Raw genomic sequence first — 72,089 nt, forward strand, 5'->3', positions numbered from 1 at the left:
TTACAAAAATATTATATATGAATCAATTTCGTATTTTTTTAAATCATAAATATTTATTATGAATAATACTAATAGATAGACAAATAAACCTCTAAGTAAATGATTATAATATTTGTAGAAGCAACTTGGTAGTTCAAATGAATTAGAAATATCAATCTTTTACATTAATATATAATATTATTAACATCCAAAATCTAATCTTTAAAAAACATAGAAGTAATTGTAGATTTGCAATAATTTATTTTTAAAGATAGTTAGAAATTTTTTTTATGTAAATACATAACCATTAATTTTAATTAATATTTAAAATTATTTGAATATACAATATTTTTTATATTTGGATTAATGATAAAATCAACGTAAGTTTCTATAAAAGTTCAAAAGAAACAAGGGTATTAGAGGCCATCTAACCATCTTTGCAATTTTGTTTTAGACAAAAAGAGATATGCTAATTGTAATTTTACTTTAGACAAAAAGAGTTATATGCTAATGTGTGTTTTAGAACGCCTATCAATTGGTGTCACATCATTCATAGGGCCATAGTGTACAACATTTATATTTTGTAGAGACATCAAAGACCGAGGCCCATCGGTCCAAAAATATATTTGTTGCTAAGCTAGACTTTATATAAACGACATAAAAAACTATCAATAAAATCATTAGTATTTCCATTAAAATAAAGATTTTAGATTAAAACAAGTTTTGATCTCGACCACAGTGGATTCATTCTAAACAAACTTCTTTCGTAGTAAATCAAACTTTTGATGTGTCCTTTGGAAGTTCGTCTTCCACTTCAATTCCACAGTTTTGACTAATGCTTGTGTAGTCTTGAACTTAACACTAAGAACACTTTAAACACTAAAAATTTAAGTGTGTTTGGCAAAACTAGTTGGTAGGTGTTAGATGGTAACGTTTTGTTAAACGCTACGTGCGATAATTTTTGGATTTGAAGCGTTTTGTTTAAATTAACGCTAAAAACTTTTAGTTTCAAACGAGATTTTTTGTTCAAAACATAACATTTTCTCAAACGCTAGAAGCTTCTAAACGGTTAATGCCAAACACGACATAGGTATATCTAGCTTATGCGAATTTTCGGACTTTTAAACCGTGTGACCCAATTTTAATCTAAGATATCTCACATATGACCCATTTTATCATATATAATCTACGTCGATTTATTTATATACAAATGAAATAAGTATTAATAGTAATCAGACGTCTATGGATATCAATATCTGCTTAAGCCTTTAAGGTTTTACAAAAACAAAGGAAAAGAAAGCCCAAGTCCCAATAGGGTTAGAGGCCAATATGGGTCCAAGTCAATTTTAATAACAGAAGTGTACATATATATATATATATATATATATATATATATATATATATATATATATATATATATATATATATATATATATATAAAGCAACATATTTATTTGTTTCCGACATAATTGCAAAAATATTTCGGTTGTTAAATTTATATGGGTTTAGTTCAAAAATGTTTGGTGGTATAATAGTAGTTCAATTTTAGATTTTTTAGTGATTTGGTCCCTTTACACTTAAAATTACTTTTATGCCCAAATAATCTAATTTTTCTATTTTCAAAATTTTTATATTACTTCAAATATTAAAAAAATTAAAAATTAACCCCACCCTACCGTCATCTCTCCCCTCTACAACACATATCTCACCCCTTTTTCTTCAAAGTCACTGGAATCAAATCCCTCACCCCTATCTGAAAACAAACACCACCGCTGCTTAGAAGCACCGACAATACCCATTACCGCCACCGATCACAATCATTATACACCACATACACCCATTGTCGAGAGGAATACACATCAGCTATCATTAAAACAACCACAACTACCCGTCGCACCACCTGCAATCATCGTCGGAGCACCACAATAAAATACCGAGAAACCACCATTGTAACGCCCACAAGATAGGGCTAGATGATTAAAGAATAATTATTTATCACGACGATAACCAAATGTTTTTAATAGAAGATTATTTAGGATAAATAATCTTAACCAGAGTTATAGTAGATATAACGAGGATCTCGTATATATAAAGAACTCTGAAATTCCACTTTGTATGAAGAATTTATGCTTCTTCGAAGTTTCACGATTAAACCGACACGGCTATGTGTGTCGTAAAAAGTGAATTTTAGATAGGATGCTTATTAGCCTAAGCAATATAAAAGAAAGTCGTAGTAATCGTAAAATCGAGAGCATGTATATAGAGAAGTCCCAATCCGACTTCATATCATGAAGTTATGATTTTCCGAAATTTAAGCGCAGCAGTGCATGACACAAAAACCGAAATAGAAATCGGTCGATTGTTAGCCAAAACAATCTAAACGAGAGTTGAAGTTCTCGTCAATACATATCCGAACAAATATCAAATGAGAGAGTTATGATTTTTATATGGACTTTAACAGTCTAAGTCTGTTAAAAATATAACCTTAAAAATCAAGTGGGATTTAGATGATGGAGTCTAAACGAAAGTTGTAGATCTCGTTGATATAAACGTGTGGATATAAAGAATGTAGAAAATGAAGTTCGTATGAAGAATATACGATTTTTCAAAGTTTTTAAAATTCGAGGGCGCCTGATCATGAGCAGTGCGCAACGCGCTCTAACAAAGGGCATGGACTAGGAGAAAGATGACAAGTGTCGCAAAGTGGAATGATTGACGTGGTTGGAGTGCAATCAACCCTCATTCATTTTCTCACACATTCCCTAAACCCTCTCAACTTCTTACGTTCGAATTTAAGTTCTTAGCCTTTGGGTATCTAGGCTCGACTTGTGGAAGCTCTAGGGTTGAAATTATGTCAGTGCAATCTCCCGGTTTTCACTAGAAAATCTCTGTAAGTTAAGCTATACTCTTATTGCTTTCGGTGTAACTTATATTTATATTTATACTCGTCGTTATGAGTTTATAAATAAGATTTATCAGTGATTCCATGTCATAATATTGATTGATCTACTTACGAGAGTGATGTCTAGGCTGGATTTAGTGAGGTGTTTAAAATGAGATTTCTAAACAGTGTACTCTATATACCAAACGGACCATACATCCGATATGATCCTACCTGGTTGTTCCTTACTTGATAGATCTTGATGTAAACATTTGGATTGTTGAGGAATCTAGACTATCATTAGTCATGAGGAATATCAAACTAAGACTCAGTAATAATTATACATAGGTCACGTCAAGAGAAAAGTTAAGTGTTAAGGAGAAACATTGCCCAAATTTCGAGGCATCCACTTTTAACAAGTGAATGCATAGTTACTTTCAGCTTACACATAGATATGAAGTATTTCATCAAATTTTATATGTGCATATTACCCATGTTCTTGATATATGTGCTAAATGCAAATAAATGATATGATTTTACCGTATAAATTACCTTATTATATTTAAATTTGCATTGGGTAGTAAAGGGTTATGGGAAAATAAAATTATGGTGAGAGGCCAACCATTGTACTATATGTACTACCGGGACTAGTCATCTAACATAGTATAGATGACGATCACTGTTTATTCTAGGTAGTCCGGTGGAACGCTACCAGGTTCGCCACCTGTATGTGTTAATGATCATACTTTTCAGGGAAAATGAAAGTTGTTCGTTTGGGTACTCTATCCCCCTCAAACTTGCCTTATTGACACATATTGCGACGGATTCCTAGAGGTAGTATTGTCTACTCACATATATCCTTTATGGTAGGTCCCTTGAGATTAGCATTTTAGATAAGAGAGTGAGAATAAAGAGAATGTGTAATCGAGTTAATTGTTTGTTGAGAAAAATAAATAATATTAATGTGGGTTGAAAACCCTATATGATCACCAGACTCCCAATCCTGACTCACTCAGTTTCTTTGTATCATAGGTAGTGGTACAAATGTACAATCCACTGAGAGTTTCAAGGAGTTTAGGCCATTAGTACATTAAGTTAATGTAATGCCTATAATGACTATATTTATGTTTATGTTTTGTATCAGTTATGACATCCCAAGTTTTAATAATCAATGAAAAACATTTATTCGGAAATACTTTTTATGAGACAAATTCCACAATATAAAGAATACTTTGCTTTAAAACAAACATTAATAAAAGATCTTTTTGGACCGTGAAATTGGGGATGCTACAATCATCGACCATCTTACCTGCTACACCACAAAACACCATCCTTATAACACCGAATTACAACCACATCAGAAACAACGACCTTCACCACCTCCACAACCTCCATTGCTATATGTTACAACCTCACGCACCACCATAAAATTTCACCATCCTATCGAAAAAACCCATGCATCGTTGATCATCACCTGAGCCGAAAACCACCACAAAGCCTCCTTATTCACCATTTGCTGACATCATGCTTGAAACAAAAAAAACATTAATCCAGATAAGAAGGGCGGCAACGCAAGGGTTTAAAAAAAATGAGAAGGGAAACGTCTCTATGGGTTATATAAATGTCGACGGCTCACTGGAGCCAACGCCGATGGGTTTTTATCAAGGTTGTCAAGATCGGGATCCTACCTAGAATCGTTTTTGGGTTTGCAAGATCGGGATCGGGATCCTAAGATCCCGCAAAATAAAATATAATTTTAATTTATAATTTTTAATCATGAAAAATATTTCAAACATTCAATTTTTCGTTCAAAAGTTATAAACTTTAAAATATTAGTTATAAGTCACAATACAAAATGATAAATGGTAAATTGGTAAAGGGTAAAAGATAAAAAGTGGTAAAAAAATTCATTTGCAAAAAGAAAAAAAAATCAATGGAAGGTAGGATCGGACCGGATCTCGATCCTACGATCTTACTTGCGATCCTACACCAAATACGATCCTTTTACGATCCGGATCGTTTTTCATACCTACGATCGTAGGATTGTACGATCCTACGATCAGGATCGCGATTTTGACAACCATAGTTTTTATACCATGACAGATCTTATTTTTCTGATTTTCCATTGCCAGTCTCATTTTTTTTTACTGTAACGTTATGGTTTTCTACCATGGAAAATCTCGACTTTCCATGGCATATGATGGTGGTGGTCTAACATGTAGTGGTGGTTCGATGACAGTGGTGATGTCCTACTGGCAGTGGCGGTGGTCCAACGAGTGGTGGCGTCCGATATAATGAAGAGAGCGAGAAACAGAAAGAGAGAAAAAAGAGAGAGAATGAGAGAATGGATAAAAATTTTAAGGAAAATAAGAATTCTCTGTTTTCCAAATTGTATGAAAATTAGAAAAGTGATTTTTTTAATTTTCTAAGTTTCCTAAAATTTTAAGACGAAAAATGAAAACTCCATCGGTTTCAACCAAACGCTTATTATAAAATATTCATTGACACTTGAAAATGAAAACTCAACTCTATTTTCTAAAAATATTTTCTTGAAAAATGAAAATAGTTACCACAACCAAACACATCCTTAATGTCTTTGAAAGTGATGGTGGGTGAGTTAGTATGAGGGAGAGAATGGATAAAAGGGGTGGATGGGTGAGACTTTTATTTTTTATTTATTTTTAAATTAAATAATAAAAATATAATTAAAAGAAAATAAAAAAAGAAACAATTAATGGTATATTCGTCAGTTCAAGTGTGGTATTGGACAGTTTATATACCATCAAACATTTTTAGGTAAAAACCATATAATTTTACAAAACCATTTTTGCAATTTTTTTCTTTAATTTATACATAGTTTCATGTAGGATTAAGGGGGTGTTTGGATAGAAAAAAAAAAGAGGGTGCTTATTGCTTATTGTTTATTGCTTATTCCCACCACAAATAAGCTAATAAGCTAATCCAAACACCCTAAATGTAAAGTTGAGATTGTCCCCTAATGTTAACAAATGAAGATGCCATTTTCATTTGTCTATCACATTTTTCCTCGATGGTTTGAAAAATATGTTTTCCCTTTTACAATAATTAGAAAGGGTAAATTATACCTTTGTTTTAATTCGTGTTTTGCTAGTTTTAATGGGTGTCGTTTAGACAATAAAGTTCTTAAATTGATGTCCTGCTTTATTTGATTATACAAATCAAATGGTATAATCTGTCTTAAGTTGTGATGATGGTAATTAGGAAGAAGGTGTTGAGGTAACGAACAAGATTGTCAATTGGTGAGTGGAGATGGAAGGGATGATGCCGTGGGGTTCATCGGAAGATATGAAGTGAAAGAATGTTTTGTGGGTGGGGCTATGTAAAGAGTAGAAGAGATAAAAAGACATTATATATATATATATATATATATATATATATATATATATATATATATATATATATATATATATATATATATATATATAATTAATGAGTTTCAATAGAGAACCATAATTAACAAGTAACCAATCGTGAGCATCAGAAATCATAATGATCAACGGCCAAGGAAATAGATGTACATTTGTATATTGGACGCACATACACTGGATTATACCAAAAAATCCAACTCCTTACCAAAAAACCCACCTCTTTTTTCCGTTAAAATTTTTTTAAGCCACATTTTTTATCGAAAAAAACCCGAATATACAGTTGTTTTCGATTTTTCGTCCTCTTTCCCGAGAAATACATGTTGATAAATAAAAAACGATTTTTTTTTCGAAAAAAATTCACTTCATTTTGTTAGTTTTTTTAATATTTAATTTATTTTTATAAAAAAAACTAATTATACCAAAATATTAATTTTTTGTACTCTATTAATAAACATCAACACCGACGAAAAAAAAAAAAACCTCGATCAGTGTAGATTCACACTGTGAATCTAAACTGTAAATATTTTCAACTTTTAACATTCACAATGTGAAAAAGTTCGATCAGTTCAGATTCACATTGTGAATCTGACTTACTATTATGCACATTGTGAATCTGAGAAGGTTCACAATGTGAATCTGAACATGTTCACAATATGAATGTGAACAGGTTCAATGTGAATCTAAACTAAAATATCGTTCTTGTATTTTTTTTAAACATAAATATGAATCTATGTTTAAAAGTACCAAAAAGTATGAATTTTGATATATTTATTATTTTTTTTTATAAAAAAATAAACCTTAACTTTTCAACAAAGAAAATGAAGTGAGTTTTTTTCGAAAAAAAAAATTCGTTTTTTATATATCATCATGGATCTCTATGGAAAGAGGACGGAAATCGTGAACAACAGTATATTCAGTTTTTTTTTTTTCGATAAAAAACATGGCCTAAAAAAAAATTTAAACAAAAAAAAGGAAATGAGTTTTGTTATAATCCGGTGCATGTGCATCCATTGTAAAAGTCTACAATTCTTTCTTTTACCGTTGATCGCTTTAAATTTTGACGCTTTTGATTGGTTCCTTGGTTCTTTGATTAATAATGGTTATCTATTGAACTTATATATATATATATATATATATATATATATATATATAATAAAATCAATTAAAAAGTAATTAATAAGGGCATAATAGTCTTTTTAAATCAAAGAAGGACCACACGTGCAACAAAAATAAACAATAAATATATTACTAGCTAAAAAATAAATTAGGGACCAAATATATAAATTATCTTAAACCATTGGGACCATTCATGTAATTTACTCTATTATAAACAAGTAATGACAATGACATATGTTAGTTGTTTAAAGATGTGATAGGTAAATTTTTAGTCACCCATTAATCTTCAAAGCTCCAGGTGTTAAAAGGCCATCAAACTTCAATTTAGTTTCATTGACTTTGTACAGACTAATCATGTAAAACTTACACCATTTAAAAAAAAAGATGGTCCTAAGACCCACCTTCACCCAAGGTAGATGCACCACTGATTCTAGAGTACTGTTCCATAATCATAATAATAAGTTATTTCTATTGACATTGTTTCTTCCATTTGAGAAGATTTGTATATCTAGACCACATACACCTTTGTGTTACTTAAAAAATAAGTTCACATAGTCATATACACCTTTGTGTTACTGAAAAAATAGTCAGTATTTTAAGGTTACTATTTGCCCTAGATGACAAAATTAGGATTCCCTGAAAAGCACACTCGTTTTGGGGTAGGCTGCTGTGTATAATCCCGTCGATGCTCACATTTTAAATCCTATACAACGATATAATCCCTACTCTCAGATTCAGAAATGAATGTCTTCACCTAATCCATACTCTCGAATCAAGAATAAATGATTATATATAATCCATACTCTCGGATCAGGAATAAATGACTATGTCTAATCCATTCTCTCGGATCAGTAACAAATGACTATACCCAATCCATACTCTCGGATCACGGGAAAATTACTATGCCTAGTCCACTTGGACCAGGGATGACAGAATTCTACTCTCCATTCATGTCTTGCATGTACTCATACTAAGATGCTACCCATTGTTCAACTTAATTAAACTTAAGCATCTTTTGCAAGTCTTATATTATCTCTTGGTAAGACTGTAATGCTCAACTCATAATACCAACTTTGTTCAGACAACACTATCCTACTTCAGTGTATATTGAGTATTTAGGTTTTAACAAACTTTTATCCTTCTCTCTAATGATACTTGTATTGTTAATATCATGAAATAATAGATACATATCTTAACACATATAGAACCATACTTGGTTCGCATATCATATATTATCAAATACGTTCTTAACACATATTCCAAGCATTAAGAATATATCTCACATATAAACTCTTTAACAAATATTTAATACTTTAATTAATACTTGTATTAAAATCATGTTCATGAAAGGGACTATGCACTCACTTGATAAGAGTGGATGCATCAGAATTTGGGCATAACTTCTCCTTGGTACTTTATCTTTTCCTTTGACGTGACATGGGTACGAATATCACTAAGTCTTAGTCTTACATTGTTGGCGACTAATGATGGTCTAGATTCCTCATTAATCCCAATGTCTACATCAAGATCTATCAAGTAAGGAACAACCATGTATGATCATATTGGAGGTAGGGTCTGTTTGGTATGAAAATCCTCGTAAATAGATCAATCAGTATGATGATTTGAAATCACTGATAAATCTTATTTATAGGTTCATAATAATGACTTATGACTATAAATATAAGTTACATTGAAAGCAAAAGAGTGCAACTTAACTTACAGAGGTTTCTTAGATAAAAGTACGGAAATTGCAGGGGCAGGGCTTCTACTTGATAGCTACTACTTGTAGGTCACTTAGGGACCTCAGGGCTTCGCCGAAACCTAAGACTAAGGAAATTTGGGCTAAAGCTGCAGAGAGAATTCGAGATAGAAGTTGTAGGGGTGTGAGGATGGAATCATATACGGAAGCGAGTATTTATAGCCGAAAAAAGATATGCGCGCCGCACAAATGGTCAGAAGGGGTGACGTGGCAGCTTCTGGGTGGTGCAGTTGGTGGAGTGTTAGTGTGCGCGGCTGCACGCGAAAATTTCTAATTTCTTAGAAAATTCATATCTTCTTCACACGAGCTCCGTTTTTTACGGATTTTATATCCACGTGTAGCTATCGACGAGATCTACAAGTTCATTTAGACTCCATTGACTAGTTTTAATTTTATTTTTAAAGTTATATTTTTAATAGGCTTAGACTGTTAAAGTCAGTTAAAAATTCATAACTCTGTCATCCGACGTCTGTTCTTGACTGTCTTTATATTGACAGAATCATATCAACGAGATCTTCGACTCTCGTTTAGATTGTTTCTCCTAATGATCGACTGATTTTAATTTATGTTTCTGAGTCGTATATTGCTACGCCAAAACTTCGAAAAATCATAACTTCCTCTAATGAAGTCAGATTTGGACGTTTTTTTTACGTACACGCTCTCGGTTTAATAAAGGCTACGAATTTTGTTTAGATCTCTTAGGCTAAAAATTAATTCTTCAAAAATTCATTTTTTACGATACATAGAGTCGTACCGGTTTTAATCGTGAAACTTCGAAGAAGCATAACTTCTTAATACCAAGTTGGATTTCAGCGTTCTTTATATGTAGAGAATCCTTGTCACATATACTATAACTTTGGTTAAGATTATTTATCTTAAACAACCTCCTATAAAAAAGTCATTTTTAATCGTTTAATATCTCTTAATTGACTAACTCGAATTTGCGGGTGTTACAACTGCAACCTATCCCTACAACCCAATTCAGGTTTACGTGTCGAAGTGACAATTGCATCCTATATACCATTATGCTTCAAAATTATTAAAATATGCATATTGTTCCGAATTAGAATTATGTGTGTTCCGGACTCGTTATGATGTAAAATTATTGTAATTAACATACTATTCCCTACTAGAACTTTGTGTGCTTCGAACTCGTTCCAAATGAATTCTTAGTGTTCCAGACTAGTTATACAGATTCCAGATTAGGTCTTCGTATTCCGAACACAATTAACACGATGCAGAGACGTTTTTCTTTGTATTGTTTCGATCCTATTAAACATACTACTCACACTACAAGCCAAAATAACACCAACATTTACTTCAAATGAAATATGACATCTAAAAAAGTACTAGCAACAAACAACATCATGGAATAAAAATATTCCAAAAATGGAATAATATGCTTAAAATAATGATACATACCTTCATATGGGTGTGTATGAGTCGGTTTGGTTCGGTTATTGGTCAAAACCAAACCATAACCATTACAATTGGTTAATGTTTATTGATAGCCATTGGGTAGCGGTTAATATTGATTTTGGTTAACAATTTTAGTCGATTAATGGTTAACATCGGTTAACCATAATGATCCAAGATTACATAAAAATAAAAATATTTTTCTATAAAAAAAAGAAAACATAAAGTTCATTGTTATAAAAAGTGAATGATTGTTTATATATAATTATATTGATAGAACTTATCCTATCTAATTCCAAATATCTACTCTTTAAATTTTCAATTCCCAATATAATTACATACCATATATCTAGTATTAGATTATATTAAAAATATTTATTAATATTAATGGTACAATTCGGTTTATAGTGGTTCAATTTTAGATGAAAACCATAACCGAACTATATGTATTTGGTTAAGCTAAATTAGAAACTACGCCATATCTTTTAGTAATGTTTTGGTTAAAATGGTTTGGTTAATTTGGTTATGGTTCGGTTTTTTGGTTAATATGTTCACCCCTATACCCTCAAAACTTCGAGTTCTTTACCATTAGAACTTAGAGCATCCACAATGCATACTTCAATGGAAAAGTTGAATGAGGTGGCATGCCTAATTGACATTCAATGAATTAAACTCTACCATTATGGGATGTCATGTTGACATTCAATGGATATGAAGTTTAATGGCCATTGAACTCTTCAATGAGAAAAATGAAACCTTTTAACTATTAAATATATATTTCATTGAACTCTATTGAGTTCAATGCATTGTAGGAAAATTAATGTAGACTTGTATAGGAAGTAAAATGATGATGTGTCAATCCATTAAACTCTAATAAATTTAATGCATTGTGGATGCCCTTATAAGACATTTTTCTTCAGAAATTTGAACTTGAAATGTCCGACACAAAGAGCCCCTAAAGTCCTAAAAACTAAACCCTAAAACATATGAACTAAAAGATATTAAAAGCATATTTTGGATCTTAAACAATGTTATTTAGAACAAAAGCTTGAAGTATCTACTTCCGAAGATGTTTTTCCAAGAAAAAAACTTTCAAAAAAAAGAAACTAATGACAAAGGTATTTTGCCATTTTAGCCATCTTAATGTAGATCATATCATATTAAAAAGTGAATTACCTTCTTCGAAGTTATTAAATTGTTAAGAACTTTTTATTACGGCAAAGAGAAATGAGATGTCATTTGCATACATTATCTTAATCTAAAGTAAATAAATATTGTTTTTTTTTCCTTCTCCGTTACCTAAAATTCATATTCAACCAACACCTAGTGCTTGTTTCCTTTTATGTGTCATATGGTTTTCCCTCCAAATACATATAAAATATACTTGTACCTACTGCAATAAAAACGGTACCCTACACTTTCCATTGGAAATCATTATTCAACAAAACAAAGCACCACCACCAAACCTTTTTATTAAATCAAGAAAGAACCCCCCAACAAAACCATTGGTTGTATATTCCTAACTCTTTTTACACTAAATGTACAAACCCCTAAATCACTCACTCATCTTCAATAAAATATTGAAGGACCAACGTACAATCCATAATAGCACATATAACACACTACAAACAAATGTATACCCAAAACCTATCTACAAAAAACCCGAAACACATCATTGTCAAAACCGAAGGATCTCGATGCACCATTGTCGTTTTTTATGATACTATCAGCATAAATAAGTTATCAGTTGGCTGCTATCTGTGTCCTTGCTGTTCGTCTGATGGATTCGAAGCAAACAAGGACACAGTAATAGCAGCCAGGTTTTTTTTCGTCGGACGAGAACGAGAAACCCTAGATTGTTTTGGAGCATTTGGAGCTTCAATTTCGTCAAAATCTCTTGATGGGAATTCCTCTAGATTCAATGAACACCTAAAAGCTGGGATCTTTTTAGGTGTACTATATTCAAAATGCAATTTTTTTGCAATCACAGCCTGCATTTTGTATAAAAAGAAATTAGCAACACTTTTTTGATTTTTGTTGCAAAAAATATTATAAATCATAAAATAAACAACTTACAGCTTCTCGGATCGGTTTTGATACGTGGAAAAGCCTCTTCAAATCATCATGATCCACCCCACACAATATCTTTATCTGTTCAAAATTTAGAAGTCACAAAATCAATAAAAGTTCACACACTAACACTATAACTGTGTGTAAAAAAACCGATCATGTTAACAAATTATAATCTATTTTCTTCACACTTTCATCAAAAAGATGATCAATTTGCATTAAATTTAAAAAAAATTCACATACAGGTAGCATAAATGTGTGAAAAAACAGAGTACACGGTTCATTCTTGAAAATTATACTGTTTTTTTTCACATTTTTATAAAAAAGATGATTAATTTGCAACAAATCAACAGAATTTCATATACATACATCATTAATGTGGTAAAAACAACCGTTTTGCTGATCAAACCATCTCTTTTTCGTTGCAGAATCAATCATTCTTATGATTTATACTGAATGTTATTTACATTTTAATCAAAAAGATGACTAATTTGCAACAGAAAGCTTCTAAATTGATCAAGAAACTGCACAAACGGATTGAAATTTCAGAACTCACCAAGATTTCTTGAGGCAGAGCTTCAAGCAACGATCTTTCACACCAAAAGAGAGATTCACTTCCCAAAAACTGCTTCTTTTTGGGTGTAGCAACTTCAATTGAATCAAAATCCATATGATTCAAAATCAAGATTCTTTTTCTACCAAATGAACTCGTACGTCTTACAAGCCCTAACCCTTGATTGTTCACCATTGACATTTGGTTCCTGATATTACCATCATATAAAATTAGTCAAAATAAACAAAACCCAGATCGAGTATACCAAAAAGAACAGAAACCCGGATGTGGGTTGAACAGAAATGATGAAATTAAGTACCTTTTTGGATTGGGAAATAAACCCTAATTTCTTGGAAGGAGTAAAGTGGGATTGATATAACGGTTGTTCTTGAGAAGGAAACAAGAGCAGATTTTGTATATGGAAGCTATATATCGTGGTAGTGTTCGATTCTAAATTGGAAGTTGTTTATATAGTGAGAGAGAGAGAGAGAGAGAGAGAGAGATTGGGTTTGTTTTTGTATTTAATTTTAAAATTTTAAAATTTTAAGGGATAGTGTCCACTTGAAATCAACTTTTAAACTCCTATATTTCCTCGAAAGCACTCGAAGTTTCCGATATTTCAGTTTTTTGTATGTTTTTTATTCAAAAGCTTCGAGTTATAAGCATATACGTATTAATAATTTAATATAAAAATTGTGTTAATATAAAGAAAAAGGGTGTATATATGTAAAACATTATTAAGATTATATGATTAAATCAGAGCATTAAACTACATAATTTACTATTTTAAACACAACTATCAATTGATGGAGTATAATAGCATATAACACAAACACATGTGACATATATCAAATTACAAAATTCATACTACCACATCAAAACGATAGTAGAGCCACAATTTTATGCAACATGTCATGTATGTATGCATAAAATTAATCAGTTGGATTTATTTAGTTACAAAAAAGTATCCAAGTGGGTAATTATTGTTGTAGTAAATATTTGTAACTCGTAAGTGGTAAGTTTAACTTGTTCTAAAGACAGTATATCAATTTATTGAAACTCTTGTTTTAAACAAAAAAAAAAGGCCAAAGTATTAATTAATTAAATGAAAAATGGTCACATGTGGGAAGATTGAACTAGCCGTTGCCGGGGGCGGCGACACGGTTTTAAGAAAATTTTGTGGCAGGAGACAACGTGGATGGATGGTGGCGCTGACGTGCCTGATTTGGTTGACCACTATTTAGATTTGATATTAATCCAATATAAACTGCTAATAAATTAACTATTATTATATTTACTTTTAACCATTTAAACTTAAAAAGTTATATATAAAACTAGAACGAAATTTATGATTATAGTAATAGCATCTAGAGATTGAGTCAATGTCAAATATTTTTACATCTCTATTTACATTATGATTGATAATTAGTTATTAATATTTGTTAATAAACTTTATATATTTAAGTAACTGAAAATCTAAAAGAATTATATATACTTTTAAGTTTTAATTGCGTAGAGAAGTGGGTGGGGTAGGTTACCATACGTGTATATCCAATGAGGAATCTCCAAGTGGATGGGGTTTTACAAAACAAAGTGGTCGACCGCATGACAAATATTTGCTTATTTTATGCATTTTACAAGAATAACTTTAGATCTGTTTTATTATTTTGTATAAGTTCTTTTAGATGGATAAGAGAATATATATGGATGTGTGTTTTGAAAGTTTGTGATAGTATACAATAATTATTATTCATGACGTTGAGTAGTTTGCATAGTTATATCGAAGGTCAAAGACGCTTAGACAAATTATGTAACCAAAATGAAAACAAAATAATGTTTATGTAAAACAAAAGCATACATTCAAATTAATTTAGAAACTATTATTAATCTCATATAACCTAATTAAAATCGAGATTACAATAAAAAATATTGATATAAAACAAAATCACACATTCCTTATTTAGTTCTTGATCTTCGAATTGACAATTAAATTCTCCAAATGTCGTACACTACAATATATAATGTTTTGGGGCTAATAAAACCATTTTCTTAAACGAAAAATATCAGCTAAATAGAAAGATAATATCGATACATAGCATAGACTAAAATTTTGGGCCCTTGTGAGAAATGAGCCCTAGACATTCGCAAATGTTACCCACCATCTCAGACGTGCCTGAGGAAACCCAAATGCATGTATTATGTATTATCTCTATAAGTTGTTCCTAGGAAAGATTATGGTTCTCGGGTATCCAATCAATTAATCCCCCAAACTTTATACACACAGTTACATTTAAAATGGATAAGTGTCGTAAATGATAGTTTTAGAATAATCTAACCTAGTTCCATGTTTATGATAACATGAACTAGTAGTTACCGAGCAATCGGTGGTACCTATTGATCATCGTCAATAATTACTACATCAATAGCCCTTGATTTGTAACCATGTTGATTCTACAATGTTTAGTAAAAATAAGTAGTTATCATATCAATAACTTCTATCAGTATCGTTATTTATGTCTATCATTTCCGTTGTACTTTGTATTCTTAAAATACATGTATGTTTTAGTGTGTTGCCCTTACTCCACAAGGAGATGTGGCTTTCATGATCCTGCCATTCGTCATGTTTGAGGTCAAACTAGCCCACATGTGTGTGCCATGTGCTCCTTCTAACATGTACATGTACTTTGAGCTTAACTAATGATCTCATTTGGTGTTTGTGTAAATTTATAATGTTATGGGGAGTGTTGTGGAGTTTCAGGAATGCTTTGATTTTCGGTAATGACAAGTATAAGAAGGAAACCATTTTTATTCTATCGTTGAGTTGTTGTCGTTCATTTCTTCATTTTTTTTCTCATAAAATTTTAAAAATCATCGTAACAAGAAATAAAATGATACAACATTTAAAACCCAAATAAAATTACATGCAAATTCACTGTCATAACTAATAAAATGAGGAATTGCAAAAAGCTACACTTGACATCTCACCTTATCATTTAACCAGAAACTATGAAATAATACAAACAAATCAATAAACATTACACTTTTGTAGAGTTGCGTTGTAAAGGCATGCATTAAGCTATTGTTCTGTTCACTTTTTTTTGTGGCTTACAAATACTTAATGGACAGCTCAAGTATACATAATACAATTAGTTATTATTATTATTGAACATTCTTAACCACAATAATGGAGTGGATTTAATTTATTTTGGTTTTTTATGTCGTTACTTGAAGGCTTTAGTAGCCAGCCATGAATCATGATAGATATATAATTTCGTATATATTAAACAAGTGGGTTAGATGCTTCACTAAATAATTAGTGGAGAACATCGTTTATCCCTAATCATTGTCTCTGTTGATCTAACAAGCACATATTTACTTTCACGTATAAGAAGATTATACGGAAAATTTCCATGGTTTTTTCAAAACAGTTATTTTTGTTTGAAATATATAGATTTATTTTCTTTTAATAGCAGTTGGTGTCTTTCATGAAGCAGTCAACCTACAAGGGATATTTACATATTATCATAGTAACTGTACAAATATGATATGATATAAGTGGTACCCCATCTTACACTGTTACTTGATGGAAGTAATTGTAAGTATTTATATGTGACAAACTGATTTTCTGACTTTTTCGGTGTTTGAATCGATAAGAAAATGAATGAGACAAAATTGATTTCTGAAAATTAATCAACATTAAACCCAACTTTTAACTGGTTCTTATCACTTTAAGCTCAATTTTTTTGCTATAAATGATATACTAACATTTTGTTATAGTTGCTAACACAATTATGCAACCATATAAGCTCTGATTATCGACTTAGACATTGATTTCAAGTCACATACTACAATTAGCTTTCACAAATCAACATGCATACACTAATACATGTACATACATACATACATATATATATTTAATGCGGATATGATAGTACCCAAACAAACATTAAAAGAGGTAAATTGGTTGACCAGCGTAGAAATTGATGTTCTAGTTGGCAAGTTGTTGACCTATTCATAATATTCAGCTAACACTTAAAATATTGTCCACGTCATCTTTGTATAATTAACATTCTCACCGTCAAACTCAAACCTCTCAGATCCAAGAGTATATTAATTAATTTAAACAATTTATAAAGTATAAACCACATGTATATCACATTTGATGTGCTTTAAATTATGACCTCACGTTTAATATTCGGTTTATTCATTGTATGGCTCACAAATAGAGACACCCCACACTCAGATGGTATTTTAATAATTTTTTCTTATGAAAGTATCTGAAAAATAAATAAATATAAAGTGTAAGCCTAACAAAATAAGCATTGGAAAAACGTATAATTTTTTTTCAAAGTTGACATGCATGTAGTTAATTATTCACTGCATTTAGTTGTTGGGTAAATATATGTTATATACAATATGAAAATTTGTACATTAAGTAGGTATGTTTGTAGATAGTAATAATTGCGATTTTAATAATTTACCATCAACTTTAAATGTCCCCAAGTAAAAAATTATATCGAAAATTACAAATGTGGTTTATAGTCTAGAGACCTTTAAAGATATTATAAAAGATTCATCAAAAATACCTATATTAGACTGTCCTTAATAAAAACCAACTGCTTCTTATTCACCTCTTCACCACTTCACCACTAACATTACTGAAATTAAACAGTTATCAAATATCTTCACAATTATCTTATATTGACAACAACCAAATCTAATATGAAGAGTGTCTAGAACTTTTGGAATCAAAGTTACAATATAAAAATTACATCATACTAGAAGCACTATCTCGGGTCGCATGTAATTCAGAATTTACCAAATCATCAAACCCCTCAAAATTAAACAAATAATTGAATAATTTAAATGATATCGGTCCATATTCAATAGCCATTTCTTTTCGTTACAATGGACAATGATCATACCATCTTTTCTAATTATGCCACTTTGTTACACCTGACAAATTAAGACACAACAAAACAGGTTGTACATGGATATTGTACCGGATAGATTCGATGATGTCAACGGAAAAATAATTATAACTACTTGATTCAATCCAAAAAGATGAGACAAGAACTTGCACAGTTGCACTCAATTTAGGGGTGTCAAATTGGGACCCACATTATGAGTTTTCTTGATCAAGTTGACCATTTGAGTCTCCAAGGTTTGTGTTTTCAGCATAATCCTCAGCTGAATACACCGAGAAACCCCAAACTGAAGCACAATTCTCGTCATCTACAAACAAGCAAACCAGCAATTAACAACATTCTTAATATAATGAAGAGAGGTGGGACCCGATAGGAACCACAAATATAGAAAAAAAAAAAGCGTTATAAAATAAATACCTCGTAAAGTCAAACTCAATTCTTCATCAGACTCGTCAAGACCTACAAATCTCCGGTGCCCTGATGACGTGGCAGCCATTGGCAAAAACGGATGGAAAGAAAAACCACTAACAGTATCTGCATCAAAAACATATAATTAAGTTCTGTCTGTATTAAGTGTTATCTGGATAAATAATGTTTTAATTTTTTTTTTTTTTGAGAAAAGTAGTACCTGATGCAGCTTGAAAGCTGGATACCCATTGACCCGTTTGAAGATCATATATATGTACCAAACCATCCTAGAATTACAATATTTTTTTATATAATATAATTATATTCTGAAAAGCGTTATAAAATGAAAATGAAATTTAATCATAAAAATATAAAAATTACCTGTCCACCAGTACCAAGATATCGACCGTATGGCTCTGTGTCAAACTGTATCCGTTGATTGGTGGACTCTGATGATCTATATAACCTAAATTAAAAAAAATAAAATAAATTATTATTCAGAAAACACTTTATCCATACAGACAACACTTAAAGAGAATAAAAGACAAGGCGTTATTACTTGTATACAATTTCAACTGTATTGCGTATATCCCAACAAAGTATATATGGATCCTACAAAAAAAAAAAAAAAACAATTACTTTAATAAAATTACCTAATTAAAAAATAAATAGAAATTTAATTGCATTAAAATGGTCAAAAAGGGTACGTTAGATGTAGACAACATCATATTCATACCTTTCGTCCCCCTGTGTAAAGATAGTTCCCATCTTTGGAGAATTGAACCTGAGTGTAAAATGGTCATTTTTTTAACCATGATCAGATATAAATATGCATATATTTAGCTGGCCTACTTACATGTGTAACCCCTCCATCTTGACCATGTAGGACATATAAGAGTTCCATATTGTCTTCTCTATGTATTGCTGTAGTTTGACTATAAGACCCTGTAGCAAGCATCCCTGTATGACTTGGAGAAAAGGCAATTGATGATATGATACCTGAGTGCAAGGAAGAAAGTTCATATTATTAGTGAAATACCCAAAATACCCTTGTAGTTAACCACACCAACCTGATTGTCCTTCCTTGTTTCCTTGGATGGTTGAATGTTGTTGGAAATCTCTACCAGGGCGATGAATATCAAATATCCTGATGGATTTGTTGTAGCCAGCAAATATCCTGAATCAAATAAGTTAATATTTATATAGCAACATACTTTCTTTTTTATGTTTATTATAGCATCATACTTTCATTTCTTTTTCTTACTAAGAAATTGTACTTTGAAAAGTCTGACCAATTATGGCATTGTGGATTTTTTAAGTACAATGTTGTAACAGAAAGAAAGGAATGTAGGATTCTATGATAAACAAATAAAATAAAGATGAAAGAAAATGTGTTGTAGTCCTTCAAAATAGTATAAGCTTACTTTGTTCCTGAGGGGTTGAAACCAATTGAGAAGGCAGCAGTTATTTCATCCATGGCATCATATGCTCGATATGTGCAACGTAGCTGTAATTCCATGTTGGATGAAGTGTTAATAAATTAATACCACAATTATTATCCATGACATGAATAATAATAATGACTAATATAAAGATTCAGTGATATAAGTCAAGACCAAAACACCTGTCCTGTGCTAGTATCCCAAAGATGAATAGGATGATCCCGAGTGGTGGTTGCAAACACACAAGAGACTGGATCTACAATACAATCAGAGTAACATAATTCTTGTTAACAGCTGATTTAAATGCCAAGTATCTTTGGATAATCTACTAATAATGAAAGAAAAAGGATATCAACAAAAAAGAACCTGAAGCAGACATGTAAGGGTACCAACAGTAATCATATATGGCTTCTCCCTCAGTCAAAGCAAGGCTTGCAGGAAATGAATCTGCAAATCAGAAGTGTGATGAGAAGATAAATTAATAAAGGTTTAGTTTTAGTTGTCTGATAAAAAGAAACCTAACCTTCAATAGCAGCTGAAGAACAAGCCTTTTCATCTGTACAGTTGTCATAATCTGGTCTGTAAAAGAAAAAAAGAGAATGATTCCAATTGTATACAGATCATTCAACCTTTGGAAAACACTTGCAGCTTCTAATTCAGAAAGCACAAAAACAACGTAAATGGTAGAATTGATAATAGAAGTTGCTTACAATGTGAATAAACTAAGAGTATTTTCATCAGAGCTCGTCAGAAAGCACGAACCATCAGGCGACCTACAGAAGCAACGCACATTAATCACCATAAGCAACGCATAAACACTGGACAGTGATACGATTGAAATGAAAATATCCACTGTATCAACTCTATCTTGGGCATTAAACTCCAATTTGGTAACAATAGATGGCAATTTTACCATTTAACGCCCTTGAGGAAGTTATTAGGGTTAGACGAGGCTCGGAAATGTCTGGAAAAATGGTAGGTTTTGTGTGGAGGAATATCAAAACGAATCGCCGGCGGCCAAGAGGAATAGTCAGACTGATCGTCGGTCGTCGGTTGTTCTTCCATGACTTCTCCGGCTTCAAGTTCGACGCTTTCTTGTTCCTGCTCCCCCATTTTACTGAATCCGCCGGAGAAGGAAGCGGTAACTACTCTAGAGTGAGTTGTTAATTTAAGAGTGCCCGCCAAAACGTACAAAAGAGCTGCTCTAATGCTAATGGTTAGTGGTAGGGTTGTTCAAGTTACAAACCTAAATATAATGTTTACAAATATATTTATGGATTTTTTTTTTTCGTAAGTCCCACAAATATATCATTATATTTGTTTTCATATCACTTTACATTTATAATATATCTTCATTACTTTATCAACTACTATCTATGTTATATTAAAATTCAAAGTAGTAACTTGCAATGGAATAAAGGATTATGATCCATGGGATGTCTTAGTTGATTCGAACATAGGAAAGATACTTGTAGATTGCATGATTATGTGACAATTTTCTGTTTGATTAGATTGTTGGAATTTATTCATTTGAGAGAATCAAAACATAAATTGCATCTTGCATAAAATGTTTTACTATTCTACTTGTTGCATTTTATTCTACTTAATTATTTATAAATTGATAAAATATGTAAAAAATGTGAAAAAAAAAAGCCAAAAAAGAACATATGGACAGAGAGTAAACCTTGGTTGATGGCATTGAACATTGACTGTGAAGAAAAATCTAAGTTTGGACTGGATGCATATTATAATAGTGATATTGTGATATGTCATAATATGAAATAACTAGAATAGAGAATGAGTAAATATGTAAGTTTATTTATAAAGTCTGATAACAAGTTTCAAGTGGCATGATTAATGAACAGTTGAACACCACTATGTCTATACATGCCACCACCTCGTTGTAAAAGTCCAAATTACATTTATTTTTCGAAATTGATAATCCCAAATCAGTACATATTTGTATATTAATATCATGAGTTTATGCTCAACCAATTTTCAAACACCATAAAAATTGAGGTCACAAATGACTATTTTGGCCATGTGCAATGCTTTTGAAATACATTTCATCTTTGTACTTGGCATATAAAGGAAGTTCAAGTGCATTCTCGGCTCTTTTACCATCTTCATGTATCTTTGCAATTAAGCTTTCAAGCGATGGGAAGTTTGCCTGCCATCATTCCATCAGTATCAGTATCAATATCAATATCAGTGTATCAGTAACAGAGTAACAAGATGAATTTAGGAGAGTACCTCGGGCCGGATATAGCCAACAACAAGAAGATGTAACTCTTCACCATAGAAATCTTTATCAAACTTATGAAGCAACCATGGCTCCTAAATTTACAAATAAAAAGGGTTAGAAACCGATTGTTTCAAGATTTAACTACGTTTTTATAAAGTTTCCAAATTGCCCTTACAATTGTCTTCTCAGTGTTATTAAAATACGGGTTCCAACCAATGCTCATAACCATCTTGTAAAAACCATGGTTTGATAATTTGGCCCAACCAAAATATACACCCGCAGGATTTTCAGAAAGGACAGTTGCATACCCTTCTACTGATAAATTAGCTGAAAAACAATAAACATAATTGATTAACCCTAAAAAAAACTGACCAGGGGTAAGCATGGAAATACCAAGGGTAAACTTGGAAACCTGTTGGTATTCCAAGCACCTTCGAGCCACGGCCATAACCCTTGATGACAGGACCACCAATATACCAAGGTTCTAAGGGTAAAGTACCATCTATCCCTGAAATTTTGAAAAAAAAATTAAATTATTGAAAAATGTGTGAAATATAAGTGAAGTTTAATGGAATATGGATTAAATTAGTGAGAGAAATTTACAATCTTCAAATGGGGGTAGGCCCCACTTTTCAGGATGTAGGTCAAGAAGTGAAGTGATCACCTCGTCAGCATCAGTGTAAAGATGTGACTGCTTTGGAAGTGATGGTACAGCCACCACCTCCATATTAGCAGCTTTAGCAGCTGCAATACCTGGTCTGATATGACATGACATAACAAAACAGATTAGAACAAATTGTACTGTGTTTGACATATATTGGGTGTTTGACATATATTGGGACAGGGACTTTGCCCTCGGTCTCTTGTCTGTGTAAAAGACAAAAATGCCATTGTTGTCTTCATCATCGAAAATAGCCGCTAGTCAAGTTATTTAAAGAAGAGCAAACTCACAGTGAATCTTCAATGACAAGACATTTAGAAGGATCAATGTTTAGCCTCTTACTTGCTTCCAAGAATCTGAAAATGAAAATTATGTAAAAAGTCATCTCATTTAAATCTTAAACCGAAAAAAAAAAAAAAGTCAACATGTTTTGTCTCACATTTCAGGAGATGGTTTTCCTGCTTTCACTTCATCACCAGCAACAATTGCTGCAAAGGATTCTTTCCAAGCTGCATAGATAAACACTTAAACTAGTAAGAGAACAATTTAAAATGAATAAACAGAAGATTAACAAGGTTTATAATATATATAAATTCCAACTTACTATCATGATAGCTTATCTTTGTTTCAATGCTAGCTCGTGGAGAGTTAGAAGCCAATGCCATTTTCACTCCATGTCCTCTTAAATGTTTAACCAAACGATATGCACCTGGTAGTGCTTTAAGTTTGCACCATCTAATAATTAGAATAATAAAAAAACTAGATTAGTATTTAGTCTAAATAAGTCAAACTTAAAAGGAAAGAGTGAGGCTATTAGTTATTACTGATCAGAGAACATTGGAGAAATTTCTGATAGCAAGTCTTCTTTAGATAAAGGAAGCTCATAATCCTCCACAATAGCAGCTGCAGCTTCTATAGGTGTTTTCCCTATAATCTTATGAGCCTCTCTACCATCCCATTTCTTCTCATACTTCACCAAATAAACTTTCAAAACTTCACTCACAATGCCATCTGTCAATATAGAGCTTTTCAACTTCCATCAACATATATGCATCACAAAGCAAACAAGGTAATAAATCACCTACTTTCATAGAAGCTTACCTGTATTTACAAGAGTTCCATCCAAGTCAAGGATCACACATGAAACCAGTTTCCTTAGGGAATTCATCATCCAGTTTGTTGTTAGAATCAGAACTCTTCCAGCAGATTTTAGACTTGCATTTACAAACTTCTGCAATACCAATAGAGCTTAGTTTAGATGTGTGTGAAACTTTAAGCAGGTTACAAGAAAAAAGAAAGCATAAAAGGGAATGGATCAATTGTGATTCAAACAGTTTATGAAAAATTGTACAGTATCATCATACTGAAACTGGTTCTAAAGAATCATATATTTGAGTCCATTTATAATGCAAACATAATCAATCTAAGAAGTAAAAAGAGGTACTTCGAGTTCATGCCTGCACAATTTGCATTCAGGCATTTCATCAAACATCTGTTTCTCATGATATCAGGTATGAAGATTACCAAAAAAAAAAAAGGAACAAACTGAAATCGATCAATTATTTGCAAGATAATCAAAATTTAAATGTTCAATCTAGATATGAAGTAATACGTACCTTCAAATTGAAACTAGTTTGCAAATTGACAACAAAGAACTACGACCGACATATCTGCTGCATAAAGTTTCAGATAAAACGATTATAGCAAATTGATGACAAACGGCGGCGGAAACATCAGTCGCCGGACTAGACGACGGTCACGACGGCGAATTGTTTGTGGTTTTGTTCGACTGATAAATCAAAGCGCTATCAGAGAGAACATCCGCGGCTAGTTTTGTAGCACTAAATAACCAAAGAGTTTTCTATGTTTTCATTTTTAGCCCTTTAAGTTTTATTTTTCAACCTTTTCATTTTTTATCTTAGAAATATTTTTATATCAAAAAATATATAAACTACAATAAAATAATAAACATGAAAATAACTAAAGAAACATTATAAATTATAAGATTAATAAATTAAATAATAAATTACCATTAAATTACAAGATAGATTAAAGATACAATTACTAAAGTATTTAACAAGATATATAATTGACATGGCATGGATCTTGATAATTTGAATATATACATATTTTTATTATGTATCGAATATTATAGATTTGATATGGCATGAATCTTGCTATTACACTATTATAAATCATGAATACTTTTAAAATCTCAGATATTATATTTTAGTAAGGATTGTTAGTTATTTTTATTTTTTTAATAAAGTTTGTTATATTTTGGGTTAATTAATAGCCTGCTATGTGTTAATCCTATGTTGATAACTTCTATATGTGCACTCTTCGTTTTGTTAATTTTATTATTTTTTTCATCATCTTTAATATCTATTTTAGATTGTGAAGTTAAATCGTTAAACAATATACATTTATCAATATCTTTTACCCATGTTCTTTTTATTCACAAATTGTGTACATTCATTTATTTATTAACTATTCGCTTATTTATATACTAACATTTAGGGTCGGTCCAAAGTAGGGATGAGAATTTGGCCCGAAAACCCGAACCGAATTAAGCCCGAATAAGCAATTTGATTTGGTTTTCGGGTATCTATAATTTAGGGGTGAGCAAAAACCGAACAGCAAACCGAAAAAACCGCATAAACCGAAACCGAAATAAAAACCGACGGTGCGGTTTTTAGTTTTGCAAAAACCGAAAATGTTCGGTGCGGTGCGGTTTCTAGTCTTGCAAAAATCGCAAAAAACCGAATCGAACCGTATATATATATATATATATATATATATATATATATATATATATATATATATATATATATATATATATATATATATATATATATATATATATATATATATGTTAAGTGTTGATATTTGTAAGAACGAAGAATTCGTGACAGTTAAAATTTCTATAAATATAAATATTTATCTTATTAGAGGATGATTATATATTTTTAAGCATACATTTAGTGATATTTATAAGAACAAATAATACTTATGACATTTTTTAACATTTAAATATGAAGTGTAGTATCGATGATAGTATCATTTTTATGAATAAATTAATTGATATTATCTCATGTAAATGTGAAACAAATATTATATTTAATTTGTATTATATTCAAGCATTAGAAACATGTTGGATGAATGGTTGTCATTTGATTTCAAACCAAGAGGTGGTGGTATCATAGAAAGCGAACCGCAAAAAACCCAAAGGCAAAACAAAAACAAAAAAATAAAATAAAATAAAAACTGACAAAAAACCGCAAAAAAAACGAACCGCAAAAAACCGCAAAAAAAATCGGAAAAACCGAACCGCTTAAAAACCGAACGGTATGGTTTCTAAACTTCAAAAAACCAAAGTTGCGGTTTTCGGTTCGGTTTTAGGCAAAAACCGCACCGAACCGCACCATGCTCACCCCTAATCTATATGAGGCTTATTCGGTCTGGGTTATCCGAATAAGAGCTTATTCGCGCCAAAAGGACCGAACCGAATTTGAAAAGTCACAATTTTTATTTTCTGTTTCAGCATGTTTGTAAATTTTTAGCCAACTTTCAAGTGTCATAACGTCTTCATTATTTGTCCGATTAACCTGATATACTTTCCAGATTAGGACTTGTACTCGTGGCTATATAAGTTATGTATTGTACTCTTTGTAATTTCAAAATAGAAACCATTACTCCTTATAGCTACTATCAGTACCAAACTTTAAAAAATCAATGTAATCGGTTCTCACCATTAGACGTACCATCGAAGCTGGGTCTAAGAAAATTGGCCGATAACTTGTCTATGCTATATACTAAATATTACAGCCAAATCACAATAATGATGTGGTGAGCAATTTATTTGGTTTTCTGTAGCTACCATATTAGATGCTACATTTTAATTATCATTTTCCTAGCAACAATAAATTACTGTTATTTTCTTATAAATTCTTTAATAATAAAAGGAATTTTAATTGACCAACAAACTATTTTACTTTAGTCATAAAATTTCAGAATTAATATGTTACTATTTTGATACATAATTGCATTCACCTCTTAGAATGATATAACGAATAATAAAATTACATCTTATAGTGAATGATTTCATTGATCAATTTCTCCAGGACTACATTAAATTGATTCTTCAAACTCAACTCATTTCCCTGTTCACTGACAATGGAGGTGAATACCTTAAAACTCATGACATCTCTCACTACCCCACACCGCCTTACACCCCATAACAGAATAGTATTTCAGAACGACGTCACCGACACATCGTCGAAACCAGACTGTCTCTGCTTCACCATGCCAAGCTACCACTACATTACTGGTCTCATGCCTTCCAAACAACCTCCTACCTCATAAATCGTTTTCCTACTACCACTCTCAATCACAAAAGTCCTTATGAAGCCTTATTCAACCAAACACCTAATTACTCAAAACTCAAGCCCTTTGTGTAACACCCATAAAATTTGAGTCAAATTAAAACATTTTAATTCATTCAAAAACCATTAAGTTCATACACCTTGTTTTCAAAATAGTTTAAACATCAGAGTATCCCCCAGAACCATATCACATAAATCATAAAACATGAGGAGCGGTACGATCACACCTTCGCCTTGCTACGATCTCCTGAAGTACCTGAAACAATACACTGAACTGTAAGCCCGAAAGCTTAGTGAGTTACCCCCAAAATACCAACCACACATAAACATACTCATAACATATCACAAATGGAACAGCCACGCACATAGGGTCTACTGTGTGACTGGTCCGCCCGCACCGGGCCTTCAGTCCACCTGGTCCACCCTCCGAGTCTAGCCATGTACATCGAGTCTACAGTGTGATTAGAATTTGGATTCAGTAAGTACATCAACCTCAAGTTTCAACTCATTTCAATGTCACAATATGCAAATGCATACATATTACATACTAACACACCCTTCTGCTTCTTTATCTGCAGTACGCATTAGGTTGCTTTATGTTCAATTAACTTAAGTAACCCATTGGCATTTTTCCTAACAATTATCTATATCTTTATGGTCAAACTTTTAATAATACCACTGATTGTTATTTTGTTTTTGCGGGATGGAAAGATTGAAGCTGAATTTAAAAACTTACTGGAATTTTGAGCTTAGGAACATTACTGGACTATATGCACCGGTTCACCAACATTTTCTTGTTGCTAGAATGGATATGGCAGTTGATTGTAAGCCTAGAGAAGCATACAAAATAGATGACGAATCAAACTTTTTTATCTAGTATAAAAAATTACATTGTTTACATATATGATATTATATGATACAAGTTTCTTTTGTAGGTTGTTGAAGTTGATGTTAAAGTTGAAGAACCAGGAAAAGACAATGTTTATAGTTTGTTACTTTTGTTGTTTTTGCTGTTACTTTTGCCTGTTTTTATTATTGATGGTTTGCTTTTATGAATTACTATTTTAGTCTTCTGTTGCTATTTTATAGTTTTTAGTTTGTTGTTGGCTCTTGCTATTGTGTTATTTAAAAGTGGGAAATGTTTTTATTAGCTTGTTATTTAAAAGATGATATTTTTGTAAATGTTTTGGCATGTATAAAATAACAAGTTTTAATAGGTTAATTTACATAATTTACATGTCATGTATAAAATAACAAGTTTTAATATGTTAATTTACATAATTTACATGGAATGTATAAAATAACAAGTTTTAATATTCAAGAAGCCGGCTACCCGGAACCGGAACCGGTTCCGGCGGTTCCGGGAGCGGTTCCGATTTTCTAGGAACCGGTGTAGGCGGTTCTGGTTCCAATTCCAAAAACTTAAGAACCGCTGGTTCCGGGAGCGGTTCCGGTTCCGACTAAAATAGGCGGGTACCCGGTTATGCTCATCCCTAGGTTAGACCCATACGAGAGCTGCGCAATAGGGTCAAATCAATTACTCTGAGATTATTTAATCCAACTGCAAGTGACCTAACACTACCTAAGCAATCAGTTACCCATCCATACCTGAAATCCCAAAACGCTAATACTACCACGCATATCTGGGTGCTGGCCTCCTCTTCAGTCTATTTCAACCGGATATTGTCGTGCATATCTGGGTGCTCGACCTACCCCTTCGGTCTAACCCGACCGGATATTTCCCGAAACACTGGAACTGTCTGAAACAACATGCTGCCAGTCATCTGAATTACCTGGTTTCGGCCCGGTTGCTGAGCCAAAATGCTCCCACACAGTCGTCCCCACACGACTTTCGAACGAACTCCTCGGCTGGTAATAGCTACCCGAGCCCTATCAGCACCAAACCCGGTGCTAAGCTGAACGCTATAAAACCAACTGTGATCTTACCTCATACCCGATTTCTCATGACCTATCAACCCGTGATTCTAACCACGTTGTGGCCCTTCCACAATCTTGCAAACAATTCGCCTTGGTCTAAATCGTCTGAAGAAATTCGTGAGCAAGTCACGGGTTCACTGAAGTCTCATCGCTGCACCGAAATCGGTGAATGCTACGGCTACACCCGCAGTCCTTCAACACTCCCCACACTAACTCAATCGCTGACCATGGTATTACTGCCGATTACCAATCCGCACATATCCAAAGTCGAGCATCCACATGGTCTAATGTCCTAAACTGATGTAACGACGTAATTTTTCAAACCATTTTTTTTTCATTTTTAAGTCACATAAAACTCATATATTATATTTCATAAAAATCATAAGTGTCTCAAAGTCAACATAAATCCACAACAAAAGTCAAATCCCAGAATCCTCAACATAATCTCGAACAGGTGTGTACAATCATGTCGGTGCCTTCCCGCGATCCTCTGGAGTACCTGAAACACATAACACGTAACACGGTAAGCAGAAAGCTTAGTGAGTTTCCCAAAATACCACATAAAACACATTAGCCACAGTACCCAAATAAACACAATAGACCCTCTGGTCACACATAGATACCACTCTAGGTAAAGTATGGTGAGGAGACTCACCTCGTAAGCTAGCTAGTAAATCTCGTGCTCGAAATCCTCGATCTAGCCTCTGCCTAACATATTAGATAAGTATCTCTAATCAATATCCCACTCTTACTCAAATACACCAAAAGTTCTCTTACACTCTTTCTAACCCTTGGAATGGGTAAAAGACCATTTTACCCCTTCCTTGTCTCAAATGCTCATACTTGACCCAACCATAAAGTCAACAGAAGTCAATACGAGTCAACAGTCAGAGTTGACCTGACTCGTCGAGTGCACTCTTGTGACTCGCCGAGTCCACTTGTATCCTCAGAGCTCTTCCTAGGGTTTCACTCAACTCGTCGAGTTGACCCCCAACTCGACGAGTTGTCACTGGGTCTAGAACGCTGGGGCAACCTGCTCCGACTCGTCGAGTCATCTCTTAGACTCGGCGAGTTGACTCATTCGGATTTCTCATTTGGGCACATGAGGTCAGATCTGCAACTCCAACCTCTAGATCTAGCCTCCCTATACCGAAAAGTCACGTAAAGGTTCGATCTTGATGACCATGCATGTCATATATTGCTCTATATGCCATCACTACTCCATTAATGCTTCTAAAACATAAAACTCCTTGGTTGATTCACTAAGGCTCTAAACTTTTGGACTCTCTGGAGCTCACAAGGTCCAGATCTGAAGTATAGACTCGAAAAGGGGCTTGATGCACCCATAGCCCCATCAAGAAGGTGTTACAAGCCCTAAATCTCAAGAACATGAGATCTTGTTGGGGTGCAAAGTTCTTCATGTATGAATTTGTAATGGTTTGACTCATGTAGACCCACTTGCATGTGGTGCATTAGCCTTTAGATACATGTGTTAGTGAGTGTGAGAGAGAGACATGTAAACACCTCTATAAATAGTGGGTTCATACCACATGTAGAGGTGTGCTTGAGAGATGTAAAAGTGAGTGTGTGAGTGTGTGTTATTTATGTAGATGTAGATCTATGTCCCTTTTTGTAACACAATACATATTCAATACATCTCTTGAACACCCAAATCACCATGTTCATTGTGCAAACTTTAATTCCGCATGCCAAACCATGTTTTTTGTCTCTACAATTGGTATCAGAGCGGGTCTTCAAGATCAAGGTGATATTTGAAGAACGATTCTCGGTTTGGCTAATATTGTCGCAATTTGAACAATTTTGGTGAGTCTCTCTCTATGATCTCTCGTAATATTTGAATTCGTGCGTTGCATTCTTGGTTTATGATCGTTTGATTCGTTGGATCAAATTTTTCTTGAAAAACCCCATTGATGATCCAATAATTTTTTTTAAGATCAAATTCAACCAAAAATAAAATCAAAATTCGTTTACTGTTCATGTTTTAATCAAGATTCAAGCCCAATACATTGTTCGATTGTGATCCAAAAGAATGGATCTGGTACTGTTCACTTCATTGAGCCCATTTCAGATTGAATTAGCCCAAAATCTTTTGAGTTTATTACTGTTCATTGATTGTATTTGGAGTCCAATTCATATTTGTTTTGAACCGATATCATTTGCCTGTTGGTCAGTCGATTTGTACGTATGCTTTACTTAGTTGTACGATCAGCTCCAGATATCTGATTTCTTCATCGTTTGATCTTTAATCATCCGTTCTATATTCGGTTGTTCTTCATTCTTATTTTTTCTTGATTGAATCGAAAACTCGATATGGATCGAGTTCGGAATCGACTTTTACTTTGTTGATCATCGATTGAATACAAGTCGTATTTGATTCAAAATTGTATTTGATGATTGTTCGATTTTGACTAGTTCTTAAGATCGATGTCTGTATATCGATTTTTGATTGTCGATTGATTTGAAATCGATAAAGTTTTTTTTTAACTCGAAAATGGAACTCAATTTCATGAATGAATTGAGTATTTGTATTTGATATTCGATGATGATGATGAACAACTCAAGAACAGATATGACTGGTGAATGAAAAGTCAAAGATAAGATGGGAAAGTCAAAATTGATGATCTTATGAAATCAATACTAGAATCGATTAAAATGGAAGAGTTCTTTGTGATTTCGGAAGTTGTTGTTTGATGGGTATCGATTGGGAACGAATCAAATGGTGAAAAACTTCGATTTTTGAAAAAGTGAAAGTTGCAGTCGATTGATGAACATATGGGTTTTGGTTTTGATAAGACGATTTGGTTTAAGACATGAAGGACTATTGCTTGTTGGTTTGAAATCGTGATCTGATTGTTCGTATGGGAAGATGATTTCGATCGTTGATGAACGAAGGGCTCTCGCATGGTTATGAACTGGGAAGCAAGGTCTGTTAATGGATATGTGATAATCGAATGATTGATCTCGTTTGTTCATTGGCATCAACTGGAAAAGCGAAGCCTGTTTGGACTTTGATGAAATCGATTTGGACGATAGGGCTTTACATGGTTAATGAACGAAGAGTTATCGATCGATTTCTTCGAAAATTTGGGTTTGATGATCTGTAAAACGAAAATTTGATTTTGGAATTGGGGCGTATTGTTCGAACATTTGGAGTCGATGGGTGATGATAGAACGAACGAAAATTTTTTTCGTTTTGTGGTGATTTTTGGATGTCGACGAGTTTTTGGATGTTTGGGTTGAACTGAGAAACGAACGAAAAATGATCGACTATGATTTGGTGAATAAGATTCGAAGGGAACAGATGGGTGAATGTACGAAGGGTTCCTGTGTATTGGATTGATGAATTGGAGAAGAACTGTAAGGAACGAAGGGTGATCTGAATGTACGAAGGGTTACTGTTCATTACTGTTCATATATAAGGCTTCGAATGCTTCGCATTCATGTGTTTGGGAAAATTTTTGGGAAGAGGAGAGAAAATCAAAAATTCGTGCGTTTGGGTGAAAAAATTTCGTGTGTTTGGTGCCTAAGCTTTCGTACGAAGCGTTGCCTGAGAGTTTCGTGCGTTACCTGTATACTCAATTTGGGAAGAAGAAAACAAACTCAATTTCGAATTGGGTCCCTAATCTTTTAACAAAGTGACACAAATGGTCCAACTTCGAATGTTGGGGAAGCGCTTCGTATGATCGATAAAATTTTCGCATGATTGGCTCAAAAAGCAAAATTTTCGAAAATCACCCCTGAAATTTCGAATGGTTGTCAATTGGGAAAAGGCTTCGAATGTTTTGCAAAAAGCTTCGAACATTTTGATCAAAAAGCAGAATTTTCGAATTCAGCCCCTGAAATTTCGAATGTTTGACACTTTTCACCCAAATTCGAAAATTTTGAAGTTTCGAATGTTTGACACTTTTCACCCAAATTCGAAAATTTTGAAGTTTCGAATGTTTGACACTTTTCACCCAAATTCGATTTTTTTTGGAGCTTCGAATATTTTGGGGATTCTTCGTATGTTTGGTGCAAATGGCAGAATTTTCAAAAATAGTCCCTGAGGCTTCGAATGTTTGGCGGTTCATACACAAATTCGAAAAAGGACTGTTTTTGCTGAAAATTGAAGAAAATGCATTTCAAGCCCCTGCAGTTTGTGCAAATTGACGCTTTCTACCCAGCTTTGGAAAATGGGGAGAGTTTTGCATATTTTGTTGTTTTGGGCGCACCGGGTCACTGCAGAATTTTGAAATTGACAATTTCTACCCATTTTTGAGAAATTTTGTCAAAGGCGATCCGTGAACGAAGCTAAAAATTGAATATTTTTTCGATTTTTCGGATTAAAGCACAATGTTTATGCCACATGTTAAGGGGGAGTTTTGACACGAAAAATTCTGAATAGAACACGTTCTCTTTCCTTGAAGGTTTTATAATCAAATTTCGATTATAAAAAGGGGGAGAAATTTATATGGAAATTCGAACTTGAATTTTTCATATTACGCGGATTTAAAGACCGAAGTGATCTTAATTTTTGAAGCTTACGAGATGATGCAATTGGAAGTTCGAAAAGATTTATTTTCGAAATGGGTTTGGTATTATTGAAGATTTTTTGGGATGTGTTTTTATGCGCAACTTTTGGGTGATTGTTTGGAGTTAATCATTCGTTGCTGCTCGGTTTGTATGGTTTCACATCCTAGAGCCCAAATTGAAGAATCATGGAAGAATTGAAGATTGAAGTTCGTTTCGACATGTGTCACGCTTGAGGCTCGAACCGCGTAGTTGCTCGACTTTGGAAGATTTGAAGTGGGTCATCCATTCCTAACTTTGTGGGGGAGAATGTTGGGGTGCAAAGTTCTTCATGTATGAATTTGTAATGGTTTGACTCATGTAGACCCACTTGCATGTGGTGCATTAGCCTTTAGATACATGTGTTAGTGAGAGTGAGAGAGAGACATATAAACACCTCTATAAATAGTGGGTTCATACCACATGTAGAGGTGTGCTTGAGAGATGTAAAAGTGAGTGTGTGAGTGTGTGTTATTTATGTAGATGTAGATCTATGTCCCTTTTTGTAACACAATACATATTCAATACATCTCTTGAACACCCAAATCACCATGTTCATTGTGCAAACTTTAATTTCGCATGCCAAACCATGTTCATTGTGCAAACTGTTTTGTCAGATTCTTGACATTCCAAATACACCTCCTTTTGTTGAATTTCAATTCTCCCAAATAATTCATATGTTTAATGAAATGGGATATCAGCCCCCATTGTCAAAGATAAGTGACTTTAAGAAGTCTGGTCTTCCAAAATTATGGAATTTTTTGTTTGGGATATTTTTGCGTTGTTTAACCGGAAGAACAGTTGGATTAGATAAAGGAAGGATGGAGGTTTATGCCATGGTAGCTGGTTTATACTATGATCTTCCAGCAGACTACTCTACACAGCTATGGAAGGAATTCCAAAAAGGAGTAGAACATACGAATGTTGTTCATGGCATTTCGTGTGCTAGGTACTGGAGTCTAATTCTGCAAGATTTTTACAACAAGGAAGGCATCTTGGTTTCAAATGAAGAAGAGAAGGTTACTTTTCAATATTATCACTTTCCGAAGGAAGTTGTTGACAATGATGATGAATTTCCAAACGTTGCTCGGATTCCAGACGCGATGCTTAAAAGGGTGGATCCTACGAATCCTGTTTTGATTGCATATCTGAAAACATTCGATTCTTCTATTCCTACGGGAATTTTGTTGCCACGAGAAGAAAAGAAGATCAAAAAGTCGAAGAAAGCTGATCCTGCTTCACCTGAAAAGAAAACGAAGGGTTCAACATCCTCTAAATCTTCAAAGAAGAAGACAGAAAATGTTGCAGTGACAGTTGAAGCAACACAAGTGATTGAGCCAATAGTGGAAGAGACTCAAGAGAACGTGATGATTCCTTCGAAAACAGGGATGTTTCGAAGAATCAAGATGAAATCCACTCACAAACGAAAGTCACCATCACAGAAGTTGATTCGCAAGCCTCAAATTACTCACCAAGGAGTTTTAATTCGTGAGGTACCTGTTCCTGTTTCTCCCGGATCCAAGAAAAGAGCAGCAGAAGATATGGCAAAACACTTGTCACAACCGAAAAAGAAGAAGACGAAGAAGACTCGAAAGATTGTTTTATCTACTGAGTCTACAGAAGAGGATGAACGAATACCAGAAACTCCAGAGTTCACTTCTATCATTACAAGTTCCATTCCTGAGAAGACTGTTATCATACCACCCGAAGTTTCGATTGCCAAGTCAATTTTTGAGGAGGTTCGGACTTCAGGCATCCCTGCACACGTATCTGATACGGATGCAAATGTCAACATGGGTGAAGGTGGTTCGAAAGATGCAGATCAAGGTCCAATTATCTCTACTCCTTTTGAATCATTGGTTTCTGTTACACTAACATCTACTATTCCTCTCACATCAACCACTGTTTCACCAACCTTTGAACATATCATCAATCAACCAATTACTTCCATTTTTTCCTCTCAATCCACTGATACACCCAAACCATCTTCACCCACTGAAACTGATAATGAAGGGTTTGGTGGAACATTCGAAGACCTAAAGTTTCATGATGAAGAAGAAGAATTTCCTGATCATATGTTAATGACAATGAAGCAATACAAAATTCTTAATCAAAAGTTGAACTCCATCATTCAATCTCAAGCTGATCTTGGCGGAGGTTCATCTATTTCAAGTTTGGAGGTTGATTCTATGCTCAAGATGTTTGAATCAAGAGTAATCAACAAAGTTTCTGGAATAATAAAAGCCTCAGAGTCTGTTATTTTAGAAAAGGTTGATTATACAGATCAGAATTCTGAGCTTCGTGTTAAAACTCTCAGATCTGATTTTATGGGAGAAGTTAAGGATCTGCGAAGCATAACAAAAGAACGACATGTTCTTTTTGTTCAGGAAGTCAAGAAAGTGAGGGAGGATGTTAACTCCCAAATTCACGAACTTCGTGAAGACATGAAAAAGGAAATTTTATCTGTTCAACATGATTATGCGTCCTTGAATCAGAAGGTCAATATCATTTGTGATGCTGTCACTCGATTTGTCAAGCTATACGAAGGTTTGAGTCCTCAAATAACTCAAATCTCCAAGTCTGAAAGTGAAAATTTTGAAGGTGTGATCAAGTTGTTAAAGGAGTTGAAGGAGATCTCAACGAAACCGGTTTCGTCACCATTGATTACTCCAGAATTTTTGTCCCAGAAGTTTGTGCAGTTCGAAGCCATACTTAACAAGCAACTTGCTCCACTATTTCGCATATCTAGTCTTCTTCCCACAACTACTGCCCCTCCTGTTTTCACAGGGGAGCAAGGGGGAGAAAGGAAGTCAACAGAAGAAGAAGCGAAAGTGGTGGGCAAGGTATTTCCATCTAGCATCCCTTCAACAAAACCAGTAATTGTGTCTGCTCAACCAGTGACCTCAACAATCGTAACAACATTACCAATTACAAGAACAATTTCGAAAGGAATTGTAATTGGTAAACCTTTGGAATCTGGTGGAAGTGGTTCGAAGCTAAAAGACATAACTGAAAAATCTGCTTCGAAAGACAAAGGAAAATCAATTCTGGTTGAAAAATCTAAAGAAGAAAAGAAGGCTGAAGCTGAAGTTGAACTCGAGAAAATGAGGCTTATTCAAAGCATCATGACTCAGAGGGCTGGTGATCCGAAGGGCATGAATAAAGGTGATCCAGCAAAACATTACAACTATGAAACAATCGAAGCCTTGGTTGCTTTTAATCACATGTACTCATTTGATAAGAAGCCAAAACAGAGTTATGTGGTTACAAACACTGATGCATGCCAGTTGGATTTCCCTATAAATGAGATGATGTTCATCATGCCTCAGTTCAAAGCTGAAGGGAATTTCAAAGAAAAAGATGATGGGACTCATATGAAAATTCATTTTCATGCAGTACTTGGCAAAGCCCCTGAGGATGTATGGTCACTGATCAAGATCAAGAAGGTGATAAGCATGAAAAAGGATGTGGTCTTTGAAAACATTGTTCAAAATGTTAAATATGTTGTGGCCAGGGCAAATGGAAAAACATGCGAATTCACTATTGCAGATTTTCCTCTGATGAACTTGTATGACCTTATACAAGTGGCATTGCTTCTGAAAGACAAATCCTTTTCTTTTCTGCAAAATACAGATCCAGAGGAATTCAAACTTGGAGTTGCTCACATCAAAATCTTCATTGAGAATTATTATGAGTGCCTAGCACTGACTGATGTGGAGTTGGCTACTGCAAAAGGAATGGAAGTAAAAGTTCCAATGGCTCCTTCATTGACTCAGACTGAGTTAAAGAAATATGCTGATGGAGAAATATGTTTAAAGCCATTTGGAATAGTTTTTGCTGGAAAGGATAAAGCTGGAAAAGCGAAGCGGTTTTTGTTCCAAGCTAGCGAAGTGGAGAGATATTCTACATCTCAATATACGAACTTGATTGTTCGTATGAACCACTGCAAAAAGAACAATAAAGGAGACAAGAAGGAATTGAAGAAAATTATTTCTTGGTATACTGAGGTTCGAAGAGTTTTGCTATACTCCATTACTCTACTTACAAACTGAAGACTTCGACTTTGATTACAAAGGGGGAGATTGTTAGGGTCGAAATGTTGTAATAGTCGAAGTTTGTATTTAGGGTCTTCAAACATTTATATAATGTATTTTACTAGGGCATAATATTCAAAGCTTCATGTTTAGTCCTTAGTATATTTTTTGTACGCTTTTCTCTTCTATAAATAGGAGTGGTTACTAGTGTCTTAGTAACGAAGTCTTTACAGAATATTCATTGTACTCTGTAAAATTTGCTAAAGCGTAATAGAGCCAAACAGATCATATTTACATCGGTGTTCAAATCTTTCAATTCTACTTTGAATTTACTCTCTAATTCGTTCAATACTTGATTCATTGTCTCATCAGATCTAATCATCCTACAAGAAAGGTAAAAGCTTTTTACCTCGATCTGAAGCTTGAGAAGAAGAAGAAATAGATCCACTGGCCCTCCCTTCTTGATCTTTGAAGAACCTTCCTTCCTCTTCAAGGAAATGAGCCAAAATGAACACAAGATTAGCTATCCTCACCACTCTAGCTCACTATGGACGTTAGGGTTTCTCTCAAGGGTGTAAGGGTTCTGGTGAGACGAAATGGAGGCTATAAGGGCCCTTAAATAGGCCGCAAGCCCGAGAATTTAGGTTTTCCTTCAGCAGCGCTGACTCGGCGAGTCGCCTCACAGACTCGTCGAGTCCATTCATTAATCCACGTCACTAGTCGCGATTCTACTCGACGAGTTGAGGCACCAACTCGTCGAGTCACTCCAAAAATCTCAAATTAAATAATAAAATATTATACCTGGGGATCTGGATGTTACAATTCTCCCCCACTAGAATCAGACTTCGCCCTCGAAGTCATGCTCAGTAAATAGCTCAAGATGCTGCTCCCGCATTTCCGACTCCGGCTCCCAAGTCAACTCGGACCCCTTCTGATGTTGCCACTAGACCTGAACCAGGGGCACTTCCTTGTTCCTCAGAACCTTCACCTTTCGATCTAGAATCGCGATTGGCCTCTCAATGTAGTTCAGGCTCGTATCTACCTAAATGTCCTCCAGTGGTACTATTGTCGTCTCATCGGCCACACACTTCCTCAACTGGGACACGTGGAAGGTGTTATGGATCTGGCTCAACTCCGCAAGTAGCTCCAACTGGTATGCTACCCTACCCACTTTGGCGGTCACTCTGAAAGGACCGATGTATCGGGGTCCCAGCTTACCCCGCTTCCGGAATCGGATTACCCCTTTCCATGGGGATACCTTCAGGAGCACAAAATCTCCGACCTGAAATTCTAGCTCGGATCGTCGCCTGTCCGCATAACTCTTCTGGCGACTCTGTGCCGTCAGAAGCCTCTGTCTGACCTGCAGGATCTGCTCGGTTGTTTTCAGTACTATCTCCGTGCCACCCATCACTCTCTGTCCCATTTCTCCCCAGCAAATGGGAGTCCGACACCTTCTCCCATACAGAAGCTCAAAGGGAGGCATACCAATACTCGAATGATAGTTGTTGTTGTAGGAAAACTCAGCCAGTGGTATGTAGGTGTCCCAACTTCCCCCGAAGTCCATGACACATGCCCACAACATGTCCTCAAGCGTCTGAATCGTCCGCTCGCTCTGCCCATCTGTTTGTGGGTGATACGCAGTACTGAAATGCAAGCGCGTGCCCAACTCCTCATGAAACTTCTTCCAAAAACTGGAAGTAAAACGCACGTCCCGATCCGACATTATCGAGACCGACACCCCATGACATGCTGCCACTTCTCTTACATAGATCTCATCTAATCTCTCAGCAGAAGAGCTCTCACTAATAGCAAGGAAGTGAACACTCTTCGTCAGTCGGTCCCATAATCACCCAAATCGCGTCAACTCCTCGCGCGGTCCTTGGAAACTTGGTGATAAAGTCCATCGAGATTTGTTCCTACTTCCACTGGGGAATCTCAAGAGGCTGCAATGGACCATGAGGATGCTGGTGCTCTGCCTTGACCCGACGGCAGGTCAAGCACCTCTCAACTACCCAAGCAACATCCCTCTTCATACAGGGCCACCAATAGTCTCTCTTCAGGTCTAAATACATCTTAGTAGCCCCGGGATGGATCGAGAACCTCGATCTATGCGCCTCCTCCATCAGTATATGTCGAGCTCCGCCCGTATAGGGCACCCAAATCCTCCCTCGAAAAGTCATGAGTCCTCGGCTATCCGTCACAAACTCGGACACCTGCCCAATCACTCGTTCCCTCTTGCGGTTCTCCGGTTTCACGGCCTCCGACTGGGCCTCTCGAATGGTATCCAAGACTGGAGTCATCACTGTCATCCTCATACACACATCTCGAATCGGGGCACCCTCCGCTCTACGGCCCAGGGCGTCAGCAACCACGTTAGCCTTGCCCGGATGATACAGGATCTCACAGTCATAGTCCTTCACCACATCCAACCATCTCCTCTGTCGCATATTCAGGTTGGGTTGATCCATGAGATACTTCAGGCTCTTGTGGTCCGTGTATATGGTACACCGAACCCCATACAAGTAGTGGCGCCATATCTTGAGGGAGAACACCACCGCCTCTAACTCTAGATCATGGGTGGGATATCTCGTCTCGTGAGGCTTCAACTGCCTCGACGCATATGCTATCACGTGACCTCTCTGCATCAACACTGCACCCATCCCTGAGATAGACGTATCACAATAGACCACAAAGTCCTCAACTCCCTCCGGAAGAGCTAGTACCGGAGCTTCGCACAATCTCTGGCAAAGAGTCTCGAATGATGCCTGCTGCTCAGGCCCCCAAACAAAAGTAACGCCCTTCCGGGTCAATCTGGTGAGAGGAACCGCAACCTTGGAGAAATCCCTGATAAATCTCTGATAATAGCCGGCCAATCCTATAAAACTCCTAATCTCGGATGGGGATCTCGACACCTCCCATCGCATGACTGGCTCAATCTTGATCGGGTCGACCAATATCCCATTCTGATTAACGAGGTGTCCCAGGAACTGGACCTCTCGTAACAAGAAATCACACTTGGAGAATTTGGCATAAAGCCTCTCCGATCTCAATACTCCAAGAATCTCTCTCAAATGCTCCTCATGCTGCTCTCTGGATCTCAAATACACCAAAATATCGTCGATGAACACGATCACCGATCGATCCAGCATAGGCATGCACACCCGGTTCATGAGATCCATGAATGTCGCCGGTGCGTTGGTGAGTCCAAAAGGCATCACCACGAACTCGTAATGCCCATAACGAGTTCTAAAGGCCGTCTTCTGGATATCCTCCTCACGAACCCTCATCTGATGATATCCAGACCTCAAATCGATCTTGGAAAACCAAGACGCACCCTGCAACTGATCGAACAGATCGTCGATCCTCGGAAGTGGATAACGGTTCTTGACCGTCAGCTTGTTCAACTCCCGGTAATCAATGCACATCCGATGTGAACCATCCTTTTTCTTGACAAAAAGTATCGGCGCTCCCCAAGGTGAGCTACTCGGTCGGATAAAACCCTTCCCCAACAGCTCCTGAAGCTGCGAGGATAACTCCTGCATCTCGGGCGGCGCAAGGCGATAAGGTGCCTTGGCAATAGGCGCCGCTCCTAGAATCAAATCAATCCGGAACTCTACCTGCCTCTCGGGAGGCACACCCAGTAATTACTTAGGAAAAACATCCAGAAACTCACTCACTATCGGAACCTCCGCGATAGAACTCGGTCTCTTAGTAGTAACCCACGTATCCATCACATACGCCAGAAAACCCATGCAACCCTGCTGTAAACTCTGCCTTGCTCGGGTAGCAGAGCAGAAAGCTGATCCAAATCGGGTACCCTCACCATATACTGTAAGCATTCCCCCACTAGGGTCTCGTATGGTCACCAACTGACGCTCGCAGTCGATTACCGCTCCGTACCGACTCAACCAGTCCATGCCACAATGACACAGACATCACCCATCGCGATCGGTACCAGATCTATCGGAAACTCAACACCAAAAATCTCGAGCACACATCCCCGGATCACATCAGTGGCAAACACCGCACGCTCATCGGCTATAGAAACTCTCAGAGGTCGACTCAACGACTCACGTCTGATACTGATATGGTGACTAAATGCTAATGATACGAACGATCGACTCGCACCCGAGTCAAATAACACTAAGGCAGGTACAGAACTCACAAGAAAAGTACCTACGCATATCACAATATAAGCATAAATATCTCATAATAGAATAAACAAAGGAATACATACCGGCCACGACATCAGGTGCTGCGCGGACCTCCTCCGCTGTCAGCTGGAAGGCTCTCCCACGAACCTTCGGCGCCTCGGCCTTCACGGGCCGACTCTCGGTAGCTCGTATAGTAGTAGGTGCAGATCCATGAAGTAGCTAGGGGCACTCGGCCTTCCGATGGCCAGTCTGGTTGCAGTGAAAGCAGACTGCAAACCCCTTGGGGCAATCCTTCGACATGTGCCCCTCCTTGCCACACTTGTAGCAAGACCTCGCTCGACATATCTCCTCATGACCCTTGCCGCACTTCCCACAAGTACGGCCCTTCTGGCCCCCTGATCTCGAATCTGCGGGCTTAGCCCGCTTGGCTGCCGGCTGAGACTGTGCCGGTTGTCGATCCCTCCCCTGAGACTCCACCTCCTCTCTGGCATGAGTCTCCAGCTCAATCTCCCTCTTTCGGGCATTTTCCTGAAGCTTAGCAAATGACCGATAAGTCGAGTTCGCCACGAACTCTCGAATATCCCTCCTCAGAATGCTCAAATACCGGCTCATATGTGCCTGCTCGGTAGACACGTGCTCAGGGCAGAACATTGCCCTCTCATGGAACATCCTCGTAATCACTGTCACTGACTTTGTCCTCTGCTTGAGGGACAGAAACTTCTGGGCCAACCGTTCCCTCTCTACCGGGGGAACATACTCGTCTCGGAACATCACAGTAAACCTCTCCCAAGTCATGGCAGTGTGCTCTGCAGGAGTAAAATGAGCTGTCAGAAACTTCCACCAATCCTTCACTCCCAAACAAAGCTGGTTCAGCGCTAACCGTACCCTCAAGTGCTCTGGACATGAACAAGTGTAGAAACACACATCGATATCATAAATCCATCTCATCGCAGCAATCAGATCCTATGTCCCATCAAACTCTGGTGGCTTCGTGTTGCTGAACTCCCGGAACAACAATGAGTCACCTCCCTGTGGCCTAGCAGCAGCGATAGCTGCAGTGACGGCAACAACAGCAGCCTCAGTGACAGCAGCGTATCGCTCATCAAATGTCTCAATCAGGGTGGTCTTGATAGACCCAAACATCTCGGGAATCTCTGATCGGATGGCTGCGGCCACCTCCTCATGAATCATCCTCCGAATCTCATCGTCACTGGTACCACTGGTACCATTGCCACCCGGGTTGTGGCGCGTACCCACCATGATGTCTCTGAAATACAACACAAAATAATCAGAGACTCGCTCGAGTATACTCACACTCGATCACTCCCCCTACTTGCTCCTTAGCATCCCAAGGATTCTTACTTGAACTGCTCACTGACCCGGTGCTTCCAGTAGTACGGGCCCAATACTACCTTTTACACCGGATCTGTAATCACCCCAAGTCCTCCTCCTAGGATTCTAGATTGCAAGTACTCTACTTGCCGAACACCGACTACCCTCATCACAGGGGGCGTTGAGGGGGGGGGGGGGGGGGCAAAATGGGTAGCTGCACAGGGCCCAATTTTTTTTATTATATATTTTTATTTAAAAATAAAAAATTATAATAACGATAAGGGCCCTTTTTTATTGTTCGTCCTGGGCCTTTAAGAAAATTTAACTTCTTAGAACCGGCCCTGACCCTCATAAGCTCATTTCTGCTACATACTCGAAATCAAAGCAAATCACAGGTAGCAGTAACTCCTAGGCTAAGGCATCACAAATCAGGCCACTCTAGTCCTAAAATATGAAATACCTAGCCTACTCTCTAGCATGCATAATATATATCTCATAATATCTCATAAATATCTCATAACACAGAAAGTAAGGGTATTTTGGGAAATCACCGTTCGGGCGCTGGCTGATTGTACACACTGCTCTTTCTCGTTTTTCTCTTAGAAACTCTTACTCATTTAGAAAAAATCGTTTCTCTTAGAAAATTTTCTCAAATCCTCAGTTTGAGTCCAGACATACCCGAAGGTGCATCCGAATCCCTCAAACCAAGGCTCTGAAACCAACTTGTAACGACGTAATTTTTCAAACCATTTTTTTTTCATTTTTAAATCACATAAAACTCATATATTATATTTCATAAAAATCATAAGTGTCTCAAAGTCAACATAAATCCACAACAAAAGTCAAATCCCAGAATCCTCAACATAATCTCGAACAGGTGTGTACAATCACGCCGGTGCCTTCCCGCGATCCTCTGGAGTACCTGAAACACATAACACGTAACACGGTAAGCATAAAGCTTAGTGAGTTCCCCAAAATACCACATACAACACATTATCCACTCGAGGCTATAACTCTATAAGACCCTCCGGTCAATGTGTCTCAGTGGGACCCTCCAGTCCCACAACTCTGATGGACCCTCCGGTCCTAACTCTGGGGACCCTCCGGTCCTAACTCTGTAACTCTGAATAACACATAGCATAAATCACATAGACATAGTACAACAATATCACAGTACTCAATAAACACAATAGACCCTCTGGTCACACATAGATACCACTCTAGGTAAAGTATGGTGAGGAGACTCATCTCGTAAGTTAGCTAGTAAAATCTCGTGCTCGAAATCCTCGATCTAGCCTCCGCCTAACATATTAGATAAGTATCTCTAATCAATATCCCACTCTTACTCAAATACACCAAAAGTTCTCTTACACTCTTTCTAACCCTTGGAATGGGTAAAAGACCATTTTGTTGGGTTTTGAGCATTCTAACACTCCTAAGGTGTACATGCAACCCTAAATACCTTGGATCTATGTTTTCTCTATTATACATGCAAATATCAATTTTCCAAGGTATTACCCTAACTAGCATACAATCATATGTAATAGGAAAACCAAACTAGATAGAATACATACCTCTTTGTTGTAGCTTGATTCCATGAAGCTTAAGAGCCTAGTGCCCCAAGTGTGACACCTCAAATGGTTCACACGACATCATGAACATCTTGGAATAACCATGAGAGAGGATACTTGACTCATAGAAATCGGCTTGCCCTCTTGTGTATGCACTAGTGCCAATTTCACCAACCAATGGGGTCTTTATATAATGTGTCTATTAGGGTTACACCATAACTCATGACTTTACCCATTCCTTATGCTCCATGGGTTTTAACCTCCATGGAGTATCCATGGGCCACCCCATGGATATAGCCCAACATAAGGAATCATGGATCATAAGCCCACATATGTAAGAATGAATGATTTACACAATCAATCCCCATATATTTAATTAGTCTCTTTTGATCACTAAATTAATTTCAAATTAATTCTTGATCAATACTAATTAAATAATATGATTTCATATTAATATATTAGAACTTATAATATATTAATATGTCACAAATATCCTCTTCTCACAAAAGGTCTATCCAAATGTCCCGATGCCATGCAACCCAAATGGACCATGCCGGGTCGGGTCAAGTATATACCAACTATAGTTATGGACTTAGACACTAATCCAACAGTCTCCCACTTGGATAAGTCTAATAACTATTATTTCAAGTACAACTCCAGCCTGACCAGCAATCGTAGCTCTTAAAAGCTGCTGCCGAACTCTGAACAAATCAATGACGCGTCCATTAGATAAGTGATCATATATTCCTCCATTCTAGATATCATATGGACTGAGACATGGATTATAATCATTCTCTCTGTCCATTTGTTGTTTCCCGATTTCTGATTTATGACAACCGACTAATTGAACAAATCAAATCAGTCCAGACTTGGCCAAGCACTTAGGGTGTCATCACTAAATCATCGAGGGGCCCACAGATATCGCTTTTATCCCTTTAAGGGTAAAAGGAATGGATAAACTTTGACTCGTATGCTTGTACTAACTACTTGTTGAATCATACACAAAGGCACGTTTTATAACATCGAGTTACCAATGCGTTTTCGTGCAATCAATGTATAACCAACTCATAGTCAACAACTCATATCTCTAGGTTTGAAGAATATAAGATATTATCGTCTCATGATTCACTCGTGATAAAATCCACGAAGTGATTCAAATGAGCGTGGCTTTAATCCAATACTCGAATCTCATTCCAGGAGTACTCATGAATGTTGCAGCAACCTTTTGCTATGTCTAAACACTTTAGACATCTACAAACCCAATTCATGACAGTCTTGCCTTAATACCTACTTCCAACGTATTATCGACTATGGATGGTTTGAATAACTTAGTCATTCGGGAAGAATGACCTAGTTTTTCTGGAAGTCAAAACATGCAAAGTGAAACACAAGAATAATACTAATCCTATATGACCCCAACACTTTGAGTGTAAATAAGAACACTTTTTATCTAAGCACCATATTGATTACTCATTATTCATTGTATAATGTTTCGATTTATCAACTTAATACTTGAATAAAAACAATAGTCATGCCATGATCCAAGCATGCACACTATGTTTGTTTAAACAATAGATATGGCATACTCCAAGTATGCACACTATGTTTGTCTTATGATCCTTACTTTGTGAAACAGATCAATTGACAATATTTCAATGATGCTCATTTCACAATCCCAATCCTTATTGTAAATGTAAAAATACCAAACTCTTGTCATTTACTATAATCTATTAGATTCTAAACTTATATGCAATGATCCCCTTGCAATGAATATGCACACAAGTCACAAAGACTTGGCAACAGACATTACAAAGTATTCCAATGGAGAGCAATTCCATGGAAACGAAGTCTCACATTCAAAGTACATTCCTTTGAATGTCCTTCTTGCATTAAGTTTTCTAACCTTACACAGATTCAAAGAATAACTTCCACCTATGGAAACAATTCCATATTACCATTTTGACTATCACTTCTGAACAAGAGTTGTCTCTTTTTCAGAATATGTCAATATGATCCTTTCCAAAGTTTACATTATACTTCCAATTGTCCACGAGCAACCAATCTTTGGTAAACCTCAGATTGTCCTCGACAATTGCTTAATCATTTTAGTCATATCTAGTTCTATTCCTTTTTCCCTCTTAATGCCCTAAGCATTTGGAAAATTTAGAATGGATAAAAATTATAGCACATGTAATCGATCCTATACCCGAAGCATATGGGACCCGATTCATGCTATAAAAAATTTTATTTTCCATGTTCTCAAAATTCGAACTATGAAGAGGTATGCCGTAATCATAATCGAAAATTTGAGAATGCAACATATATAGAATTTCCTTATGTTGAACCATTCCAACATAACATTCATATATATCCTTGACTAAAGTTGATTAAAATCTCAATGTAAGCTTTTAGAATTGGAATGAAGTATAAATCCTCTCCCTTAATTATAGCAAAACAACTTTTCAAAGCGAATTGAACCTTTTGTTTTCTATAATTAACATTGCTAACTTGCAACACTAACCATAATAATCATGCTCCCACTAGCACAATGATTATTATCTTACTAGCACAACACTTATGCTCCCACTAGCTTTTGTTGGATTAATGTCTAAGTCCATAACTATATTTGGTATGTACTTGACCCGACCCGACATGGTCCATTTGGGTTGCACTTCACCGGCACAATTTATATGGATAGTCTTTTGAGAATAGTATATTTATGATTTATATTAATATATTATAAGTTCTAATATATTAATATGGAATCATATTATTTAATTAGTATTGATCAAGAATTAATTTAGAATTAATTAAGTGATCAAAAAGAACTAATTAAATATGGACTCTTATATATATCGAATGGGCCAAGTTCATTTAGGTTGGAATAAGCTTTCATGGATGGTCCATGGAGCTTTTAACCCATGGATCCTATGTAAATGAAAGGTCATGGGTATTAGGGTTTACATGGATGTAACCCTAATCCTCCATAATATATAAAGGGGTCCTTGGCTCACAAAATTGGCACAAGTGTGTGAAAATAAGAGTGGGCCGATTTTAGTGTGCATACATATTCTCTCAAGTTCTTCCAAGGTGTTTTGGTGATTTGTGATTCCATTTGAGGCTTCCACACTATTGGGGGTAAACTCTTAAAGCTTGAAGACATCAAGCTACATCAAAAGGTATGTCATCTAACTAGAACTTTGTAGTATAGGTGCTTCATAATATGCTAGTTAGGATGAAACCTTGGAATAGTTAATATTTGCATGTATAATAGAGAAAACATATATACAAGGTTTATAGGGTTGCATATACACCATAGGAGTGATAGAATGCTCAAAACCCAACAGTGGTAGCAGAGCCATGGGTTGTTTTCTGTTATATTGATGCAAATGTTTTATTTTCAAGTTGAAAAAAAAGGAAAAAAAAACATGACGTTTGTCAAATTTTAAGATAATTACTTGTTTTGTGAAAAACAAATTATTTGTAAAATTTGAATCATTTGTTATATGAGTTGAATTAGGTCAAATTTAGTAAAAGATAAAATGATATGATTATTTTCTAAGTTTTAAAAGTTTGATCTAAATGTTTTAAGGAGTTACATATTTTGTCATAAAATTTTGGAGCTCAAAAGTTTTTTTAAAGTTGTGATCTTAAGGGTTTTTGAAACTTCCATAAGTTATGGATATGAAAGTTTTTTTTTTAAAAAAAAATTGATTCAAAGTTTTTATGGAGTTACAAAATTTGGTATTAATGTTTTAAAGAATTCCATAACTTGTTCTTAAGTTATGGAACATGGAAAGTTTCATCATAAAACACCATTAATTCCATAAGTTATGGAATCCAAAGGTTTTCAAGAATTACAAAACTTGCCCTCAAGTTTTGGAATTTGAGAAAAGTTTTTTATGAAAAAAAAGAATTGAATTCTAAAACTCTTAGGTTCATAACTTAAACAATTAATTAAATGGTTTTAATTTTGAGTTTAATAATTGGAATTATGATGTTTTGTTGAATAGTTCAAATTAACTCTTATGGACTTTATTAATAGTTAATTAAAGCGTTTAATTAAAAGAGTATTATTAAATCCATAAATATATGGTTTGAGTTTAAGTAAATTAAAAGTCTAGTTTAATTAATAGATTAAACCACCAAGTATTTTAAATGTCTAAAATACACCCTTATACTATTATAATATTAAAAGTTTAATATATTATATGTATAAGAGCAAGTCGTCTTACCATTAGTAGGCCTCATTCACGAAGCCGGCCTATAAGGGGGGTATAAGGTTACTGCCTATAAAATGGCAGTTTAATGGGTGTCCACTCTCACTCACCGCTTCCTTGACCGGTGGAGGGTCGTTAGCCGAACAGGTAGGACAAAGACTATAATTATCCATTCATTATAAGTATAATGATAAATACTAAGTAACTAAACACTTATAAATTCCCAATCTTAGTTACTTAGGAAAATGTGAATAAGGTGCTAATCCATGAAATTACACTTTGCACTTTGTTTAAGCTGTTAGTGGAGCGTGTGTGGTTAACCGACACACTAACCTGGACTTAACAAGGTAGGCAAAGGGTAACTTAATGTTTATCATGGTATCGTTGGAGCGTGTGTGGTTAACCGGCACATCGATTGAGGGGTAATTATTAAGGGTACCAAGTATATTTGCATGGTTACTTCACATCTTGTTTTGTGATCCTCGGCATCCCAGTCACAAAACCTGAAGGGCACACTCGAGATTGAAACATGCCATTGAAAAGTTCAATGAATCTCAAAAGAATCTAGGAGTTTCAAAACCAATTAAAACCTAATAATACATTTCGTTTATCTTGGTGGAAATTGGTGAATCGTCATTCACCTACCTTCAAATATTTTATAGCTTGGATTACGGCATCCCTCTTCCAAGTTATAAAATAGTTTGTTGGGTCCTAGCCTTAATATATCATATTGGGTGTTATATTAAGGACTTAAATCAACTTTACGTGAATTTCTCCCATTGTTGATGTCTGGTTTAGACAACAATGATCTTCCCAAACCAAGCTTTCCTAATGAATATGACTTCCCGAGTTTGGCTCATGGAAGTCATACTTCTCTTCCTCCACCTCCTCCAATTATTCTCCCTAACCCACAAGTTCAAGGTCACTCAAGCCCTAATGGCAAGCAAGGTCTATGTGTGATCACATCTTAGAGATGAAGTCACATATTGACAAGCCGGGAGAGTTGGGTGTCAAAGTCTTGAGAAAGTTGGATGTTCAATCACTTTCTAAGTCACATAGTGAGTTCCTTTGGGACTACTATGAAACAGACTATGACATGAACCATAATGATCATATCTATTTGTTTGGTGCTGCTGAATCAGCAATGATTTGGAACGATAGTAAAGCAAATTTGATTAGAATATCAACTTCCCAACAACTTTATGGACAGTGACAATGGTGACACTGGAAATCCAGAAAAAACATTCTCTTCCCAATGGAAAGGGATTGGCCATAGTCAACCCGGTTGACCAAATGGTAAAGAGAAAGGCTAAGTCTGAGATAGTCCCATTACCAAAGGGTCCATATGTTTATTTTGCCAAAGGAAGGGGCGTTGATTGCAAAGCTGCCAAATTTACCTAAGGATGTTAAAGTCAATAAGTTTGACTCTACATCAGGTAGAACCCATTATCTAACTCTGTTAAGTTCTATTCTGAGATCCTCATTACATGATGTGACTGGGTCACATGTTGATGTTTTAAGAATCAAATAATAGAGAGAAATCTTAAAGGAAGTATATGCTGATTCTGATCGCGAAGGTGGATTTCGATTGCATCAGAATTTTGAGCAGTTGCTTAAGAAGTTATGATATATTGCTAAGGAATAGATAACAACAATTTTCCATGTGGATTGTAAGGATAAGTTTTTCCGCAAAGTTTTAAAATAAAAGAAAATTGTTTAATTTTATTTATTTGAAGTATCCTTACAATGACATTTGTGGAAAATTGTTGCTTATATGATTCCACTGACATCAATATTGGAAAATGGATTTGATTCTTTCATTTGTGGTAGTGTCTAAATTTACCAAATCAGGAAAGTTCCTCATCACCCAAGTTTCAATTGGACCGAAACTTGGAATCATGCAAGTTGAATAGTATGATGAATGAGAACTTTCAAGCATTGGGAAATCAAGACTAATTACTTGTTCACATGGATGTGTGAGTCAAGTGAAGGACTAAAGGGATCGAGTACACATTCTTGTGCACTGGTCATGTCCACCACAAAGCTCGTTAAGACTATTTGATTTACTAAAGTTTAGTAAATATGGTTATACTTACAAGTTTAAGTATAATTCTGAAACATTAGAAAAGTCTCAATGTATGGCAGAACGAATGAGAAGAATCAAATTAGGCAGAAAGATAAAAGTTTCTCAAATCTGAAAAGATGGGAGAGTACTTTAGTATCATGTTTGTGATCATCTTAATGATTTAGAAATCATATCACAATTAGTCCTCTAAAGGTCATCTTAGTGCATTTTTATGACTAAGAAGAGGAGTCATGAATTGTTGAAATGGTTAGATCAGGAAGATGAGTCATACTTCGTTCCAAAACAATTCTTAGAGTCATACTCCAAGATTGTAACTTGAGTGACATATCTTAAAGAAAGGTTTAAAACACTTGTCAAATGTAAGAGTAAAAGTGTCCTACTCTTGTACATTTGAAATTGGTAAGTTGTGATGTTTTGGATAAAACAAAGACCAACTAAGGCCAATTGTGTGAAGTGTTTGTCTTGATAAAGAATCCGCACTATCTCTTGAATATTTGGCAAGATAGTCTTATATGTCAAGAGGATAGTGGGAGTCTTAAAGATCCTAAAAAGAATTTCAAGAACTAATCAAGAATAAAACCTGAGGTTCTTCACTAGCACATGACTTGAGGTTTATAACCTATCGTGTTGACATATTCTATGCCCATTCCAGTTAAAGTTGGCTTTGCATAGGTGTTCTGAAAGTTCTCAATTGGTTGCATAACAACTTGGAAGCAATGGCAGGCCCTGTACTGCCAGGTGGCAAGAAGTTAAGATTGCATAAGTTCAGTCCATATGAGTTTGGATTTGTCATTATCCTTGTCTTGTGACTATGGTTTTGACGATTCACATGGATAAGAACACATACACCATAAAATCTAAGGGTCATAAGGTTTCTCTCCGATTCATGAAAATGATGGTGAGGAAACACTTCCACCAAGTAGATTTGAAGTAGATGGCAAAAGGTCTAAACAATTGAGACTATGATTACGACATCCCTTTTCATAGTTCTGAAATTGTTTAGACACACATGCATGCTATCTAAGGAAAGGTGTATGATTTTGATAAAGTTTTATCAAAGCATCTCGTATCAGAAATCTAAACTTTGGTAAGAAAGTCAATAAAGTATTGATTTCTAGAAGTCCAGCTGATTTCTGAGTACATGTCAAAACTAGTGGGAGCATACGTGTTATGCTAATAATCATCCTGTTAGTGGGAGCATGATAATTATTGTTAGTGTTGCAAGTTAGCATTGTTAATTATAGAAAACAAAAGTTTCAATTCATGAGGCTGCAGGGATTGAAAAAGTTGTTTTGCTATAATTAAGGGAGATGATATACTTCATTTCAGTTCTAAAGGCTTAGATTGAGACCTTAATCATCTTTAGTCAAGAATATATATATGAATTTCATGTTGGATTGGTTCAACTTAAGGAAATTCTATATATTTCGTTCTCAAAATTCGATTATGATTACGGCATCCCTCTTCATAGTCAAATTTTGAAAACATGGGAAATAAAAATATTGTAGCAAAAGACTGGTCTAGAATCATGTCTTTATGTGAGACATCATGAATCGTGTACCATTTGCTTTGGGTACAGGATCGATTGCATGTGCTATAATATTTGTCATTTCTAAATTTTTCGAAATGCCCAGAGGCATTAAGAAGGGAAAAGGTCTGGAATTGGATATGACTAAAATGATTAAGCAATTGTCGAGGACAATCTGAGGTTTACCAAAGATTGGTTGCTCAGGGACAGTTGGAAGTATAGTGCTAATTTTGGAAGGACCATATTGACATATTCTGAAAAGAGGCATCTCTTATTCAGAAGTGATAGTCAAAATGAGAATATGGAGTTGTCTCCATAGGTGGAAGTTATCTGTGTAAGATTAGAAAACTTAATGCAAGAAGCATGTCCAAAGCAATGTACTTTGAATATGAGACTTAGTTTCCATGGAGTTGATCTCTATTGGAATACCTTATAATGACTATTGACAAGTCTTTGTGACTTTGTACATATTCATTACAGGAGGGTCAGTGCATATAAGTTTAAAATCTAGACAAATTTCGATAAATGATAGGAATTTGAAATTCTCACATTTTTCGATAAGGATTTGGGAGTGTGAAATTAGAATCATTGAAATTATGTTCAATTGGTTTATTTCACAAAGTAAGGATCATAGACAAACATAGAGTGCATACTTGGTGTATGGAAAAGCTATTGTTTAAGAAAAACATAGTGTACATGCTTGGAGCATGGGACAACTAGTGTTTTTAATTCAAGTATAAAGTTGATAAAACCGAAACAATGAATAATGAGTAATCAGTATGGTGATAAATAAAAGTGTTTATTTATATTCATAGGGTTTGATACCATATTTGATTCATTTATTCTTGTGTTTCACTTTGCATGTTTTGACTTCCAGAATAACTAAGTCGCTCTTCCTGAATGATTAAGTTATTCAAACCATCCACAGTCGGTTATATGTTGGAAGTAGATATGAATCAAGACTGTCATGGGTTGGTTTGTAGAGGTCCAAGTTGGTGGACAAAGTGGTGCTACAACACTCATGAGTGCTCATAAGTTCTGAGTATTGGATTCAACCCGCGCTCATTTGAATCACTTCATGGATTTTATCACGAGTGATCATGAGACGATAATATCTTATATTCTTCAAACCTAGAGATATGAGTTGTTACTATGAGTTGGTTATACATTGATTGCACGAAAACGCATTTGGTAACTCGATGTTATAAAACGTGCCTTTGTGTATGATTCAACAAGTAGTAGAACAAGCCATATGAGTCGAAGTTTATCCATTCCTTTTACCTTCGGGATAAAAGCGATATCTGTGGGCCCCTCGATGATTTAGCGATGACACATGTGAGTGCTTGGCCAAGCCAGGACTGATTTGATTTGTTCAATCAGTCAGTCATCATAAATTGAAAATCAGGAAACAACAAATGGACTGAGAGAATGATTATAATCCATGTCTCATTCCATATGATATCTAGAATGGAGGAATATATGATCCCTTATCTAATGGACAAGTCATTGACAAGGTCAGAGTTCGACAGCGGCTTTAAGAGCTACGATTGCCAGTTAGGTTTTGAAGTCATACTCAATAATAGTTTTAGACTTATCCAAGTGGGAGACTGTTGGATTAATGTCTAAGTCCATAACTATATTTGGTATGTACTTGACCCGACCCGGCATGGTCCATTTGGGTTGCACTTCACCGGCACAATTTATATGGATAGTCTTTTGAGAATAGTATATTTATGATTTATATTAATATATTATAAGTTCTAATATATTAATATGGAATCATATTATTTAATTAGTATTGATCAAGAATTAATTTTGAATTAATTAAGTGATCAAAAAGAACTAATTAAATATGGACTCTTATATATATGGAATGGGCCAAGTTCATTTAGGTTGGGCTAAGATTTCATGGATGGTCCATGGAGCTTTTAACCCATGGATCCTATGTAAATGAAAGGTCATGGGTATTAGGGTTTACATGGATGGAACCCTAATCCTCCATAATATATAAAGGGGTCCTTGGCTCACAAAATTGGCACAAGTGTGTGAAAATAAGAGTGGGCCGATTTTAGTGTGCATACATATTCTCTCAAGTTCTTCCAAGGTGTTTTGGTGATTTGTGTTTCCATTTGAGGCTTCCACACTATTGGGGATAAGCTCTTAAAGCTTGAAGACATCAAGCTACATCAAAAGGTATGTCATATAACTAGAACTTTGTAGTATAGGTGCTTCATAATATGCTAGTTAGGATGAAACCTTGGAATAGTTAATATTTGCATGTATAATAGAGAAAACATAGATCCAAGGTTTATAGGGTTGCATGTACACCATAGGAGTGTTAGAATGCTCAAAACCCAACAGCTTTGACATGTACTCAGAAATCAACTGAACTTCTAGAAATCAATACTTTATTGACTTTCTTACCAAAGTTCAGATTTTGATACGAGATTACTTTGATAAGACTTTATCAAAATCATACACCTTTCCTTAGACAGCTCACATGTGTGTCTAAACAATTATGAAGAGGGATGCCGTAATCATAATGTTTAGACCTTTTTCCATTCTCACAAGTCCATGTTAGTGTGCCGGTTAACCACACGCGCTCCACTAATGACTTTGAGAATGCAAATATCACAATTGCTATCTATTTAAAATCTACTTAGTGAAAACGTTTCCTCACCATCATTTTCATGAATTGGAGAGAAACCTTATGACACTTATATTTTTATGGTGTATGTATTTCTATCCATGTTAATTTGTCAAAAACATTATCACAAGACAGGGTTAGTGACAAACCCAAACTCATATGGACCGAACTTGTTCAATCTAAATTTCTTGCCACTTGGCAGCTCAAGGGCCTACCATTACTTCCACATTGTTATGCAAACAATTGAGAACTCATAGAACTCACAAGCATAGTTAACTTTAACTGGAATAGGTACAGAAATAAGAATATGTCAACACGATAGGTTACAAACCTCAAGTCGTGGGCTAGTGATTAACAATACTCTTGATTAGTTCTTGAAACCATCTCAAGATTTTTAAAGACTCCCACTGACCTCTTGACATATAAGATTCTCTTTTGTCAAGAATCATTCCTTGACAAAACAAATATTCAAGAGTTAGTGCAGATTCTTATCAAGTTAAACACTTCTCACAATTGGTATTAGTTGGTCTTTGTCTTATCCAAAACATCACAACTTACCAATCTCAAATGTACAAGAGTAGAAAACATTTTACTCTACATTTGACAAGTGTTTTACACCTTTTTAAGATTATGTCACTCAAGGCTCAATCTTGGAGTATGACTCTAAGATTTGATTTTGGAACGAAGTATGATTTATCTTTTGATTTAACCATTTCAACAATTCATGATTCCTCTCCTTAGTCAAACAAATGCACTAAGGTGTCCTTAGAGGATCAATTGTGATATGGTTTCATAATCACTAAGATAATCATAAAACAAGATACTCAAGTACTCTCCCATCTCTTCAAATTGGAGAAACTTTTATCTTTCTGCCTTATTTGATTATTCTCATCCGTTCTGCCATACATTGAAACTTTTCCAATGTTTCAGAATTACACTTAAACTTGTAAGCATAACCATATTTACTAAACTTTCGTAAATCATGACGAATAATCTTATCATTCTTTGTGGTGGACCTGATCAGTGCACAACCTAGTGCACCCGATCCTTTAGTCCTTCTCTTGACTCACATATACATGTGAACAAGGACTTAGTCTTAATTTCCCAAAGATGAAAATTCTCATTCATCACACAATACAAGTTGCATGATTCCAAGTTTCTATCCAACTGAAACTTGGGTGATGAGAATCTTTCCTTATTTGGTAAATTATGACACTACCACAAATGAAAGAATCAAATCCATTTTCCAATATTGCTTATCAATGGAAACATATAAACAACAATTTTTTTTTCACAAATTCCATTGTAAGGATAGCTAAAATAAATAAATCAATTTTTTTTATTTTTAAACTTTGTGGAAAAATCTTATCCTTACAATGCAAATACATATGAAAAACATGTTGTTATCTATTCCTAAGCAACATATCATAACTCTTAAGCAGCAGCTCAAAATTCTGATAATCGAACCATGCGATCGAAATCCATCTTCGCGATCAAAATCAGCTCACTCTTTCTTTAAGCTTCCTTTGATTCTTCCAAAACATCAAAATGTAATTACATTACATCATGTATTAAGAATCTCCAAAAGAGACTTCATAGAGTTAGATAATGGACTTTACCTGAAGCAAAGACAAACTTTTTGACTTTTACCATCCTTATGAACTTTTCCAAGTAAATTCGGCAGCTTCGCAACCAATGTCCCTTCCTTTGGCACAAGAAACATATGGACCTTTTTGAAATGGTACACTTGATTGTCTCAGAATTAGACTTTCTCTTTACCATTGGTCAAATGACTTGACCATGGCCAATCCCTTTCTATTAGGAAGAGAAAGCTTTTTTGAACTTCTAATGTTACCATTGTCAATGTCCATGGAAGTTTTGGGAAGCAGATCAATCAAATTTGCTTTACCAGTGCTCCAAATCATTGCTAATTTAGCAGCATCAAGCAAATAGGTAAGATCACTAAGGGTCATATCGTGATCTGTCATCAGGGAGTGACTGAAGAACCAAGTCAACAGCCAGCTACCTCTAGACTTCGATACCCGACTCTCCCGGCTTGCCAATATGTGACTTAACCTCCAAGATGTAAGCACATATAGTCTTTGCTTGCCAATAGGGATTGAGTGACTTAGAACTTTTCAAGTCTTGAAACTTGTGGGATAGGGAGAATTATTGGAGGAGGGGGAGGAAGTGAAGCATGATTTCCAGTCCCATTAATGCACAACGAAGGGATTAATCTTTCACCTTGATTGCCATGTGGGATATCATCTTCATTAGGAAGGCTTGTTCCTAAAGATTTGGGAAGACCATAGTTGTCTGAAATAGACATTTATGAGGGAGAAATTCAAGTTTAGTTGATTTAAGTCCTTAATATAACACCCAATATGAAATATTAAGGCTAGGACCCAACAAACTATTTATAACTGGAAGAGGGATGCCGTAATCCAAGTTATAAAATATTTGAAGGTAGGTAAATGACGATTTACCAATTTCTACCATGAAAACGAAATATAATTAAGTTTTAATTGGATTTGAAACTCCTAGATCTTTTGAGATACATTGAACTTTCAATGGCATGTTTGAATCTCGATTGTGCCCTCTCAAGTTTGTGACCGGGATGCCGAGGATCACAAACAAAGTGTGAATAACCATGCAAATTTATTTGGTACCCTTAACTTTATCACCTAATTGATGTGCCGGTTAACCACATGCGCTCCACCAATCTATGATAAACATTAAGTTACCATTTGCCACACATTGTCAGTCCCATGTTAGTGTGCCGGTTAACCACACACGTTCCACTAACGACTTAACAAAGGTGCAAAGTGCAATTTCATGGGTTAGCACCTTTTCACATTTTCCTAAGTAACTAAGATTGGGAATTTATAAGTGTTTAGTTACTTAGTATTTATCATTATACTTTTAATGAAAGGAGAATTATAGTCCTTATCCTACCCGTTCGGCTAACGACCATCCACCAGTCAAGGAAGCGGTGGGTGAGAGTGGACACCCATTAAACTGCCATTTTATAGGCAGTAACCTTATACCCCCCTTATAGATCGGCTTCGTGAATGAGGCCTATTAACGGTAAGATTGACTTTATCTTATACATATCTATATAATTAAAATTATAATAATAATAATATAAGGGTTGAATTTTAAACTTTTTAAAATTCTAGGGTTTGATTTGGAATTAAAGCATTCATAAGCAAAACTTTACAAATTCCAAAACTTGAGGGCAAGTATTGAAACTTTTCAAAACTCTTGGATTTTCATAACTTATGAGTTTAATTAAAGTTTAAAAAAAACTTTAATGAAGAGACTTTTGAACATCCATAACTTGAGGACAAGTTATGAAGTTCATAAAACTATTTATGACAAAGATGACTCTTCATTTGTGTAACCAATGACACTTTTATGAGTTTTAAGATTCATAAATGTGACTTTTCATATAACTTGAGGACAAGTTACAAAAACACATTGTTATGAACTACTTTTAGATCAATATGGATTGAAAACAACTAACACATTATTTTTTCCATTAATCTAAATTAACTCATAAATAAGGTAACACAAAAAAACTTTTGGTAATCCATAACTTGAGGACAAGTTATGGAGTCCATACAATTTCATTAAGATCAAGAATTACACTAACAAACAGTTTGCACATAATTTCTATGATCTACCAAAACTCATAAGCATGAACAATCCATATCAACAATTTTCAAGAATCATATAAACATATATAAAACTTGAAACTTTGATAATAAATTTGAAATTGGTTTACCATAATCATTACCACATCAAAAACAGGTTTTATAAGTCCAAAACAGTTTAAGGTAATGATTCTAGACCAATTCCAGCCTTAAAACTCGAAGATATGCTGTCAGGGGGTCCAACTCGTCGAGTGCATGAACCAAATCGTTGAGTTGGATGATTTTACACATGGACTCGTCGAGTCCCCATCCCAGAACAGCAAAAACTTCGATTTTCAGCAAATATAAGCAAGTATAATTGAAAACAAGCCTAGGCTCTGATACCACTGTTGGGTTTTGAGCAATCTAACACTCCTAAGGTGTACATGCAACCCTAAATACCTTGGATCTATGTTTTCTCTATTATACATGCAAATATCAATTTTCCAAGGTATTACCCTAACTAGCATACAATCATATATAATAGGAAAATCAAACTAGATAGAATACATACCTCTTTGTTGTAACTTGATTCCATGAAGCTTAAGATCCTAGTGCCCCAAGTGTGACACCTCAAATGGTTCACACAACATCATGAACATCTTGGAATAACCATGAGAGAGGATACTTGACTCATAGAAATCGGCTTGCCCTCTTGTGTATGCACTAGTGCCAATTTCACCAACCAATGGGGTCTTTATATAGTGTGGCTATTAGGGTTACACCATGTAACTCATGACTTTACCCATTCCTTATGCTCCATGGGTTTTAACCTCCATGGAGTATCCATGGGTCACCCCATGGATATAGCCCAACATAAGGAATCATGGATCATAAGCCCACATATATAAGAATTAATGATTTACACAATCAATCCCCATATATTTAATTAGTCTCTTTTGATCACTAAATTAATTCCAAATTAATTCTTGATCAATACTAATTAAATAATATGATTTCATATTAATATATTAGAACTTATAATATATTAATATGTCACAAATATCCTCTTCTCACAAAAGGTCTATCCAAATGTCCCGATGCCATGCAACCCAAATGGACCATGCCGGGTCGAGTCAAGTATATACCAATTATAGTTATGGACTTAGACACTAATCCAACACATTTTACCCCTTCCTTGTCTCAAATTCTCATACTTGACCCAACCATAAAGTCAACAGAAGTCAATACGAGTCAACAGTCAGAGTTGACCTGACTCGTCGAGTGCACTCTTGTGACTCGCCGAGTCTACTTGTATCCTCAGAGCTCTTCCTAGGGTTTCACTCAGCTCGTCGAGTTGACCCCCAACTCGACGAGTTGTCACTGGGTCCAGAACGCTAGGGCAACCCGCTCCGACTCGTCGAGTCATCTCATAGACTAGGCGAGTTGACTCATTCGAATTTCTCATTTGGGCACCTGAGGTCAGATCTGCAACTCCAACCTCTAGATCTAGCCTCCCTATACCCAAAAGTCACGTAAAGGTTCGATCTTGATGACCATGCATGACATATATTGCTCTATATGCCATCACTACTCCATTAATGCTTCCAAAACACAAAACTCCTTGGTTGATTCACTAAGGCTCTAAACTTTTGGACTCTTTGGACTTCACAAGGTCCAGATCTGAAGTCTAAACTCGAAAAGGGGCTTGATGCACCCATAGCCCCATCAAGAAGGTGTTACAAGCCCTAAATCTCAAGAACATGAGATCTAATCATCCTACAAGAAAGGTAAAAGCTTTTTACCTCGATCTGAAGCTTGAGAAGAAGAAGAAATAGATCCACTGGCCCTCCCTTCTTGATCTTTGAAGAACCTTCCTTCCTCTTCAAGGAAATGAGCCAAAATGAACTCAAGATTAGCTATCCTCACCACTCTAGCTCACTATGGACGTTAGGGTTTCTCTCAAGGGTGTAAGGGTTCTGGTGAGAGGAAATGGAGGCTATAAGGGACCTTAAATAGGCCACAAGCCCGATAATTTAGGGTTTCCTTTAGCAGCGCTGACTCGGCGAGTCGCCTCACAGACTCGTCGAGTCCATTCATTAATCCACGTCACTAGTCGCGATTCTACTCGACGGGTTGAGGCACCAACTCGTAGAGTCACTCCACAAATCTCAAATTAAATAATAAAATATTTGTGACAACCCGAAACTTTTATTTTGTACACTTAGGCAATTCAATCAATGTTAAACTTGTTCTGTTGACTTCTCGTACTGTTTAAGGGTTCATTTAAGCATTCTAAGCTTGAGCATAGCCAAGGTTGAGGTTAGGAAAGAGTCAGCAAGCCATAGGGTGACAAAACCGGGCCATACACACCCTTAGGGGGAGTGTACGGCCGTACACATGGGTGTGCGGCCGCACACTCACCTCTTGGCCACACACTCCCTTCTAGGCAGCACACCCACCCCTATATAAAGGGTAGCCCCCTTTCCTTTCATTCCTTTGACACCTTGGCAGCACACAACACTTTTCCTCTCAAGCTTTTTCAACCACAAACCCTCCAAAGCTTCAAGAACGTGAGTAATTCATCCTCTAACTTGATATCCATGAAAGACCACTCTATCTAAGCCTTAAGTGTGCAATATTCGTCATATTATTCGTGCTAGGAAGTGAGTGCGGCCCCACACCCCCCTTTAAGGTGGCCGCACACTCTTAAAACACCCTCCAAAGTGAGAGTTTGACTTCCATACTCGAGATAGACATGACCCTAGCCTTATTGCACCTTGGAATTGACATTTTGGACATCTTCATGTGGGGTGTACGACCGCACACACCTGTGTACGGCCGCACACACCCTTGTGCATCAGCACACTCCTTGTGTGTGGCAGCACACTCCTGTGTGCGACCACACACTCATCCTAGGGCCGCAAACCCACTTCTAGAACCCTTAACTTGCACTACAATTGAGTATAGACCTAGAACACTTCGTGGATACAAGTATGGACCTTGAGAACACTTGAAAGGCACCTTCTTTCATGAGTGTACGGCCGCACACCCCTTGGGCCGCACACCCATGGCCGCACACACCTTTAAGGTGGCCATACACCTCCCTCATGCAATCCTTTAAGGTCCTAACACTTAGTGCAAGCAGTTCCAAGTCCCTAGAGTGGTTCTTCATCACATCTAGTGGTGAAATACCCTCATTTGACTCATTAATGTGTTATTGCATGTTAATTAGGATCAAATTGTGTTCAAGGCTTCACTTGAACATTCCGCATTCCGTATCGATCCTTCATTCAAATCCCCCGAGGTGAGCTCATACCCCTACGCTTTTCCGAGTTTTTCATGTTTTCAGGGGGAATACAAGCAAAAGTACAAGGAAACTTGTGCTCAAAATATATCATTTTGTTTAAGATAATTATATTTTCAGAATGCTTTTAACACGGAAAATAGTTTTACCAAACGATTAACAAATCAACTCGTAGAAACAGTTTTCAAAACTAGAGCAATGAACTTATGAATCATGTAGTAAAATGTATCGTTTTATAAAGGAATCATGTTAATCACAAAAGGATTTTCTATATTATTACTTGTAAATTTGTTAGTCTAGTTGGAGACACGTCCTTGGTAACACTCCCACAGAATCAGAGTGTAGGACTAGCACTTGTGACCAGAATCTCTTGTAAGGAGAGCGTGACTGTTGTGTATAGATCTATACGAGACTGACAATCCCGCACCCTGCTGCTAGCTACAGTCGGACCGGCAGGTCTATGGGTGACAAAGTTATAAAGGATACCGGCCCCGTCACGTGCCATATCCAGTCAGTTATGGTCATGAAACTCACAATGTAGATAACAGATATTTACTTTTGTAATAATGAATCAAGTGAACTAACCTCAAAGTAATAACCGATTTGATTACTAGAGGGTATTAATAATACCTTCAGGATTTAGTTCACCACGTTTTTATTAGTTTTGTTTGTGTAATAAGGCTAACATACCTCACTGGGAGTAACCAGGGTTTTTCTAAGGAAACTACGTTTAACGATATAAGTATGGTAGATACTTGAACACTTCATTTTAGAACGGATAACCAACAACCTACTTTTAGGGAAAATATAGGATTTTCTCAGGATTACACGGTATTTTCATAAACGGATGGTTTAACATTGAACTAATGGATATTTATATTCATTCTATGACTCCTTGGATTATGCGTAGCTATATGAATCTGGAAGTCATGGATGGAATGGGTTTCTAATACACTTTTTATAAGAAAATATGGGATTTTCTTGAGGAACACTTTTCAAAAGGATCAAAGAAACATTTTCCACCAAAACTAAATGCTTATGAACTCACCAGCTTTATGTTGATACTCTTTCAAACTGCTTGTATTCTCAGGAAATCAGTAGACAGGTACTTCTTGGATTTAGAGGAGCCGGAGCAATAAGAGTCATGTTTTTATGTTTCACATACTTTTGTTGTATTTAAAACAAGTTTCAAAGTGATGTAAACATTTTACTTATATATGTATCCACTGTATTGGTTGTGTTGCTATGATTGCTATTGTACATTGGTTGTGATGCTAAGCATGACGTCCTCCACCCCGGAACGATTCCGCCATTCCGGTTTCGGGGTGTGAAAATATTATACCTGGGGATCCGGATGTTACAACTGAACTCATGTCCTAAATGGGATTCCCATCCTGGTTCCTTAAAGCCTGCTATCAAACATCACGAGAATGCGATCTCTTCATTGGCAAGTTTTCCGAACTTCCAACTCGCATTATTCTCAATCCCTACGGATGCTTGGCCGTCTTTCTTGCTGACAAGGATGTAAAACTTATCCCATTTTCAAAACCGCTCCTGCTTCTGAATCCCTGGGCGATTCTCCCCCACTTTGATTCAACTAAATCTCCAAAGCACACGAGAGATGCAGGGTTCCCATTCCTTCCTTCCTTAAACGATTATCTCGCTGACTACCAACGCTTAACCTTGCTAGTGATTGATTATCAGTCAAACCTTAAGATCGCCCATACTCTGAAATATTGAAGAGTAATCTTGAAATCTGGTCCAGTCCGATACGTCAATCCACCTCTCATGATACTATACCAACTCCTTGAGTACCCATGTTGGCGACTAGAAACCTTAACCTTTACCTTGGCTGAAGAATCCTCGCTCCAACTTCCATTCTCGCGGAACCATTGAACTCTAATTGAACACGACCCATTGCGAGAATGTAATCCCCTTGAGACATCTAGTGGCCAAACAATCCCATGCGACTAACACTAATATCTTTCTGCTACAACCCCTCCCATGGAAACGGTAATGCTAGAAACCAGAAGTTCTCCCATAGGCCACCGCTGATACTACCATAACAGATGGTGAAACCATTATACCCCAACGTTACAGGAGAACTAGTCCGATTAAGCTAATCACAGACCTTCCCCACAATACCCCTGAGCCGATTCCGACTGCAACCCAAAATATCAACCGAACACTTGGAACCCGCTTATACGAGATACGACCCCTTACTAACCCACCAACGATTCACGGTATGCAAATGGAATATAACACTTCCTGAAGATATGAACCCAAACATAGGCAGAGAAATAACTCAAATATATATTTACCCCAACTGATGCAAGATTCCACCATAACGTACATACTGATAAAACCTTGAAGAAAGCAACATATAACATCCCCGCAATGTCGCCTGCTGGAGTCCTGACCTCCTCTGTCTGACACGGAAAAGCCCAACTCTTTTCTGTTGGGCTCCTGCCCTACCCTCTCGTCCATCTGTGATCCTCAAAGTAGTCGGAGCATGCGCGCTCAGTGCTCCTCCCCTCAACATCGGACAGTCGGCCGCCTTGATCGCAGAGGAAACATAACGGGCTTGCCCCCTGAGGACAATCCCTGCTAACATGACCAAACCTGCCACACTTGTAGCAGCCCAAATCTATGGAACGACAAGTCCCCTCGTGCAGTTTCCCTCACGTACTGCACAGGTTCCGACCCTGTCGGCTTTTCATGCGCTGGTCAGAAATCTTGGGTCTCTTCGTGGGACCTTCTAATGTCTGCACCTGATCTGACCCTCTCTTACCAATGTGCTCCAAATCTATCTCCCACTTACGGGCTCTAGAAGTCGTATCATTTAGGGTCTCGCACCCCGAAATACTCACGAACTCCCTGATATCATCCGTGGCATATCGTGATTCCTCACTTTCATCATCTACTCATCTGCTGCATGTTGTGGCACCATCAAAGCCCTCTCCTGGTACTTGGCAGTGACCTCTGCCACAACCTCAGTAGTCTGGCGGAGACCCAGAAACTCTCATGCCAACTGCTGCACCTCAATTTCCAGAGCAAACTCCGCTAGATACCCGGTCGAGAAATCATCCCATAACACAACATCAACCGCATCATCACCCAACTCACCACCAATCTCTTCCCACTAATCACATGCCCGGTCCTTCAACAGGTAGGAAGCATATCTGACCTTCGCCTCCTCGGGGCAGAAAATCGTCCTGAACGCGTTAGCCGTATCCGCTAACCACCTCCTACTGAGAATGGAGTCCCCAACCCCATTATGGTTTGGAGCTCCACAAGCTTGGGACTCCCGAAATGTTATCGCGGACGTCCCTATCATAGTCATCACCTCAGAGAGAAATGAGCTCATCCTCCCATTAAGGATCTCCAAAATGCCCTCCTTGACCGTACCGAAGATCACAGGAGTCTGATCACTGATATTGCGCATAATCTCAGCTGGAATATACTCCCTCATTTGATCATCGAACTGGCCGGCTCCAGATTCCGAGCCTAATCCCTTGCCGGCGCGATAGGTGCCATTTGGTCTACCACGTAGCGTCACTGATAGCTTATTTTATTTCCTTATTTTTATTAGTTTATTTTAGACTTTTAGCTCTTTTTTATTAGTATTGCATTGTATATTCTTTGTTTTCTTTATCATGGATCGTATCGGGGACTTTTTATTTTGCATGAGGAATTTTGCAGGATTTTGGAGCTCATTGCGGTTGCGGTTTGACTGCAATTGGGCTTAGTGGGCTTTCCGATGCATTATTTGGCTTGGCAGATCCACCAAAGAAGATTTGGGCTTAAAAAGCTAAAGGCTTGGATGAAGTGGGCTTTTGAAGATGGATCATGGATTGTTATTTTGGGCTTGGAGCATCCATATTTGAAGCTAAAAGATGATTGGTTAATTTGAATCATGTGGGATATGGAGGGGACCAAGGGAATCTTTGGTAGTGGGATGGTTAGTGGAGGAAAAATGAGCCAATAGCATTCCAGCAGCACTTGCGCGGGTGGAATTTCCGTCGCGCGGGTACCCGCGCAACTGCCGAGTTTGGGCATTTTGGTCATTTCGCTTGCCATTACCTTGGGGGATTGGATCTATCAGCTATGATCTCGATTTTACACCATTGGAGAGCTGAAGAAGGCGATTTGGAGCTCAAGACTCATTTATTTTCATCTTTCCAAGTTATTGGTGGTTTCTTTATGCAATTAGACTTTTGTGATTGTTGTTCTATTGCCATGAGTGGCTAAACTCTCTATTTTGGTAGACCTTGGCTAAAACCTCTGAATGTTTGTGGGTTTTTGAAGGATTTATGCTTATTTATCATTTATCTTATGTCTATGATTCTAGTTCATATTTCCTATGCTTGTTTAGTGCTTTGATCATGAGCTTGGTACTTTAATAAGCAATTGTTGGTTTATTTCTTTGGTTTGACATTGAATCATTGAATTTATTTAGAACAAGGGCTTTATGATGGTAGAAATCACCTCTAGCTTATGAATCATAACTCCTTTATGGATGTGGAAGCATTGACATCCTCTAGGAATTGGGGATTTCTTCATTCTTAAGGCTAATCAACTTCTTGGGTTCAATTGCTTCAATTGGATCTTTGATTTTGATTAAGAAGGTGTGTTGTGGGCTTCCCCAACCTCTATACTACCTATGAGAAATCTTGGCATATCATGCTTCATGATTGCTATAACCAATTTGGGGTGAATGATAAGCTTCATGTTAAATCCTAATGATAAACACACAAATGTTCATTGTGTTGAATTGCCTTGGTTTACCAATTCTCTCCAATATTTGAGCATCTCACTTTCTTTCTTAATTGTAAGTTTTTAGTTATTCAAGTCTTTTAGTTTTCAAGCAATCATAACACCCCCCTTATAGTTTAATTGTAGTTAGTTAGTTTATTTACACTAGTTCTATTAGATTGCATTGGTGATTGCATACAACCATTTCCCCGAGGATCGATACCCCTTTTTACCATTATATTACGTTTTATTTGCAAACAAAGGGTGTAATTTGCTTGGTGGACTTCACATCCCACCAAGTTTTGGCGCAGTTGCCGGGGAAATTGGTTATTGTTATTTGATTGTTTATGCCTAGGTCTACAAGAACCGGTGAACTACTCTACAACCCGGAAATTGAAAAAGAAGCAAAAAGGTTGAAAAAGTTAGCCAAACAAGCAAAGCAACAACAACTCGTTAAAGCTTCTTCCTCTTCTCCACTAATCAACATAGAAGATCAAGTTCACACTTCAAGTGATACCGACACCGAACCGAGTTCTCCAATTGTTGGTCATTCCTTTGAAGACATTCCGTTTGAAAACTACATAGCCATGAATCACACTCCACCTCATAATCCCAACCCAAACCCAAACAATCAAGATGCCAATACACCATCCCAACAACCAAGACAACAACAAGAACCTCTCATTGATATGCCACCTTGGAATCAAGACCCTCCTCAAAACCAACCCAATTATCAACCACCACAACCACAAAACCAACACTTCCACCAAAACAACCAACCTCAAAACAATGCTTTTCAAGTTCAACAAGTACATTACCCAAATCAACCCAATTACCAACACCCTCCAATGTACCAAAACCCAATGTACCCACAACAACAACCCCCTACAACCAATATCCTAACTACCAACCTTATCCACCACCAATGTACAATCACAACCAATACCCATACCCACCTTACCAACAACATCCTAATTACATGCAACAATATCCCAATAACCCCAATCCACCCAACCCCCCTCAAGAGTTGACACTTAGACAAATGATGGAGACGGATGTTACTCATACACCTCTTACTATTGTTTATCCCGCAAACCGCCGAGGAATTGAATTGAAGTCAAGTTTCATACATCAACTTACCAAGTTCCATGGATTAGATAGAGAAGATCCTCAAAAGCATTTGAAGTCCTTTCATATGATATGTGTTAGCATGTTGCCCGAAAATGTGACAGTGGATGATTTCAAGTTAACCGCCTTCCCGCTCACATTGGAAGATAAAGCTAGAGAGTGGTTATTCAACTTACCACCGGGATCTATTCACACATGGGAAGAGTTACTCAAAGTCTTCAATAGCAAGTTCTATCCCACCTCCCGAATTTCAAGCCAAAGAAGTGACATTTTGGGGATTCGTCAAGGGGAGAATGAGACTTTTCATGATTTTTGGGAGCGATTCAACAACTTGTGTACAAGTTGCCCTCAACACAACATACCCGAACAACTACTTCTTCAACAATTTTATGAGGCCATGAATGAAAAAGATCGAAGGATGATTGATGCTTCAAGTGGTGGTGACATCTTCAACAAGACACCTCAAGAGATAAGATCACTTTTTGGAACCATTTCTCAAAATCAAAGGAACTTTGGGGCTCGAAGTGAAATGAAGAGAAATTCTCCACAAGTGGTTGGTGAAGTTAGCAACACTCAACACTTGGAATCAAAGCTGTTGGATTTGACTAATGTGTTAAGTCAAATGGTGGTGGGAAGTGGTCAACAATTGATGGTGTGTGGTATTTGTGCAATGACGGGACATTATATGGATAAGTGTCCCACACTTGGAAGTGAACCGGATGATGTTAATGCAATGGGTGGATATCAAGATCAACTAAGACCCATGGGATTTCAAGACCCATGGGATGATGTTATTGCCATGGGTGGTTTGAGCTCATTTTTAGTATGCTGGAAACATACTACAACAACCATCCGAATACTCCTCCAATACCGAGGGATCACATACGCACTACAAGTTCCCTGGTTTCATCTCAGCCCTCCTTGAATCGAGTACGGATCCTCTGCTTTCAGTAGTACAGGCCCATACTACCTTCCACATCTATCCGTACTTTTCTCAAGGATTGCCTTGACTTCACCGAGTCCCTTATACTACTACTGCTCCCCATGCTAATCTCATCCTAGGCTTACCCTAGGGTAATCTCCGACCCACTCTCTGCCATCAGCTGCATAAGAAGTCCCTTCTACCTTTCCCTAACTAGCTCGCGAATACCATTACATATTACTAAGACCAGATAATTCTTCGAATGTGAGGTCTCTCTACAACGGTTAGACTCAAACAAGAGCTGTGAAATAGGGCTAAACTTAACCTTATGAAATTATTTAGTCCTCGTAATATGTAACTTAACATATTTGTTTACTAGTTAGCTAAAGATAACTAGAACTCCTAAAAGCACAAAGCAGACATCATTCGGGCATTGAGCAACCAAAACAAAGCATATCCTAATCAGGCCATAATATCACTGACTAATCAGTACTAGCATGTAATTCAATAAGCACATATAGCAAGCACATAAGACATCTTCCTAGATCCTTAGCCCTAATCCAGCATGCAGTTCTCATAAACATACAATAGGAATATAAGGCATCCTTCCTAGATCCTCAACCCTAATCTAGCATGCAGTTCTCATAATCATACCATATCATAACATAACATGTATGGGTATCTTGGGGAAAACTTACTTGAGCTCGGCTGATTGCACGCATCACGCTCCTTGTTCTTTATCAAAAACTCTTTATTTAAATTTTAGAAAAATTAATTTCTTGTAAAAAAATTTCAAACCCTCGATTTGAGTTCAGACACCCCCGAAGGTGTGTCCGAATCCCTCAAACCAAGGCTCTGATACCAACTTGTAACGTCCCAAAATTCATGACTAAAAATTTCATTTTTAAATAAGTAATCATAAAACCGTTTGTCTGAAACATCCATAGTGTTAACTCATTTCATAATCAAAAACCAGGATTTCAAATAACTAAAATATGTCATAGAAAAGTATTATCAGAGTACAATTCCCAAAGATCTCATATGCGGAAAATCGTAGTGTGATGCGCTGCGCTCCTGCCGGCTCCGTTCCTTTTGAAAAAGAAGTACCTGAAACCAAAACTGAAAACCGTAAGCACGAAGCTTAGTGAGTTCCCCCATCATACCACATACCATACAATACACATACTGCCTAGCATATCCGGGTGCTGGCCTACCCCTTCGGTCTCTTTCAAACGGTAACTGCCTAGCATATCAGGGTGCTGGCCTACCCCTTCGGTCTCTTTCAACCGGTAACGGGGACTATTTCACCCCCTAATACTACCATATATCATTCTAGTACATAAACACATAAGTCACATACTTCCTAGCATATTAGGGTTCTGGCCTACCCCTTCGGTCCTTTCGACCGGTAACGAGGTCTGTCCTACCCCTCCTACCATTATCACATAATATCATAGCATACTAGCACATAAATCATAACAGATAGTGACATACCAGACAATTATCAAAAAGACATCTATACTATAATCTCCTACTAGTGGGCCGACATTGGTGTCATAGACCCGCTTCTACTGCAAGGTAAGTCACCTCATACTGCTGGAGTTCACTGCAAGAAATCCTTAGCTGCTGTCCTGGCACTCCTCGAGCTATCAATACCAAAATATCACCCAATTAGCAATTGGGTTCTATACCATGATCCATAATCCACACTTGAGGTAAAATGACCATTTTACCCCTAGCCCACAAGATACTTAACTAAGGCCCAAGTCTAAAACCAATCAAGTCCAAAACTCCAAAATCCATAAAGGCCCACTAATGGCCCAATTTTCCAATTTTGGCCCAAACCCTTACATGGGCCTTTCCCTAAAGCCCGTTTACTTTTTCTGAATCATTATACATGTCCATAGCTAGCCCAACAAAATCCATGTACTTACAAACCCATAAGAAAGCCCGAATCTGAAATGGCCCATAAGGCCCAATAAGGCCCAAATCCATCATGGACCTACCCAAGAAGGCCCAATATCCAAAAAGGCCTAAAATATTAAATGGGCTACCCCAACCAACTCCTGGTCTATGGTCCAAGGCCCAAAAGGTCAACAAAACAAAGTGAGGCAACGAGACCGAGTACGCCCTATGTACTCATCTGGTACGCTAAGCGTACACCTGTTGGGTCTAGTACGCGTCGCGTACCAGGTGGGTACGCCCAACGTACTCCTCTGAAGTCCAACCCTCTCCAAATAAGCACTTAATCACTTCATCCCTTGCTCCAACTCTCCAGTATGACTTCTATAGGTGACTTTTCAAGTAAAGTTGGCAACTTTACTAACATGCATGGCTTAATGGGACTCTAAAGCTCAAAAGAGCTTAATGGATGGTCTTAACTCATGCTTAGACTCAAACACTTCGCAAAGCTTGCACCTTTATGAGAGAGGGGACCTTAGAATGTCCAGATCTACAAGTTTGAGTCCCTAAAATGACCCTAGCTCACCAAGACCAAGCAAAAGGCTAAAAATGGCCAAAAACCAATCCAAAAGAGGATCTATGAAATGGAAAGTCAAGATCAGAGCTTTTTACCTCCAATAGGTTGCAAAATATGAGAACTTTCTGGATCTACAAGCTCCCTTCCATGATCAACACTTGAACACCACCTTCCTCTTCTTGTACACACACTAACAAGTCTTCTTTTAAGCTCCAAGATCCATCTAAGGCAATTTAGGGTTTCATGGACGTGAAACGGGGTGGTGGCTGACTTGAATGACCTAAGGAGTGCTATAATGTTGCTTATATAGGGTACAAGTTGGAGAAATTAGGATTTTGGTCTGGATGGAGTAAGCCCCGCGTACTCGTGAACCACCCGCGATCATTTACTCTTATACGCTGGGCGTACCCAGCTAAACATGCGCATGCAAATCCTTGCATGCATGGGACTGATCCGCCACATCTTTCCATTAGGGGCTAATTCTGCCAAAACCTTCAAAGTGTCATAACTCACTCGTCCTAAGTCAGTTTCCAA

The 72,089-nt window shown here is 36.4% G+C and overlaps 3 protein-coding genes across 3 annotated transcripts; all 3 read right to left on the reverse strand.

Annotated features, from left to right (window-relative positions):
• Positions 1-11,992: 11,992 nt before the first annotated feature.
• LOC145123792 (F-box protein SKIP27-like) lies at positions 11,993-13,638 on the reverse strand. The gene is made up of 4 exons (XM_079058996.1): positions 13,501-13,638; positions 13,185-13,389; positions 12,635-12,709; positions 11,993-12,549 (listed from the first exon to the last, which is right to left on the reverse strand). Exons 2-4 carry the CDS (start codon positions 13,380-13,382, stop codon positions 12,313-12,315), a joined length of 510 nt encoding a protein of 169 aa, XP_078915122.1. The 5' UTR covers positions 13,383-13,389; positions 13,501-13,638; the 3' UTR covers positions 11,993-12,312.
• A 4,384-nt stretch (positions 13,639-18,022) lies between these two features.
• Positions 18,023-21,181, reverse strand: LOC145123664 (Transducin/WD40 repeat-like superfamily protein). Its single transcript, XM_079058868.1, has 14 exons — positions 20,873-21,181; positions 20,670-20,732; positions 20,483-20,538; positions 20,326-20,406; positions 20,142-20,215; positions 19,942-20,024; positions 19,588-19,694; positions 19,374-19,516; positions 19,254-19,301; positions 19,077-19,129; positions 18,899-18,983; positions 18,738-18,804; positions 18,527-18,643; positions 18,023-18,416 (listed from the first exon to the last, which is right to left on the reverse strand). Exons 1-14 carry the CDS (start codon positions 21,070-21,072, stop codon positions 18,304-18,306), a joined length of 1,290 nt encoding a protein of 429 aa, XP_078914994.1. The 5' UTR covers positions 21,073-21,181; the 3' UTR covers positions 18,023-18,303.
• A 576-nt stretch (positions 21,182-21,757) lies between these two features.
• On the reverse strand, positions 21,758-24,692 carry FMN/FHY (riboflavin kinase/FMN hydrolase). Its single transcript, XM_079061682.1, has 11 exons — positions 24,482-24,692; positions 23,967-24,096; positions 23,690-23,876; positions 23,470-23,600; positions 23,305-23,374; positions 23,156-23,221; positions 22,808-22,962; positions 22,617-22,712; positions 22,380-22,531; positions 22,213-22,296; positions 21,758-22,129 (listed from the first exon to the last, which is right to left on the reverse strand). The coding sequence occupies exons 2-11, from the start codon at positions 24,034-24,036 to the stop codon at positions 21,980-21,982; spliced, it is 1,161 nt and encodes a 386-aa protein (XP_078917808.1). The 5' UTR covers positions 24,037-24,096; positions 24,482-24,692; the 3' UTR covers positions 21,758-21,979.
• Between the last annotated feature and the right edge of the window lie 47,397 nt (positions 24,693-72,089).

This window comes from Lactuca virosa, chromosome 7 (assembly GCF_052849685.1).
Source record: "Lactuca virosa cultivar CGN04683 chromosome 7, Lactuca_virosa_CGN04683_v6, whole genome shotgun sequence".
Classification (NCBI taxonomy): Eukaryota; Viridiplantae; Streptophyta; class Magnoliopsida; order Asterales; family Asteraceae; genus Lactuca; species Lactuca virosa.

Bases quoted from the DNA above. Each gene is read 5' to 3' on its own strand.
- LOC145123792 (XM_079058996.1), bottom strand. From the start codon at position 13,382: ATGTCAATGGTGAACAATCAAGGGTTAGGGCTTGTAAGACGTACGAGT. The intron at 12,710-13,184 runs GTGAGTTCTGAA...AATTTTGAACAG, and splicing joins CTCTGCCTCAAGAAATCTTG to ATAAAGATATTGTGTGGGGT. The intron at 12,550-12,634 runs GTAAGTTGTTTA...TACAAAATGCAG, and splicing joins CAAAACCGATCCGAGAAGCT to GCTGTGATTGCAAAAAAATT.
- FMN/FHY (XM_079061682.1), bottom strand. From the start codon at position 24,036: ATGATGAATTCCCTAAGGAAACTGGTTTCATGTGTGATCCTTGACTTG. The intron at 23,877-23,966 runs GTAAGCTTCTAT...CTATATTGACAG, and splicing joins TGGAACTCTTGTAAATACAG to ATGGCATTGTGAGTGAAGTT. The intron at 22,130-22,212 runs GTACTCTCCTAA...GAATGATGGCAG, and splicing joins TTGGCTATATCCGGCCCGAG to GCAAACTTCCCATCGCTTGA.
- LOC145123664 (XM_079058868.1), bottom strand. From the start codon at position 21,072: ATGGGGGAGCAGGAACAAGAAAGCGTCGAACTTGAAGCCGGAGAAGTC. The intron at 18,984-19,076 runs GTAATAACGCCT...TTTTTAATTTAG, and splicing joins ACAGTTGAAATTGTATACAA to GTTATATAGATCATCAGAGT. The intron at 18,805-18,898 runs GTAATTTTTATA...TTGTAATTCTAG, and splicing joins ATCTTGGTACTGGTGGACAG to GATGGTTTGGTACATATATA.